Below are 72,089 nucleotides of genomic sequence, written 5' to 3' on the forward strand. Positions count from 1 at the left end.
AACACCTTCTACTATTAAGGAAAATGGTGTGTTCTTCCTGCTTTGGGAACTCCAGTCTTTTTGGCTGCTGCTTTGCCCTATGCCTTGAGCACCTCGTTTGTGGCTGTTGTTTTTGAGGTTGTTGTTTTCGAGGCTGAAGTTTCAGAGGTTCTAAACCATTTTTTCTTCAGATTACCAAAAAGGGAGGTCGAAACCCGATTCCTGTAAACAGAGTTTGCACAGTCGGAGCCCACTGTGCAAACCCTGAGCGGCAGCTAGCCTGTGCCTTGGAGCATGGGCCAACACTGCCGTCTAGCTTCAGAAAAGGCTTTGTGCGCTTTGGCTTCTCGCTTGCTTGCGTTCGTGTGCTAACAGAGCTTTGCCGAGCCTCTGCGGCCAGTCAAGGTCCTGTAGTATTGACTTCTGTTCGGGAAACACAGAGTCGTTTGAAATGGAAGACGGCAGCAGCAAACAGTAGAGATCTGAAGTGTCAATGCATTAAGAAAACTCACTCTCTGTGTTTGCAGACAGCGAAATGACACCCATCTGCCCTAACTGCTACAAGATACCTGGCAGCACAACAAGGCAGCAAAACCAGTTCCAGGTCTGTTTGGTGTTTCCAATGACAATGCAATTGCAATGTCACTGAACAGGGTCTCCTGACATATCACCCCCGATATGTCCTTTGGGCTCAGCGTTGAGTCCTGCTTTTCTCTCCCTCTCTCTCTCTCTCTCTCTCTCTCTCTCTCTCTCTCTCTCTCTCCCCCCCCCCACCCCCCCCCCCGTATACGTCTCTGTCTCACACTCATGAATACATCTGTTTTACAAGTTGTAGCTTTTGCTTCTTGGTCTGTGGTGACCTGGGAGCTACTTGTAGTCTGAAGTACTGTGTTTAGGCTTTATATGCATTTTATGTCTGGTCATCTTGGGATTTTAAAAGATTTGTATGGTTTCTATTTTCCATGAACTTGCATTTGTTTACCAAAATCTGTGTTTATATAGCCTTTGGGTCACAGGTGGTATTGCATAAATAACAGAGAGGATAATGAAAGCATATAATTATTTTTACAGAGGCATAAGGCTCTAGTAGAGCTCTAATTTGAAATTGCACAATTCCTCCATTTCAAACAGCATGTAATCCAGGAATGAAGCAATTATGTTCGAAGTTTCTTGGTGGTGCAACTTGTGAGAAATTGATTACTATCATATAGTAAAGTAATTCAAAGCTGAATTTAGCCCAGAGTGGCCTAAAGATTTTGTTTCTTGTTTTTACTTGATTTCAATAGCCTTCATTAAATAACTCAGCTACTACATTAATCATAGAATAGTTAAGGTTGGAAAAGGCCTTCAACATTATCAATCACCATGCTGGCATTTAGACCATTACACTAATTGCCACATCCAGTCATTTCTTGAACACTTCCAGGGATGGTGACTCCACCACTTCCCTGAGCAGCCTATTCCAGCACCTCACCATCCTTCCAATGAAGAAATCCATCCTGATGTCCAACACGGATCTCCCCGGCACAATTTGAGGTTATGTCATCTCTTCCCATCAGTGGCAGCCTGGGAAAACACTCCTTTCAGAGAGTTGTAGAGAGTGATAAGATCTTCCTGGAGCCTCCTTTTTTTCCAGGCTAAAAATCCCAGCTCCCTCAGCCACTCCTATAGAACTTACTCTATACAACCTTCCCCAGCTCTGGTGCCCTTCTCTGGACATGCTCCAGCACCTCAATGTATTTTTTGTAGTGAAGGGCCCAGAACTGGACACAGGACTTGGGGTGTGGACTCACCAAGTACCGGTCACTGTCCTGCTCCTGCTGGCCACACTATTGCTGATACAGGCCAGGATGCCATTGGCCTTCTTGGCCACCTGGGCACACTCCTGGCTCATATTCAGCCACTGTTGACCAGCACACCAAAGTCTTTCTCAGCTGGGAAGCTTTCCAGCCACTCTGCACAAAGTTGATGTGACCACAGTGCAAGACCTGGCACTTCACCTTGTTTAACCTCACACAATTGGCCTTGGCCCTTGGATCCAAGCTGTTCAGATCCCTCTGGAAAGCCTTCCTGTCCTCCGGCAGATCAACCTGGTGTCATTTGCAAAGTGACAGACTCAATCCCCTCATCCAGATCATCACTAAAGATGTTAAACAGGACTGGGCCCAACACTGATCCCTGGGGAACACCACTGGTGAGCAGCCTCCACCTGGAAGCAGCACCATTCCCCACCACTCTCTGGGCCCAGCCAGCCAGCCAGTTCTTAACCTAGCAAAGAGTGCATCTGTCTAAGCCATGGGCTGCCAGCTTTTCTGTGAGGATGCCATGGGAGACAGTGTCAAAGGCTTTGCTGAAGCTCAGGTAACAGCATCCACAGGCTTTCTGTTGTCCTCCAGGTGGGTCACCTGATCATAAAAAGAGATCAGGCTGATCAAGCAAGACCTGCCTTTCCTAAATCCATGCTGGCTGGGCCTGATGCCCTGCTTGTCCTCTACATGCCATGGGAACCCACTCAAGATAATCTCTTCCATAACTTTCACTGGCACCAGGGTTAACTATTCTTAAATATTCTTATCAACCTTATAATTAACATGTATCCATGGGTACTGCTTCATGTTAATGAGATAAGGTTGTATTTGAAGGAGAATCTTTTGTCTCCATTGAAGCAGCTATTAGTGTGGCTGCATACCTGGGTGAATCAACTAATCATTTCATTAAACAAAAGTCCTCTTAGCTATGCTAATCAAAAGCATGCTGATCACAATTTTTCTGAACAAACCCCCTGAAACCTAAACAAACAAACCACTTCAAGACTAATAAACCAGTCTTGCTCTGATATATAATCTATGCTTTATTAAAAAGGATTAAAAAGAAAAAAAGATCTGAGGGAGATTTCATCAGCATTATGCATATATTCCTTTAGCCGTCTCTGGTGATGTCAATGGAATGGTAAATGCTGCCTAAACATAGTTATTTGCTGTACCATTTTGAATGTGACAGGAAACACAGGCTTTTTGATCTGAACTGCATCTTCATGGGTGAGAAGAAGATGGTGGGTGCTGAACACTGAGTCAAAGCCCTTCTCATTTAATTCCAGAAGGATTTAACCAGAGGAGGTTTCTATGAGCTTTTTGACTTCTATGAGCAACCACATAAGAATAAGCTGAACAGAGAGTTTGAAAGGGAAGGGGAGGTGAAATACACAACACTGTAAGTGATCAGCTTCATAGATAGCTTCCTCAGAGAGAGTACGATCAGTGTGTTAAGAAAGGAGACAACTCGCTGTAAAACTTCATAGGTGTAGTTTAAGCCCAGCAGGCAACTAAGCACCACACGGCAGCTGGCTCACTCCCCTCTTCAGCAGGATCAGGGAGAAAATCAGGAGAAGTGAAAAACATTATGGGCTGATATAATAGTTTAATAAAGCAAAAGACACACACTCAAGCAAAACAAAACAAAGAATTCCTTCAGCACTTCCCATGGGCAGGCAGATGGCCAGCCACGTCCAGGAAAGCATAGTTCCATCACTCATAACAGTGACTTCAGGAGACAAATACCATCCCCCTTGCTTCCTTCTTCTTCACGCAGCTTCATATGTTGAACGTGATGCCACAGGGTGTTGGATATCCCTTGAGTACGCTGAGGCCAGCTGTCCTCAACTCCCTGTGCACCCCCAGCCTCCTCCTGGTGGTGTGGGAGAGGAACAACAAAGGCCTTGGCTCTGTGGAAGCCCTTTTCAGCGGTAACAGAAACTGCTTTATGTTATCATCACTGTTTTCAGTGCAAATCCAAAACACAGCTCCATACTAGCCACTGTGAAGAAAATTACCCCAGTCAAACCCAGTACATTCTCCACTCTTTACTTCATACAATTTATGTCATGCTGTAGTCCTACATGATTAAAAAGAATCTCATTGACACTCCCCATCCCCTCTCCATCCTTTCATGTAATACACAGGTGTGGCTAGCACAGGTTTTTCCCATGAGAAGTTTTCTTGTGTTTTGTAAATAAAGATAAAGTTTGGATGTTGTTGGAACAGTGTCCCAGAACTTGGGCAGTGCAGGCCTGGCCAATCAGGCCTGGGGGAAGGCTTCTGACTGACCAATCTGGGTGACTTTTGAGAACTCTATATATGTGATGAAATCAAAACAGTAAAGGTCATTCCTTCTTGCCACTGAGAACTGGTGCCTTCATTACTCTGCTAGCTGCTCAACAGCGACACACAGGTATTATTCCTGTAGTCTGTGGACTACAAAAGCCCATCAAATGTCAACATATGTCCATGAATGTCAACTGAATTAATTTCAGGGCCCATGAGTTTGGGTTGTCATGAGTTTGGGCTGGTCACTCAGGACATGAGAGGTGGGATGGGATGGTGTGGTACTGTGGCCTAGAGCCAGCTCAGGTCAAGTCACTGCTGCATTTGCACTGCTTTTTGTAAGGCTTGACCTCCATTGGTTCATGTGGTTCCTATTACAGTAATTCGTGTAAGTGAAACTAAAATAACGGGTTACAACAATTTAAAGGCACATCCATTACAATCTCTACTCTGGTAATTTTGTCCCAGGCTGAAGTGTTTATTATTGCAATGAACTCCTCTCCTTGCTTCTAGTCTGGATAGCAAAAAGGGGATCCTACTATAGCACTTACAGTGTCCACCACGGACTTCCATGGGATGCAGAGTGAGTCTGCCTGACCATTGCTTCACTGTGGGCTGCAGGGGAAACTCTGCTTCAGCACCTAGGCCACCTCCTGCCCCTCCTTCTTCTTCCAGGAGAGGACTCCTCACACTCTTCCTAGGGACACATCCACAGGTCATGGTCCCTTTGACTCAAGTTCATACTGGAATTCCAGCCTGTCCGGTACAGCAGCAGAGACAGCAGCAACGCCCTGGCTGCCTGCCAGCCCAGGCACATCGTGGCTATCAAAACATTCCCAGGCACAGCAGAGTGAGGTGATAAGAAGCACAGCACTGCAGCAAACAGCTATCAACAAGCACGGGATTGTAACACACAGTCTGGCAAGTGAGCCCAGTGACAAACACCAGAGCCTGCTGATTAATAATCAAACAGCCATAACAGCTGAAAATTTTATCTAGCACATTCCAATCTGGACTGTCATAATCTAAGTTTATTGAGCCCCACATTGGGTCCAAAGAACTGTTGGGGTTTATCCTCAGCCAACAACTAAGCACCCTTTAACTACTTGCTCATTCCCCTGTGGTTGGATGGGGAAGAGAACTGGAAAGGTAAAAGTGAAAAAACTCATGGGTTGAGATAAAGACAGCTTAATAAGGAAAGTAAAAGTCACACACACAAGAAAAGCAAAACAAGGAATTCATTAATTGCTTCCCATAGACAGGCATGTATTCAGTCATCTCCAGGAGAGCAGGGCCACATCACATGTAAGGATGACTTGGGAAGACAAATATCATGACTCTGAACTTCCTCCCCTTCCTTCTTCTTCCCTAGATTTATATGCTGAGCATGGCACCATAAAGTATGGGATATCCCTGGGGTGATGTGTGGACAGTCCCAGCTGTGTCCCTTCTCAATTCCTTGTACACGCTCAGCCTCCTCACTGGTGGCGTGGGTGAGGAGCAGCAAAGGCCTTGGCTCAGCAGAAACAAAAACATCCCTGTGTTATCAACCCTGTTTTCAGCACAAATTCAAATCACAGCCCCATACTGTGAAGAAAATGAACTCTACCCCAGCCAAAATCAGCACCTTCCCACTAGACTAGAAGGAGGTATTTTCTAAATCTCTGTAGGGCCTTTATCCCTACTTCTGTGTTACAGGTGAGGTAAAAGTGGCCTTTTGCTTCTGCCATCATCCTGACATGACTTCAGGTCAGCATCAGAATGAGGAACTGAAGATGTTTCTAGGACCCTTGACATTTACATTGACCTGTGACAGCAGTACAGGAGAGAGGATACAGAGAATAGTGAAGGCAGGGTAGGAAAAAAAAAGCTCCTGAGGTTCTCAGTTCTTTTAATATATGCAGAAACATCACACATGTTTCTCAGTTATCTAAGGGCCGTGTTATAAAAAAAGGAAGGTCTCCTTCTGCCTCCTCGATGTCACTATGCAAGGTCCTTGTCTTTAGCGGGGACATTATCAAGTGTCTCATTTCTCTTGTGAGCAGTCATAGTCTCTGCCTTGGAGAGACAAGAGAACGGACAGGTCTCGGTCCTCCGGATATAGCTGCCGAGGCATCCCTGAGTACACACGCTGTGCAGCAGCTAAGATGAAGGGCGAGAAATTCAGCTGCTGTTGCTGCTGCTGCTTCCCAGTTGTCCTGCACGGTTCCAGCCTGCGGTGCTGGCAAGCCAGCTTAGAGGGGATGCCGGGGAGTATTTTGCCATCTCGTGGCAGCTCGGAAGTAAAGCATCTCTATGTGGTCACAAACACTCACTATCCAGAAGGAACAAAGCCAAAAATGGAAATCGTTGACTGCATTGAGCTGACTGCAAAGTGACATTTGGAAGGTTTGCAACAGCGCAGAGCAGGACGAAACCCTCAGCTGACTGTTATCTGCCCATGTGCAGCCCCAGCTGCACGCCAGTGGTGGAGCCTGAAACAGGGGTTGAGAAGGTAACACTAAAGAGGACTCAGCCTGGGGCAGGCCAGTGGTCAGAGACCATTTCTAACTCCTACTCTTGGTGTCATGCTGCTGGAGATTCCCAGCTAGCCAGGAAAAGGAGTGGATAACTGCAAAGTGGTGAAGGCTTCAACAGTGAGGGCAACAGTGCACTGAGGCTGAACTCTTGTGGTGCTGACAGTGAAGAATGATCCAGGCAGTCAGCTTTGGGTCAGAGAAAGTCAGCACAGAAACCTTTAGAGAAGCGCTGCTGGGGTCTATGATGATTTTCATGTATTTGCACGGTGTTGCAGCTAAGATGGAAGACACTAAACAAACTCAGGAATTGGACAGTCTGAACCTCCCACTGGCCTCCTTTCCCAGGGGAGCTGTTGCTGCTGTGCCTGAGGGGGCATTGGTGGTGCCAGGGCATAGCAGAGAGAGGGCTGGGTGTTGTCACTGATCAGGGACTGCAGATCCCACTGTCAGCAGCATGGTCACTGCCAGTGCTGTGGCTGCTGCTCAGGAAGACAGGAAACCCCTCCACACTTCTATTGCCAAAAAGCTGCTGGTGGGGAAAATTCCTGCTGCTAACCAAGGGACCCCAGAGGACCTGATGGCGCTGGAAGGAGGGCCATGCTCCTCAAGGGAAGCTTGTTCCTCAGCTTCAAGGGGTCTGTGGGATGAGGTGCCGCTAATCTGTGTGGGCAGTGGTAGAGGAGCCACTAGAATTCTGCTCTTCACAGCTGTGTAGAAAACCAGCACCTCAAGAGAGATCTGTTTTACTTCCAGAATTGTTTCGTTTCAGCTCAGAGATGATAATCCCCTGAAATGAAGAGCCAGGAATACCTTTCAGGTGTACCTTTATACTTCCACAACCTAGAGATGGACTGTCCAAGTGGGTCCCACCTTGCCTAAGAGCTGACACATGTGCACAGCATTTAGAAGTGGACAGAGCACACCTATTTGGGATACAAATTATTCCTATCATGCCCGCAATGGGAGTGGGTAAGGGTCCTGATGCCAGCAAAGGACGCAGGTGACAGCACGGGTCTCAGGTCCAGCCACTGGGGCAGGGCTGGTACATGTGCCCCAGGTGCACTTACTTGGGAACTGAGGCAAATAAAACTGAGTCAGTCTTGGCACCCACACCCCACGAGGATTGCAGGTCACAGCCCACAAGCCTGGTGGTGCCTGCTGTGGAGACAAGAGTGGTTGCACCTGCCTTGAACACCAGGGAAAAGTACTGGGGGCAGGGATGTAATTCCTGAGCAAATTTCAAGGCGGGCTACCTGGTGAGAAGCAGGCCCTGGGTCCAGGCAGGGTATGAAGAACAGGCCCATGCTGCTACCTGGGGAGAACTGCAGGAGTGGAGTGCCTGTTGGGCAGTGCCGGTGCATGCTTTCGCTCCTGAGGAAGCTGAACCAGCCGGTGCGTGGGAATGAGTGAAATGGCTCAGGATATGGGTCAGGGTTATCACATAAACAGAAGGGCTGTGCTGGTACTCTGGGGATCTGTGAATTCACGTGTGCTTTTGTAAACTTTTGTCGATACTGACTGGATAAGAAAAGGGACAGTGCTCTGTGCTCATGTTTCACAGGAGTCCTGGCAGTAGTATGTACAGGTACTGTGGCAGGCTGGGCTTCAAGTGTGGCAGCCTGCACAGCTAGCCTCGCCTGTGTCCTTTGCACACCTGCATTTACTGCAGGTACGTGCTAATAAATACCACTAAGGAGTTATTTTTCTCTTTCCTAATAATTGTTTATGCTTTATCTAGCTCTTCTTTCTCAAAGTGCTAGTTATGTTTTACTTGCCCAACCGACCACACGGCTCCTCCAGCCTTCGACAGATTCCTCTGCACCCTGGGGGACAATGCCAAGCTCCCGGCGGCGTCCCCTAGGCTCTGCATTGCGTCGGGCAGCCTCTGGGTCAGGACGCGGCTCTCCATCTGCCGCAGGGCGCCCACCCGCGGCCCTGGAGAACGAAGCGCCGGGTGCACACCGCCACGGCAGCCACCAGCTGCCAACAAACCGCGCTGCGCGCTGGCGGCACCGCCGGGGCTCCTCTCGCTTTTGTCCCCCAGGAGCCGCAGCCGCCCCAGACATGCTGCCCCGGGCCCGAGGCAGTACCGCCGCCCGCCCCGCGGGCTCGCCTCATGCGGAGGGACAGGCTTGGCCCGGCGGCGGAGCAGGCTTGACCCTGGCGCGCAGAGGCACCACCCCGCCCCGGCCCCGCCCGGCCCCCGCCCCGGAAAGACGTCAGTGCGCGGAGCGCGGATGTGACGGCGACGGCGGCGCCCCGCTCCCGGCAGGGCCCGGCTCAGCTCCGCGCCCGGGGGAAACCGTTCCCGTAGCAACGCCGCTGCCCATGGCGGACTCGTCCCGGTGCCTGGCGGAGGGCGCCCGCCGCCGCCGCCCGCCAGGGGAGGAGCGGCGGGAACCTCCCGGCGCCGGGCGCTGCCGGACGCGCCACAGGCTGAAGGCGGCCGCGGCCCTGGCCCGCACGGGAAGCGAGGGCGCGGCAGCGGTGAGTGCGGGCCTGGGGGCGGGCGGAGCGCCGCTCCCCTGCGGGGCGCTGGCTGGCGGCTCTCGGGGCCAGGGTGGCGGGCGGCGCCGCAGCGGGCGGAGCGGCGGCGCGGGGCCGAGGCTGAGGCCGGGGCCCGCTCACTCCCCGCAGGTGCGGGGGCGTTCCTGTGAGCCCTGGCACCCGAGCGCTGGTGCTGCCACATCCCCCGCATGGGGCCCGCTGCTTCGCCGGCGGGGGAGGCCTGCTGCCGGGCTGCCTGCAAAACGGGGGCTAATGGCTTTTGAATTGGAGTGGTAATTTATTTCCGCTGAATTGTAAAGCCGTAGGATAGCGCCAAAACCTAAAATAATTTTTAAACAGATGGATTTTTTTGTTAACCGCATTTGATTTGTGTCATGATCTCATCCCAGCCAGCTGCCAAGCACCAGGCAGCCGCACACTCCCCGACCAGTGAGATCAGGGAGAAAAATAGAAGGGTAAAAGCCGAAAATCTCATTGGTTGAGATAAAGACAGTTTAATAGGGACACCAAAAGCCACGCAAGCAAAGCAAAACAAGGAATTCATTCACCACATCCCATGGGCAGGCAGGTGTTCAGCCATCTCCAGGAGAGCAGGGCCCCATCCTATGTGACAGTGATTTGGGCAGACAAACATCATTACTCCAGATGTCCCACCTTTCTTCCTTCTTGCCCCCCTTTTATATGCTGAGCATGATGGTGTATGGGCTGGAATGTCCCTGTGGTCAGTTGGGGTCACCTGTCCTGGCTGTGTCTCCTCCCAATTTCCCCTAGAACCCTAACTTCCTCACCAGTGTGCCAGTATGAACACCAGAAAAGGCCTTGGCTCTGTGTAAACCCTGCTCAACAATAGTAAACAATTTCTATATTATCAACCCTGGGTTCTGACGAGTTCAAAACTCACCCCCAGACTAGTCACTGTGAAGAAAATGGACTATCTCAGGCAAAACCACCACAACACCCAGACTAAATAAAAGGCAGTGTGTACCTGAAGATGGCTGTAGGAATGACATCTGGTTGTTTCTGCTTCAATCTTAAAGAAATACCTATTTTGGCAGGAACACATCCCTGGAGATTGTCTAATCCAACAAGCTGTGTGTGGTCCAGCATGAATGCCCAACAAAGAGGGGCAGAGGGTGCAGGAACAGGACAGGTCCGGCAGAACTTGGAAGGTGATAATATAGTTCAAGTGCAATTAATTCTTTCGGCTCATTTGTCTTAAAGTACAGAACTAACTGTTCTCATACTTTTCATGCATAAATGCTAGTTTTTTTAAGCTATGTTTTGGAGGATACCATGTAAATCATAAACTTACTGACTGCATCAAAGGAGTTATTTAACAGTGGGGAAGAAGACATGTCTGCCTGTTGCCTTCACTTTGCCAGCATGATTTGAGTGCTCTGTGAAACTTGTAGCACTGAAGAGCTAGATCTCATTGTGAAAAGAAGCCAAAGTTGTTAGGTCATGCTGCCTCTTTATTCAGCATTCTTTCAGAGCCACTGCTGGATTTTACAACCTTAAAAGCAATTGTTGTGGGTTTCAGCATCTAGACTTAAGATTTTTGCCTCTCTGTGATATTAATTGTCTTTTGTCTCTGTCTTTTCCAGAATATGACTTCAGATAAGGAATTTACAGAAGATAGCAATTTTTCGCCGAAAGCCAGCACCAGCAAGCTGCCCACAGATGCATCTCCTGACTCCAAATGCCCCATCTGTCTGGACAGATTTGACAATGTTGCATATCTAGATCGATGCTTGCATAGGTTCTGCTTCCGCTGTGTCCAAGAATGGTCAAAAAACAAAGCCGAATGCCCCCTCTGCAAGCAACCCTTTTTTTCTATTTTCCACACAATTCGTGCTGAAGATGACTTTAAGGAGTACATTCTGAGCCCTTTAGAAACTAGCTCTTTTGCCAGTCCTGATGGCAGGAGATTTCGTTACCGTACTACCTTAACGAGGGAACGCCGCGCCCGCAGTTCCCCTTCCCGTAGGATGCTGTCCCCTCCAGATAATGGGATGCTCTTTGAAGGGTTGTCAAGTGAACCAACACGGCACAGACACAGAGAGATTCAGCAGATGATCAGGAGGCTGGCCTCAAGGAGAAAGGCTAGCGCGGAGGGCAGATCCCTGCGACAGATTCAGGAGGAGGACATGATCAACTTCCGCAGGGCTCTGTACCGCACTGGTGTTCGCATCCGCAGCATTCAGGATGGCGGCCGATACCGAGACATTTCGGCAGAGTTTTTCCGCCGCAACCCTGCATGCCTTCACCGGTTAGTTCCTTGGTTGAAGCGAGAACTTACAGTCCTGTTTGGTGCCCATGGATCTTTGATCAATATTGTACAGCACATTATCATGAGTAATGTAACTAGATATGATCTGGAAAGTCAGGCCTTTGCTGATGATTTAAAGCCATTTTTGCTGAATCGGACAGAACACTTCCTGCATGAATTCATCAGTTTTGCTCGTTGTCCTTTTAACTTAGAAGCATATGATCAACATGCCAATTATGATTGTCCTGCACCATCATATGAGGAAGGAAGCCACTCAGATTCATCAATTATTACAATATCTCCTGATGTGGCATATTCACAAGGGCCAGATAATAGTTTGTCTGTGCCTGGTCTTGGTCAGGCCCCCTGGGATGATGAAACTCCAGGGCCTTCCTACTCCATTTCAGAAGAGGTTCGTGCAACCATTGCTTCTCCTCTGGAGTCGTCAGAAAGCTCTGATGAGGACTCTGCTACAGGGAGTCGAAGAACCAAGCTGCAGACTCAGTTACAGGCTAATGCTGACTCAAATGACAGTGCCTCTTCCTCAGACAATTGTGTCATTGTTGGGTATGTTAAGCCATTAGCTGAGAGGACGCCAGAAGTGGTTGAGCTGTCCTCTGATTCTGAGGAGTCCATCAGGGAAGAGAAAAGGGAAGATGTCAAGAAACAGCGACCGGTCCAGTGTCGCAGCTGGAGTGACAGTGAACGAAGCAGGAGCTTCTCACCCCATTCCCCAACATATAGGGAGGATATAGCAAGTTGCAGAAGCTGTTTATCTCCTGCAGTTGAGAAGATGGAATCAAAAGAGGATGAGAAAACCAAATGTAAAGGAAAAGATCTTCCTCCACAGGACTTGAGCTGGAGCCCCTCTCCAGGGAGTGACACAGTGTGCTCCCCTTGGAATCACAGATTGTCTAAAAAGGGAAAGTCCAGAAGCCCACAATCATGTTCACGGGACAGTCGAGGCAGTCATGGCCATCGGTCTAGAAGGGAGCACCGTAGCAAAAGCCAACTCAGAAGAAGACGATCGAGAAGCAGAGATAGTAGCAAACATAGGAGCAAAAGAAGCAGCAGAAGGTCAAGGGCTCACGACACCAGAGCCTCTGTTAAAAGCCAGAGGGGCTCTCTGAGTGGTGAGAGCACTCCATCCAGAGAAGTAAGCAGATCACGATCACGTAGCAAAGGACACAGTAAAAGGAGATCAAGAAGTAGAGACAGTGATCGCTATTATGTAAGAGACAGTTATCAAAGTAGGCACCAGTGGGGTTCTTCATTCTGTAGTCGAAAGATGTTTGGAGACAGCTATGAATCCTCTAGCAGGAGGAGGACCCGGTCTAACACTCTTTACTCAAGGCAATCTGCTAGTCCAGAGTACAGGATACGATCATTTATTGAGAGGACAGACCTGCATAGTCAGAGGGCTCTCCATGAGAGACACTATTACTGTTATGAAAGATGCAGGTCAAGGAGTCGGTCAAGCAACAGATCAAGGACTCCTTCTGGAGGAACTGACAGAATGAAAAGTGAAAAGCCTGGTGGAAAAAGGAAGTACAAAACTCGCCACCTGGAGAATGCGTTCATGGAGAGCACAAGTCTAGAAAGAGAAAATGACCCCAAGAAAACTTCCTCAAAATTTGGTGACTGCTGCAAAAATGAAGATAGCCTGTCAGACAATCGAGCAAGCAGTGAGACAAAGCATAAGAAAAGGAAAAAGAAAATGAGGAGTCCAAGTGTGGAGATAGTGTATGAAGGAAAAGCAACAGACACAACAAGGCATCTTAAAAAGAAAAAGAAAAAGCATAAGAAGAAACACCGGAAACATCACATAAGTAACTCGGTACATTCTTCTCCGGTGGTGATTACCATTGATAGTGATAGTAGCAAGGAGCCAGAAAGTACCACATGGGACAGCAGTATTACATGGACAGGCACAACTCACATAAATGAGAGGGCAAGTGAGTCTCCATCTTCTTTTCTGAGGACAGGATGTGAGGAAACTGGAGGAGTAGACAAAAAGTACAGCGTCCCCTCCACGAGGGAAAACATAGATGGTGACATTAGAAATGCTGATGTCAAACTTCAAGAAATGGCTGCTGATGAGAATGTAACCACAACGAATAACAGCAGTAACACCTCTCACACAGAAACTGTAACCAGCTATGTTCAGGAAGCACCAGCAGCACCTTCCAGTCAACTGCCTTCCCCCAGGATTTCCTTCCTAGAGTGTCCAGAGCGAGAGCCATTGATACTAAGACTGCCAAAGAGACTTGTCAACAGATCCTCATGGTTTGATTTCGCAGAAGAAAAAATGTAGTAGGCTTTTCATGGAACACTTGTTAAAATTGTGAATTTAACTTCCTTTTTTCCCCCCCTTGAGAACTAAGATGTCTGATAGGATTTCTGTCTGTTAAGATGTCTAGGAAATGTATAAAACTTTTGAATGTGTATGCACTTTTAAGTCAAGGAAGCTAGAATATTGCTAGTATGTAACTTTAAAAGTTTGTTAGAAGACTGTTTGGAAGTCATAATTTCATAAAGCCATCCACAAAGTATTTCAGAGTTTTACATAAACCAAACAACAGAAAAGGATCTAAAACAAAAGCCAGGAAATGCATTTTATGGGGATAGCTCTTCTTAGGCAAGAGAAAAATTGTTTAGTTCATAAAAAGGTACTCAGTCTGAGTTCCAGCATCATTTCAATCTCTGTGATGTAATCTGATCTCTGCTGAAACGTAGTCAGTGATTTCTCCAGAGATCCTCAAAGGACTTTCAGTGTTTTTAAGGTAAGCGGTGTCAAAATCTGAATAAAGCAATAAGATTTTTTGTTGTTGTCTATTTAAATGTATTTGGATAGGTACTGTGTGTTTTGCAAGTAGAGTTTTTTCTTATTTTTTTGGGTGTCTTACCTATCCAGATCATTGGCTCTTTGTTCAGTCAGGAATTCTCAAGGTTGGAAGTTCTGTCTGGAGATAATCTGGTACGAACCTTCACTGAAAGCAGGAACTTTGATGAGATTGCATAGGATTTGTTCAGTTTTGAGTTTTCCCAAAACTGGATGGCCCTGCTATCCTACCCTTTCTAACATAAGAGTATTCCCTTGGGAAACTTTTTTTTTTGGTGTTTGTTTGTTTGTTTCTTTTTTTTTTTCTTCTTTCTGTTTCCCTTATTGGAGCCTGTGCATTCTGCCTTGCACTCTATAGCTGTGCAGCCTTCAAGGACTCTGTTTTCCTCTTCTTTGTACCTTACGGTTGCATACTTGAAGACAATCTGTCTTGTCTGTAGGCTTGGCAATAGAGCACTTTCTCCTGACCTCTGTGCAATAGCCAACATTCACCCAGCTCAGCACATCCTGGATGTCCTGCTGCAGGTATGTGCAAGGCACAGGGCTCAGGCAGGGCTTTGTTTTCCAGATCCTTCTCTGTGTGCACAGCAGTAGCTCTGAGGGCTGAATGAGGAGGATGCCTTCTCTGTCTCTCCTGCATTACCTCCATGAGTTTGATGGGTTTGACCTTGGCTGGTTGCCTGACAGATACTCACCAAGCTGCTTTGTCACTTTCCTTTCTCCACAGGACAGGGGAGAAAATAAGATGGGAAAGCAGGGTTGAGATAAGGACAAGGGAGAGTACTTTTACTAGCCAGATAGAGTTGGGGACAACTAATGGCTTCTATTGCCAATGAAAAATTAAGCAGGGGTATAAAAAACAAAGGCAAAACTAAAACAAATTTTCTCTCCCTTCTTTTCAACTTCTTTCTTTAATTGCAGGCTCTTCTACCTCCTCCTCCCCAGCTGTGTGGAAGGATGGGAATTGGGTGTTGTGGTCAGTCCATAACGTCCAGTTGTGCTGCTTCTTACTCCTTACCCTGTTCCTCTGCTCTAACATGGGCCCTTTCTACAGGTGTGCAGTACATATGGAACAGATTGCTCCAGCTGCCAGAAAACCTTCTTCTGTGTGGGCTCCTAAACAGAGGCTGCAGCTCCTGCCAGGAGCTTACTCGTGTGAGATCTCCATGGGCTGTAGCTTCAATCAGGGCATCTCTGCCTGCTCCACTGGGAGCTTTTCCACAGGATGCAGGTGGGTCTCTGCTCCACTGTGGTCATCCAGGGGCTTAAGTGGGCAGCCTGTCTTACCATGGTATTCATCACCTGGAAGTGCCCAGGCTGTGGAGAAGGTCTTCTGCCCAACCAGTCGGCGCAGGTTGGCTGAGCCTGAGAGAGAGTCAGGAGCAGTGCCCATCAGTAACCTCCACTCTTGCTTCTGAGAGCATCTCAGGCTGCAGCGGTCAGGTTGGTCCCTACCTTGGGATTAGTAGGTTTCAGGGAGCACAAATGTCTGAAGGAGCTATGGCACTGGGAGGCCGAGGGCCATGTGGTGGGAACAAGGAAAACAAGTGTGCCACAGGCAGCCAGTGCTTTCCAGTAGTGCTTTGTGTAAACCAGCTCGTCACTCCTGCTGCACCTACTTGAAAAGTGTGAGTGAGCAACGTGACTTGGTGTCAGCTGCTACTAAGAATTCTACTTGTGGTGAAGTGTTGTGGTTTAACCCCAGCTGGCAACTAATTGCCGTGCAGCTGCTTGCTTACAGCACTCTACCCCAGTGGGAAGGGGAGGAGAACTGGGTAAAGTTCTCCTTCCGAAAAAGAAAAGTGAAATTTGTTGGTTGAGTTAAGAATGGTTTAATAATTGAAATGAAGTAAAATACAATAGTAATGGTATTAGCAAAAGTAATACAAAGAAGAGAGAGAGAAAGCCAGAAAGTCATGTACAATACATCTGCTTACTGCCTGCTAGCCAATGCCAAACCCAGATAGCCCCTCTTTTGGGTAACTCCCCCAGTTTATATGCTGGGCATGATACTCTATTTTGTGGAATATCTCTTTGGTCCTTTGTCCTGGCCATGCTCCCCTCCACCTTTTTGTGTGCTTTGTCACTGGCAGAGCATGAGCTACTCAACAGTCTTTGACTCAGAGTAAGCCCTTTCAGCAACAATTAAACCGTCAGTGTGTTACCAACATTATTCTCATACTGAATCTGAAATACAGCACTGTACGTGCTACTAAAAAAAATAAACTCTATCCCAACCAAAATAGGACAAGGACTGAGCTGCATTAATGGGCTCAGGGTCAGATGTGACATGTATCAAACCTCTTCCAGAGCTTCCCCTATTTTTATAGGCTTAGACAAGACATCTGTCAGCAGTGGTGTTGGATTTAGCAACCTACATAACTTTACATGGGGCTGTTTGACTTGCCCTGGATATTCTGCCTGGTTTCCAGGTGCTTTTTGAGAAGAAGGTGTCTACCAGACCTGGCGTGTAAAGCCCTGGACTCACTTGATGTGTTTCTTTCCAGGGGCTTAAGTTTTTTTTATACGCTGAGGTAGGCACATGGGAGAAACACAACGTTCTTAGGAGGTTAAACACACTTACAGGCAAACTTTAGAAAATAAGGGTACCTGGCAAATTTTAAAGCAAATATTCAATTGAAATAAAGCATTTCACGAGGCATTGACTTAGCAAAATCTAACCCATCCAACCTTAAGTTACCCAGATTTCAAGAAGAGGAAGTTAGAAGGGGAGAGAGTCTTTGTGCAACTGCTTTTGTCTGCTTTGGCCTCCTGGGACCCTCCCCTCCACGAGGGGCTTCTGGTGTGCCAGTGGCTGATAATTATTCTGGAGCTGGACTAGAGGGTCCAGGGAGATGGGATGTGGAGAAGTGCATCATCCCAGTTTTTACAGAGCTTCCCACCCTGCCACACACACATACTTCGGCTGTTTTGAGCAAGTAATTTCTCTAGTCTCTCGCACTGGGCTTACTTTAAACCTCAGGAGACGCATGACAGCAGATAAACACACCACAGTTATCTTGCTTTACACATATGTAGAGCCTGTTCATGTAGGACTGGGATCTTGTTTGACATTCGTCCTATCAGAAATACATAATAACCCACAGGGTTATTTTGGGGCTCCTCCTTTAGCACTCACCTGTTGTGCTTCAAATGAGTTTCTAAGGTTCATCACATTGTAGTGACAATAATGGGAAGAAGTGTGTTTCTGTCTCCAAACTGGAGCAGAGTCCAAAAGGTGGCTGCAGAAAATGCTGCTGCCGCTGTGCATATCTACTGCACATTTTATTAGTTGGTAGATAAATCATCAGCAGTGTCAGAGATGCCTGGGGCCTCAATTTTAAGAAATTTCAAGTGTCAGTTCCCAGCAGGCTGGGACTGTCTGCAGTTTGATAGGTTTCATGTCCTTTGCCATGAAGTGACAAAGGACCTGGAAATGTCCCAAGCCTAGCTAGGCAACCTGCTCACATGGGTACACTTTCAGTGGTCTCCAAAAGGGGAACTAAGTAACTGAAGCAAGCCTTTTGTATTAGTAAGGACTGATGGAAAGCAGAGGCAAAGTCCCCTTTTTGGGATGCTCTGGAATGCTGAGTCGTGAAGAATTTTTTTGCACAAGGTGTGAAGTGAACCACTGCACATCTAAATTAGTCTTTATTCCTGATGAATAATTTGTGAACCAGTGGGTGTGGCAGTAATACCATTTGTCTTTTCAAAACTTGTAGCCCTTAGAGATCAGGCATCCATCCAAAGTGTTATGCACAGAACAAGTCATGACTAAATGACAAGCTGTTGTCCAAAGCATTAAGATGAACATGAAGTGCATAGCGGAAAAGACATGCTGAGCGTAATTTTTTTTATTATTCACCTGGTGAGTGTAGCTGTGAGGGTAACAGTTTAATCCTCAGCCAATTACATGAACCAGGTCACACAGCTCCTTCAAAACAGAGGGCTTTGTTCCTTGAAGTCATAGGAAGTATGACTTCTAGTCTGTTAGCTGAAGAGGTAAAAATGAATGTACAAACACACATTTTATGTGTATGCACACCTGCATGCATTATTATATTTATGGTGGGGGGAGAGAGAGAGAAGCTGGGAGAGCATGAATTGACAGTTGCCTATTGTACTCTGGGAGAGTAGAAAAGCAAAAGCAAGTCCTGTGCATCTCCTGCATACACTCCTATTTTTTTTTTTTTGGGTATATGAAAAAGACATGAAAGAAGGAAAAAAGCCCAAAACAACAAACCACTGGATGGACTGGTAAGATTTATGAACTGCTAAATTTAGGAGAGTCATTTTACTGTTGCTGGTGTATTGCAGGCTCTTGTACATGAGTCAATAAGAAAAAAAAATGCAAGTTATTTCCATTGTGAGAGCATGTACAACTAGCATAAAATAGGTTCAATTAATCTTTTCAACCACTGAATTTACTCTGGATAAACAAAGCGTGTATCAAGTTATATGTCCTAGAAAGTTAATCAGCCTTATAAAATGCTTCACAGTTTGGCTTTTCTCATTATTGTATTGCAAATAGTTTTCTGAATGGGAAAACTGTTCAAGCAAAATGTTAAACAGCATTCATTTGTCATTTTCCTGCACAGACTAGGCAGCAGCCTGCTGGATCTCAAAATATGTAGTCATTATGAAGGTTGTATTGAACTGTTCATCTTTTTTTGCTCTTTTTTCACAGATGGTGTTCCTTTGTGATGGGTAATTTCCAGAACTCCTGCTTCAATTTGCACAGGTAAAAACTCTGTAGGAATCACACAGATAATGAAATATAGAGGATCATCGCAAGATAGTGACTCAGCTGTGTTCAGGTAACCTGTACAGGCAACCTCTAATGCTTTACCTGTGGCTGTAGGTGTTTCTTCATGGGGACCACCTGTGTCCAAACCACATCACCAGAAAAAACTTGTAATTTTAGGCTGAGGCATTAATGAGTGAAAATAGATTTTATCAATCCGTTTATATTGCTATTTTTTTCAAGAACAAAAAAGGAAATCTCTACATTTTTCATGGTAAGTTGATGCACAATAACTCAGTATGACTCTTTGATTTTTGTTATGAATTGTGTCATAGTAAACAATTGGATTAAATAGTCCCTGCCAGGTTAAAAAATAGGGAAAAATGAAGCCATGAAAATAAAGAGTTCAGCCACAAAACAGAACCTCATGTTGTTTAATGACACAGTCTTTTGTGCAGTCATCTCAGTTTCAGAGTGTGAGAGATTCATTACACTATCATCATTGCACACTAGGTGCCGTTGCTGACTTTAAAATTATTGGTAGGATTTCAGCATTCTGAAGTATGATGAAATACCACCAATTTATTTTATTTTAATTCCAAATTTTCTATTGCTGTATGTGAGGTTTGCTATTTACTGCCAGATTTACAGGACTGTATTTTATGATACTTTATGGTGAGCTAAACTAGGTTAGAGTGATTATCCATGGGAATATTAATAATTCTTGTTTTAACATGCCAAATTGTCAGAAGTTAATTGCACTATTGCTGTCTTTTTGCACAGGCTTATTGGTTGCTACAGAGTGGTGGTGGAAGACAATGCTGGTGTACAGTAAGAAAACAGCCTTGTTCAGAAAACATCTGGCACCACAATGAAGATTGCCAAAGAACAAGCTGCTGTCACAGAATACCCCTGCCATGTCCCATAGGCCAAACAGGTGAATAATGATCCCACCTCCTACACAGCACTGAGCACACGTGTTGAAATAGTATGCAGCATATTATCTCTGTTGTAACCACTGCTGCCAGAGAGATAATTTCTTATAAAAATGCCTTATTGTCAGTAATTAGAGATTACTATTATCAGTGCCAATTCTGTATGTATTTCCTTCAGCAATATTAATGTAATTTAGGAAATGAGGGTTAGCCTTTACCCATGCAGAACTACTCTCTAATAGCAAATCAGTTGTTCTGAGTAATAAGCCTAACTTGAGTTCTTCCATCACTGGCACATTTTCTGGACTTGCTTTCTCCTTGCCCCGAGTCGTCAGGCTGCTGGATTTCTAAGCTCAAAGAACCTATGTCTTGTGTGGAGTGAACTTGAGTCAGGTGTGTGTACATAGGAGAGTGGAGAAGTAGCGTTGAAGAATATATTTGGTGCAGGTAGCACAGTGTGCAAGCCGCAGGTTGAGCTCTTGGGGGAGGAGCCCGAGCTCACTGACCCTTTCATAACAAAGGGCTTGGGGTCCTGTGGCCTAGCTAGGGGACTGGACACTAAGACATGACAGGAGCCAAGGATCCCAGACCTTCCCACGCTTAGACTGGCGAGAGGTTGAAAGCCCAGGAGTTCCTTTGTTCCAGATCCGTCCTTGGAGGCACCAGCTCAAGATGCTGATTTATTTTTTAGTTATTGCACCAAGAGAATCTGGGACGTCTGAGACTTTGCTCTGGGAAACCTGGGGTCAACCCAGTAAGGAAACCTGGTGTGACTGTGTGAGTGTGGGGGCTGTGGCTGGGAAAGGGCCTTGGTCCCAGCTCTGGTGGTACGAGGATGACTGCCAGAGTCAGACTGGAAAGTTTCCAAAACTGGTTTAGCTTCCAGTTACCTTAGCTTTGTGCTGCATGCCTTGATTCTGGCTGTGTGCTGCTCCACTTCCAGGTCCTGAAATATTATGTTGCCAGTACTGCTTAAAAGTGATCTCACAGAATAATTTAGAATAATGTCACAAGAACTGTTTTGTGTCAGCCCTGCCATGCTTTCAGGTTGACTAAAAAGGACAGGGAAGCAAATGTCTCTGCAATGGTGAACTTTCCTGCACAGTTTCTTTCCCTGCTTTCCCATGCTCTTTCTTAATTTGTTTGTCCATGCTATGGCTCGTTCACTTCTGAATGTAGTGAATTAATTTTGCTCCATTTACTCAGGCAGTTCACTTCCTTTTCTTTTTTTTGTAATATTGAAGTACACAGATGTACCAGAAATACAGCTTAATTGCTCTGTAACTGTTAAACTCTCTTCCCCTCTCCATGTGCTTATCAAGGAGAGAGGGACTTTTCATATGGGTAGATAAGTGACAGGTCAAGGGGTAATGGTTTTAACTGAAAGAGGGCAGTTTAGTTAAGCTACTAGGAAGAAATTCCTTACTCAGAGGATGGTGAGGCACTGGAACAGCTTGCTCAAAGAAGCTGTTTAAATGCCATCCCTGGAAGTGGTTAAGGCCAAGTTTGATGGGGCCCTGAACAGCCCGATCTAGTGAATGCCATCCCTGCCCATGTCAGGGGCATTGGAAGCAGATGATCTTCAAGGTCCTTTTCAACACAAGCCATTCTATGAATCTATATTTTATAGCAGTAAAATTGAAGATGCAGAGTGAAGTTGAGAATAAGCAGAGTAATAATAACCTAACTGGTTACATTTTCTTTTTCATAATAGAATTCAAAGTGATATCTCTCAAGATTAAACTTTGCTAAAATCTGTAGGCATTTGCTTTTCATAAGCTGTTTTTTGTAGAGAACTAAAAAATCTAATTTTCAGTCTTTTTTCTAAAGACAGCTTTATAGTCCAAATTGCATCCCTGATTAATAGAATTTCTCGAAAAATATGCTATTTTCATACATCTATACACACTGGAAATATGGTAGAGCTGAAGAAATTACCTTTTTTTCAGAACAAGAGAGACAAATCAGGATGGGGTAAGTAATTTTTCAGCCATCTTTATTTTCAAAACACACAATGAGAGAGTGACAATTCTAGATAAGCCACTCCTGAATTAGAACATCTTATGGGAACATTAGGAATATTTGTTTCTTTTTAGCCCATTTTGGGGATCTCAAAAAATCCTTCTTTTTTTAATTTTCTTCATCTGGCCTCTTGACCCCATACTTCTTCCTTTCCTGTCATGTTTGTTAGTGAGAAAAATTCAAGACTTTGATGACAGCTACTGATGTGACTTAAGAGGGGCTTTGAGCAAGGTGGAAGTACTGAGGATGCTGTCAGCCTTCCTGGGGCATGGGTTTAAGACAACCAGTGGAACCCTGTGCACTGTTAGAAGTGCTAATACTTGTCTTCAGGTATGGAAGAGCACCCAACAACTTTATGTGTTCTCTACAGAGTCTGGAAAGTACACTAATCAGATACTATTTTCCCTTTCACTTTGTCTGCCTAGTCTGGGCTTTTGCCTGGCTTTGGGGTCCAGAAAAATAAGAGCATACAGAGAACCCTAAATCCTTCTGTTGCATCTTTTCATAGCATTTCATGGCTTCTTGCAATTATATTTGTTTTAATTATGTTGTATTTATTTTTAAATATGCTTAGAATAGGATACTAAAAAGGTAATTTTCTTTGAATTGTGTGGAATTTCACAGCATTTTTGGAATTAATTTACTTCTCTTTAAGTATCTTGTGTGATGTTTGCACAGCACAAGATAAAAAGGCCTCCTCTATCCTCACACTTCCTTCTGCTGAATGTACACAGGTATAATTGCTTCACTATCTTTATATGCAGCTTTTATTTCCATCTCCTTTTCTTAAGTTGTCTGGTGTTTCCTGGTTCCAGTACCACCTCTGCATGACTAATTGAGCCATCTTCATCAGGTTCCCCTCTGATTAAATGACTGTCACAATGTATAAATACAGTGCTTACTGGACAATAGCATTTTAAGAGGTATTGTGCACTTTCAATTTATAATAACTGTTTGTATGAACTGTGCTTTTCTTCTAGGAAAACAAAAAACAGATTGGAGTGTTTTACTTCCAGTACAATTTTGATCTCCTTGCTTCAGTCTCTGGTTATTATTTGTGCAGTCAAGTATGTGGCTAGTGAATTCTGGCAAATTGGTTGTCTGGGATATTGTAGATATCTTTCAAATACACTCTAGTGTGCACATTTGACTGTACTGGTGTGCACATTTCCAGTCCTTTTTAGAGGTCTTTTGAGTTTTGACTGAGGCCTTCATGGTCATGGACTAGTGTGTGGTGGATTTGGGTTTTGATTGTGCTGAAGTTGTGAACAGAGCCAGCAAGAGGCTCGCTAGCAATTTTGTTCCCAGAAACTTGCTAGCAATTTTGTTTCCAGGAACTTCTTGCTGGCAATTCTGTTTCCCAGCAAGGAGTTTCCAAGTATGGGGTTTCCACACATTTGAGCAAAATGGTGATTTTTTGCAGGTCCTATGTCTGAGCACTTCAGCTGTGCAGTGAAGCCTAAAGGACCTCTTCTTTTGCCAAGGGCATATATATCTAACACTAAATCTGGATTTTTTTTTCCCCCAGCCTATCCTTGCCTACACTGGGAGTGTTTAAACAGTGCTCTCAAGCACATGCTGCGACTCTTGGGATGTCCTGTGCAGGGCCAGGAGTTGGACTCAGTGATCCTTGTGCGTCCCTTCCAACTCAGGATATTCTATGATTTTAGGACTCCAAACCCGTACCTCACAGCGCAGGAAATGAGAAAGGTGGTCTGATTTCTTGGCCAAGCCCTGACAGCCTGTCTTCAGGGGGAGAGGCTGGAAAACTGATTTTTTACAGTGGCTTGGTGGTATCATCTTCAGCCCAGCCCCGACTCAAGCTACTAATCAACCTGTACTGAATCAGGAAGAGACCTGCATCCCAAATTTCCTGCATGCAAGCAGTTAAGTTCATTTCTCCTCTAAGACCTTCTGTGGATGATAAAGCTATGGCTTTGCCTCTTCCCCGAGACTGCAGCACTGCTTGCATTGCAGCTTTAACAAAATTTGAATTACTTTGAAAATGGTCTTTCTAGTTCTGATCACTCTTAAAAATGTAAACAAGCAAGAGAATCATCTGTTGAAACAAAAGTCAGTCAGCCAGCCTTTGCTGCTCAGCTTTTGCTACCCAATCTGTTATGCTTGTCACAACAAGTTGTCATACTGTCACAATAAATGGCACAAGTTTAGGATGTTGTTTTGTTTAGCCTTTGTAAGAAGTACTTTGAAACAAATTTTAGTAGAGTATTGTAATTGAAGTATAGGAAATGAATTCTAAAAGATGGGAATAAGTTACACAGTAGTATTTTCTATTATTTTTTATTTACTTGGAGGGACTATAAATTGCTGTGAGTGGTTGTGAATACTGACAAAATAAATACTGATAAGGAACTTATTATCTGAAAGCAAACTAGGAATGTGAATATTTCATTTACTTACTCAAATTACTTAATTGATAATTACTACTCTTAAGCAAGTTCAGATAGTGCAGCCTGCCAAATATTCACCCCATAAGAGGAATAAAATCTGGTCTCTGTTCCAAGAAATGAAAATGCCCAGCCATTGGTGTATTTTTCATTAGGTATTTCCGTTCTGTTCTGTCTGATTTTCCACAGACATCTGGCATTGGTCCTTTCCTTCTTTTTTATGTCCTGGAGTGGTCTCTGGGCAGAGATGTAATTTTGATTGCAGTTCTCACTCCTTTTACAGACACTGATACATCTATGGCCCTTTAAAAATCTATCACCATCTATCCATCCTCTGTGTCACCTGACTCTATTGCCATCCCTTGTACATTTTGACTCACTTGAGATTGTCAAAACCAAACACTTTTGAAAGCATTCTGCTCAAAACTATCTTCATCTCCCAAGCCATCACTGTTAGCAGCATGGGCCATTTGTCATTCAGTCCTATGACCTTGTTCAGCATCGATCCCTCCTCGTCTTGAATCATAGCTACCTCTTGTTCCAGTCAAATACTTTCAGAGGGACTGCCCATAACCTTACTGTACACAGAGGACGTCCCATCCATGTTCTTGTGTTTCTCTGTCTTGGCTTCCTGCACTTGCAATTTTTTCTTTCACACGGGAGGTGAATGGCCACTGAGTTCCCATCATTTTGACTGTGTCAGTATTTTGGCTTATTTCATTAGTTCCCATTTAATTATTTTCATTTGACTTCTTCGTGACTCTGTCGTTTCTCCTTCCCACTGTACTTCTCATCACCCCCTGCCTTGTCTGGTACTCCACTAGCATGTTATGGTGCTAGTTTCAGCACCCCTCTCTCTCACCTTTTGTTCTTACTCAGTTTTCCATGTTAGTACACAAGCCCCTGGAGTATAGTGCTTTCATTGCATTCCACTGAAAATCCGAATTTTCAAAGATGTGGACAAGATTTCCAGCTCAGAATGTGGCTAAAATACAGATTATCAGACTATCAGTAGATTCTGATAGGGCCAAAAGGTTCTCTAAATGCCAACCCCTGCAGGCTGGACAAAGAAAAGACCTGCCAGTATTCTGCAACTGGTACAACTGGAGAAGTGTTCCTGGAGTACTTGGTCACCTAACTCCTCTCCTGAAATGCTTGCCTTTCACATATGCCAGCCAGACTGCAATGCAGCGTGAGGGTGGAAAGCTTTTAGCTTTAGAACTTGGCATATTAAAGAAGTTACCAGAAATGATGAAATAACAGTATTTCATATGAAAAATGCTGTTGTTTATAGTAGACTTGTGTACATGATTACATTGCAGAACATTGCCAAAGCAAGCAAAAATTGTGGTGTTTTTCAATATTAAAGAAGAAAGATCATTAATAATTTTTTGTGTACGGAAAGGACAAGAACTAGGTACACAATATAATACAGTTACCTTTTAAAATCAATGAGATTTAAAAAAATCATAAATGAATTACTATTATCATAGTTCATGTATATATACACAGAGGTAAATTTTCTAGCCAAATAATCCTATCACAAAGATTTAGAATTCCCTTGGATATTTTGTGTTTTAGCAAATAACTAACACAAGAACTGGACCAGGCAAGCTGTATACACACTGTACTGTTAAAATTCCTACTCATGGCAGGCAGGAGTCAAGGCCAGCAGAAAAGACACATTATCCCCACTGTTGTGTTAATGTGGAAATGAAGGATGAAACAGAAGGATGAACTGAACCATGGTGGTTAGCCAAAGTTACAGAGTATTGAGACACATCACACTGGTTCCTTGGCCAGGATCTGAATCAGAAGAGGTTTCCTTATGGTTTGTCTCAAAGAGAAACTGCTTGAAAATGAGGGGCAGCAGAAACACTGAGATTGAGTTTAGTAAAACTTAATGTGCGTGGTAAAATTATTTCCACTAGCAATAGTATGGTCAGTTTCATAGAACAAGAAGAGAAAAACATAGTTCATGGATAAAGGAATCCAAGGAAATGGGTGGAGAATTAAGTCTATTAATTTAAATAGTCGTGTGAGTTAAATCTAAGTTTCCAGGAAATAATGAACTACAGGCAATGGCATTGTGTCTTCAGTAGTGGTAGGTTTCTAAAAAAAATTAATTTTCGAGTATTTGTTTAAAAACCACTTGAATCAATTAATTGAATATTCAGTAGGAAGGGAGAGAATGGATCTTCAGACCTGATGCTTAGATTTCTGAAATCTGTGGAATGGGTGCCGTATAACAAGTGTTTTGGTATTGCTTCAATTTCAGCTGGGACAAGCAGTGTGATCTGCAAGCTGACCAAGACCAGAGGGTGCATTAGACCTCCCCAGGTCAGCTGTTGAGCTCACATCAGTAGAGCAAAACCTTTTTACAAAATTGAAAATGTAGCTAATTCCCCGTGTTAGTACTTACAGCCTTTGGATAACCATAAGGACTGTTCTTGACACCTGAATTCTTCATACAATTCCCACAATATTTCTCAGATAGGCTTGCAGAATTGATCTGTGTCATCTCTTTTACTCACTTGCTATTGATACTCTCCTCACAGTGCTATATATTAGATTTTCAAATGACACAGCCTTAGATAAGCAGCAAGGTTTCCCTTCCAAGGCAAGACATTGTTTACAGAAAGACACAGATGTTCACCGAACTCTGTGGCTCTGCATTGTGTCAAGCAGTGTTTAGAGCTCAGGAGATCTTCTGTTGCTTCATTTTTGCTAAATAGTTAACTCCCATGAAGTCTCCTGTTTCCTTCTTCGCTTCTAGTTTTCTCACTTTAAAGTAGTCTTTCCCCCACCCCATATATTCTTCCTGCAATGAGCACTACCACATATGTAGACAAGACAAGACAAGACAAGACAAGACAAGACAAGACAAGACAAGACAAGACAAGACAGAATAGCAATCTGAACATTTAGATTAGCATTTTTTACATTAAATGTAATTTAATCTTAGCATATGTATTTCCCTTCTGTATTTCCCTGCTGTGTTTTGTTTCCCTTTGTGCTTTTTCCTAATCTCAGTTGTTTATATCTAAGGTTGTTTTTTTACAGAACTACAGCATTTCTGTGACTGGTACCTCTGAGATCATCAAACTGATCCATCAGAGCAGGGTCTCTTGGTACAGGTTGCCCGGGAACATAACCAGTCAGGATTTGTGTATCTTCAGGAATGAAGTCTCCAGAACCTCTCTGGATAACCTTCTCAACTGCTTGACCACCCTCACAGAAAAAATCTGGGAGTTTTTTAATGCTTAAGTGGTATTTATTGTGATTCTACATGTGCTATTTACTTTTTATCTGCTCACTGGGTACCCTTGAGAAGAATCTTCCTCTCTCTTCTTTACTCCCATCTGGTTTATATGCATTTGTAATCCTAGCACAGCCTCCCTTGCCTTCTCCAGACTTATCAATTGCAGCGCTCTGAGCTTCTCTTGACAGACAAGCTAGGTAAATTATTACACAAGAATAAAATTCTGAAATTATATTAACCCAAAGCATATTAATTTAGTTTTTCTTATTATAAATGGTGTGAAGGGAGACTGGAATAAGCCAAAGTCAGGTGAAAGAATGATGGGATAACCTACCTAAATATCAATTCGGATTATTTTGGATTAAGACTCCATCCTCTATTTAAATACAACTGGTGCCATTTCTGAAATTTGAATTAGTCTCAGTTTTCTTGGAAAATTGTTTTCTGTATATTGTTGCCTTTCATCTCTTTTTTCCTTCTACAATCCAGTGTTTGACATTTGTATGATTTTAATCCTTTAATCATGGCTTCATTTTGACACTCTCAGAGACCTAGAGATGGGGGCTTCATTTCTTTGTTCCTCACATGCTCCGTGCATAGCTGTGATAACTGAAAGGAAAAAGCCATCAGTGAGATTGGCTTTTGTTTCACTTTACAAAGATGAAAATTACCCGCCAATCTTTTAAGAAGATAAAAATTAAGCATTTTTCTCATTTTCTCTATGCATTGTCATGAAAACAGGCTCAAGGACATGCACTCACTCCAATCTGCAGCTGCTGTCTAAATTTGTTCCAAATTTTTTATTTATTGTGGTGATTCCAAGTCTTACTTTTTTAACTATAAGGAAGGATACAAGCAATCCATGTTAAATTAAGATTACCTCTCCATAGCTATGGGTTTGTACCTCTAATGATTCTTATGCAAATGCAAATTAAATATCTAAAAGTGCAGACACTGTTGCTCCTAAATACTGTCCATTTTGTTTGTCAGAAGAGGATAGAACTGATGTCAAGAAAAACTGCTCCTTAATCTTCTCCAAACTGGCCGGTGTGTCACGGTGTTTTTGGCTGGGCAGATAGATCATTAGCTTTCCAGTGCAATGAAATATTTAATTAATTGAGCGCAAAAGGTCCTTAAGCAGAAAAGTCTGTAGTCTTGCCTCTTAGCAAAGAGGAGCATTGTTTTCTCAAAGAGAATCTGCTTGGTTGGTTTGTAGGGAGTTGGAGGCAATTGTGGTATTGGGCACACCTCAGCACTGATCCTCCAGAGCTTCAAGAGAATAATTGCAAAGGACATTTCATGGCATCAGATGGCCAGTGGAGAAAGAAAGAAGAGCAGCAGCAACATTACTGTTCTCCTGCTGGTGTTGTGAGGTAGACAGAGAAAAGGAGAGAAAAGAAAAATTGGCAGTTTGAACAATACAAGTTTATGAAGGCAAAACCAAAAAACTGCCATTACCAGCACTCCCACGTTTTTTGATTAAACCCTGCATTGTTCTTGAAAGCTTGAAAGATCATAGTTGATGACCCAAAGAAGAAGCTTAATTGTTGATGAAATCCTTCATCAACAATGAAGTTCTGCTGCCTGGTGCTCCAAATTACTTCATAACCCATATTGCATTGAGAGATAGAGGATCTGTGTGAAAGGGTGATACCATGTGCCAAATGTTCATTATATGAGCAGTGGAGCAGAACAAGACTTCTAGAGGATATTAACAAGTCTAGTTATTTCCTTTCATAGCAGGCAGTTGTAAACTTATTAAAAGTGAATTATTAGCATGTTTATGGAAAGCCAGGGATTTTTGAAGTGTGTCAGACTGCACATTAGGAAAACTAGAAACATTGAAAATGTTTGTGAGAGAGTCTCAAAATTTTAGCAAAAGTTAGCAAACCTTTTCAGTGAAATCTGTCCTCCTTTCAGAGATGGTGAGGGTAATTACTTAATCAGAGTAATCAGTGGTGTAACAGACTCTAATGGATAACTCCATCTGCACAGGGATCTGTAAGGAAACCAGGGTCTTAATCACTTCTTAACAACTCTGACTGACAGTCTCTTATTAGTATTGGTTTCCTCTCTAAATTCCCCTTGAAATTCATATGTGAGTTTGGAAAAATTACTGAATTGTTTCTGAAAATATAAAGAATTTTGACAATCTTCCCTAAAATATGAGAACTAGTGAGGTGCTACAATTTTTAAGGTTTCTAAAGTTAGTAGTAAAAGTGCATGTTATTAGTTGTATTTTTATTGTTTATAAAATATACTACCTTTTCCCCTGTACTATTATTTTGAATGTATTTTCCAGGTAAGCTATGACAAAGGACCATTACTTGCAGGAGCTTTGTGCTTCTTTACATTTCTTTACTTGACAATCAACATGAATATTATCCTTCATGTGATTCACTTGGATGGACAAGAGTTTTCTATTTGTCCAATAGAAAATTTGTGAAACATTTTGTAATGGATGTACGCAATGTGTCTTCCCTACCACGCTCAGATAATGAGTGTGCTAAATCTGTGCACGTAGACCTTGGGAAATATCACTGGTTTTGGTGTGGAAAGGAACTAATGAAGTGGAATCCAGCATCTTCCCTCCATGTTCTCTTGCTTGCTGACGTGTTATCCTGCAAACTTTGTTATGGTAACTGCTTTCACCACTAGCATATTGAGAAGACTTCTTTGGATAAGGCTTGGCTAATTAACTTAGTTAAGCGTGTTGTTAATAACGCCAAGGTTCTGGATTTGATCCCTGTATGGGCCATTCATCTAAGGTCTGGACTCAATGATCTTTCTGGGTCCCTTCCAACTCAGTATATTCTGTGATTCTGTCACTCTCAAAAAATTATGTGGTGCGTAGGCTGTGTTTATATCCCTGAGCTCTCACTTATATTTGTCTATGGGTGAAACTTTTGTGCCTGCTCACTCCTCTTCAGCTAAGTCGAACAGTGCAGGCTTTCTGAAAAGTGGTGGAAGGGAACGACTGCTTGGAAATGCGAAACTGAAACAGTGGCTATTGAATAGCAGCATCTTAACTAAGGCAGTTATAAAAACAACTTCAGCAGATTACACAGAAGTGAATCTCTCTAGGAGGAGCACTAAGAGGAGAAACAGATGTCTATCCCTCTCCCTCTCACTTACCATTGTGGGCTAACCCACAAAATGCATATGCCATGATCTCAGGCAGAAATTTTTGTCCTGTTTCCTATCCATCCTCTTTCCTTTGACTTGCTCTTTTACACAGCAGAGGTGTGTCCAGGGACAAAGAGAAACAATTTCACCTGGTCCACACTGCTGCAGATGGAATGGCAGACAGAGCTGCCTGGATGCCCCTGCACTAGCATCTCCCACCCAGCTGCTTGGTGTCACTGCTCAGGCTGAACATTCACTGAGGTACAGAGGAGAGTGAGAAACCCAAGAAACAAATGTCTGTGCACTGCAGACAATTCCTTACAGCAGGACCACACTGTCACTGTCCCAGCCTGCCATGCAGACCATTGTCTCAGCCAAAAGGCTGTCTTTAAGGGAAAATAAAACATCTCCAGGGCCATTGTTCCTAGTTGCAGTTCCTGTAATGCTATTTTAATTACTGGAACCTGTTTTGCAATTAATCAGGTAATTTTCTTTTCTAGCTTATTCTGTTTTAAAATTTTTTGTCTGCTCTTATTTTTCTTTCTTTGCTAAATGTATGTCCAAACTGCTGTGATGTCAATATCTGTATAAAAAACAGTACTGAGATATGGATCCCCATCAATTTTTTTTCCATCCAAATCAAAAAGGTGAAAAAATACTTAAGTTTTTCAAAGTTTAAATAGTTGATACAAGGTAGTGTATTGTGAAAAGGTTTCAGTGGAAGGACCTCATAACTTTTTTTTTTTTGCTAAATGAGTACTAATTTTATTTTCCAAATTTATTGCCATTACAAAGGAAAACAAATTATTATAATTTTTGGGTGTCAGCCTAGGGTATTGTTTGTACCTTGGGTTCATATAATGCTATTCTATGCATGCATACACATGCCTTTGTACCTCTGTGTATGTGTCAGGTGTGGGGGACACTTTGCTATATTTGTTTCAGTGAAAGGAAGGCAAGTTGTCGGCAGAAAAAAATGTAGCCTTGCAGCTAACAATAAATTTGTGGACCTCCGTGGATTTCAGCTGAGGACCTGGCCCACTGTGTTTGTTATCTCAAGGTAAATCTGCCTGGTATGAGCCTGCTCTGTACAAGTGAGAATAAAACTAAGTAGTCCTCAGAAGCTAGAGGTCTATGATGGGCTTGCAACAGCAAAAAGCCTGTGATCAGATGGATGTGAACATCATTCTGGTGTACTGTGATTTGATTTGTAAAATGTGCAGCATCAGTCCTCTGAGAGTTGCTCAGGGAGAAAATAACATCTGCTCTATGACTGGATGGAAAACCTTTTTGTAGTTATAATCAAGCAGCAATTATTTTGTTGGATTGTAAACAAGATAAACAGTCCGTGATTTAACAACTGCAACATCATTTCTTATTTCACCACTAGAGATGTATAGCAGGGCCTAAAATATATCTACCACTCACTTTTAAAGTAGTACTAGTTGAAGCTGAACCAGAAGAGATTGTTCTGGATTCAACAGAACTAACGTTGTTACTCTTACCTCTGCAGAATTCAGACCCTTGTGTTCTGACAGATGCTTCCATCCTGCTGCAATGCAGCTTGCCTCCACCTCTCTCTAACCTTAGGGCCAATACTTCTACTGAATCCAGGAATTTCTATGCAATTTTTTTGTTTTAATTCAGTGTTCATCAAGTTTGGCTTTTTCCATGCCCCACTAAAGAAGGATTTTCTATGACCATTTGGCACCCAGTGTCGATGAACTGTTGTTATGCCATTTCCCTCATCTGTTTGCAGTGCTTGTGACCTGACTGTGGACCACATGAATCCCTGCAAGTTTGTACACAAGGACTGAGCCTTGCTGAGAGCAATTTCATGCTGTGTCCATTTAAGTGTCTTGACAAACTCTTAAATCTGACCTCTTCCCTTGGCTGCTTAGGCCCACAGCACATGTTGATCTATCATGTGTTTCAGCCCACTGAAAGTCTCTTCAGTGTGTTTCTTTATGCTTCATGTTTGTTGAGGATCAGCTTGAACTGTTTTGCTTTGGCTGCACAGACAAATGTTTTGGTATGTGTCATCTGTCACTTTTACACATTTTATTAATACTGCTATATAAGTGTGAAACCCCTTATCTACTGCCAGTAGATCTCTCCTTCTGTCTTCTGCTTCTTTTGCTTTATTTGGCTTTGAACTTACTCCAGTTCTCTACGTTCTGCTTTATATTCTGTACCAGCAACTGTTCTTTTCTTACAGGTGATGCCCATTCATAATAACACCTCCTGCCATCTACATCTTCCCTGTTTCTCTGTTCAGTTGGATTTTTTACCTACTTTGGCCTATGGGATTGTGGCATTTATAGAAGGGGGTGGGAGATGCAGCAGGTGCTGCAAGCCTGCTGTAACTTTCTATTACAATGGAGGTTAAACTAGGTGAAGTAATGGTCTTTCCTTGCCTGAATACCTGTCAATGAAGCACAGGGCAGGAGAGGAATTCAGAAACAAGATGCTGTATATCAACTGGAATGTTTCCACTAACTTTTCTGGAACTAAAAAATTTACCTAAGCTATTTAGGGGCTTTACATGTTTCAGTCAGTGAAGTGCATTTTTGAGTAGGTATTTTTTGGCAACACAGTGAAGCATTTTCTTAAGAAAAGATTGCCCTAAGAGAAGTCTGAGGCAAATTGAGGAAAAAAAGTGGGATTGATTTTTCAAAGTGTTGTGATTGGTGTTGTATGTTCAGTTAATATTCAGTAATTCATACACAGCATTTAATTGTTTTAGAAAAATCCTGATGTATTTTGTCCATTAGAAAAGCATTTAGTAAAAAAGTATCTAGTCATTATCACTTGAATTCCTACTTTTCCTGCTTTTAATACCTAATAGGTTAATCCTTTTTGAGATTAAAATTTAAAACTGCAGAAGGAAAGCTGTTTGGATATGCCTTGGAAATCAGTTCAGATTTGATCTAGATACATTTGTGTTGTCATAATATAGATCAAGGTTTTCTGAGCCAAACATTTTATCTGCTGCAGAATCTGGGATCACAGAAGGTAGTGGTGGTGATCCATCCAGCTCAGTAAATTGTGCCCATACCTGATGTTGAGGAACATGTTCACTGAGGTAGCTCAGGGTGCAGCTGCAGTGGGAGCTGCAGGTTGAGCTCTGGCTGGTGGAGCCCAGGCAAAGTGGCCATGAAGAGCTGACCCTCAGCACAAGCACTTGGGGACCTGTGACCCAGCCAGGGTACCAGACACTGAGACAGGGCAGGAGCTGATGATCCCAGACCTTGTCACACTTAGACTGTGAGGATATAAAAGCCCAGGAGTTCCTTTGTTCCAGGTCCATCCTAGGAGGCATTGGCTCAAGATGCTGATTTATCATTTAGTTATTGCACCAAGAGGATCTGGACATCTGAGACATTGCTATGGGAAACCTGGGGTCAACCCAGTAAGGAAACCTGGTGTGACTGTGTGAGTGGGGGGGCTGTAGCTCGGAAAGGGCCTTGGTCCCAGCTCAGGTGGTGCAAGAGTGATTGCCAGAGTGGCTCCTGGATGGTTGAGCAGGGAAGTTTCCTTAACCCTGGGCACTGTCAGCTGCAGCAGAAGAGTGTAAAAACAAATGTTAGACTCCATAAAAAATGTTCATTTTCATCAAACCTGATTTGATTATGGACAAAAGGATGACACTTTCCCTTGTCATGTTCAGAATGGCCCTGGGTGCTCTCACAGCACAAAAAGATTTATGCCTTGGCAATAAGTTTCACAAAGTAATTGTGCACTAACAACATGCATTTCCTTCCATTAGTATGAAATGTGTTGTCTGTCAGTTGTATAGGCTATTTCCCTTCCTTTTCTTTTTGATATTACTGGTGGAGATGGTGATGGTTCAGCTTCTTTTCTCTGCCTGATGCCTACCCAGCCCACCAAACAGCCTTTAGGGAGTCTTCTCAGGGCAGTGAGGAAATGGGAATTATTAGCCTGTTAAATCTTAGCTGTCTTTCATGTGTATTGAGTCATAATAGAATTTATTTACTCCAGAAAATTCTTTACATCTTACATGCAGAGTCTGTATGTGGAGCTAAAAGCGTCTATACAAATTGACCCAAGAGATGGTGGTAATAAGCCCTCAACAGACAGGAAAAAATACTGGAAGAAAATATTTATCCAAAACACTTCGTTGCTACTGTATCTGTTGAAATAAAATACAAAGGTGCCTGAAAGGACATTTATTAAACAAACACTTCAAAATCTGAAGTAACTTAAGAGGCATTTTCCATTGAAAGGATATGCAGTACTTGTACAACCAATATTCAAGCAGTTAAAGTGCCTTGGTAAGCAAATTCCTCTTGACATTTCCTGTTAAACCTGTGCCATCCATGACAACCACACCATTGTTGCTGTGCTTTGAATCTCTTCAATATGATTCTGTAATTCTACACTTTTTCAATTAGAGGAGCTAGAAGGAACAGCATGTGTGCCTTTGGTGTATTGTAGGCACTAAATAACTGTGCTTTTAAGTTTGCCTTATTTTGCTTGCAAAGTATGTCTGAATTATTCAATTGACTCAGAAGAGGGGAGTAATACTTTATTAAGCCCTTTCACCCCTTCTATTTTTCAGGGATATTTGGGACTACTTTTGCTAGCAATAGTAACAATGCTGATGATCAGTTTTGCAGTTTTTGCCCTCACCATGTTTGGAAAAATGCCAGGACAAATAAACCTGAATAAGACCATCAGCATTAAACTTTCTGGCAAACCAAAAGGTTCCTTTGGGTGCAAGTATTTTACTCATAATGATCACAGAGGAGTTGAGTGAACTATTAATGTTGTGGAGTCTAGAAATAGATATTGTTTTGTGCTTTGTTCTGACTGTCACTAGTTAAATGGTACCATGCAAATAGCACCACATGGGAAAAACTGGTAGAGATAACAAACATAGAAGTGATTCATTCAGTGTTGGGTCTGTGTGGACAGATTTCTTTTACTGGCTGTGTAAAAGACAGATTCCCAGTAGGTTCAGCAAATTTGCATTTCAGTCAGGGTTTATTGTCCTCTCTGCCTAGTTGCACAGTTACTGTTCAGCTGTGCTGATGGGTAACAGTGAAAAGTGTGTAAAAATTCTAAGGTAAAATGCTTTGAAATGTTTTTTACCACCTACTTATTAAACAGTTTCATTCAGCATTCTTATATGAATACTCTAATTACTCAGAGTTACAATGTCAATTTTGGTCACTTAAAGTTATCACTGAAAATGTAACTGGTCCAGAGTTACGTGCATTTTTCATGGCAATGTTTGTCACACAGTTACTGATACCATCTCCATTACATCATTACTAGGACAATGTCTAAAGCCCCTGATTAAAAATTTAATACCTGTAATAAATCAGATGCTATACCTACGTGGAACTCTCTCTAAAATTATCACCAGTAAAAGATTCCTGATCTGATATCTGAGAGACAGCAAATGCAAAAAAAACAAGAAGGAGTTTCTAGTCTTTTATTGTATTTACTTTAAATTAGCTGTTGTTACAATCTAATCTCTTAAAGTCCTTTATAACTAGAACTTGGGAGGATATTTATGCTTTAATAATTACTGACAACTGAGATATGTATCCCTCATATACTCTAATCTCCATGCCAAATAAACTGAATGATGAGGATATACTGGTATATTTATTATTAAAAATGTAATGTCCTGTGAGTAGCTATTGAACAAAGATTTCTACAAACCTCATTTGTTATGATGATTCTACAATTTTCTTAAATTCCCTTTTAGTAAGTCTTGCCTTGTTCTATATCATTGTGAAGTAGTGAACAGTCAGAGTATAGCGTCATGAATAGATCTGTTTATAAGTATGAACATTGCACACAGGAGCTCTATAAAATGTTTGGCCCAACAACAGATGTTTAAAACTTGCTGTATTTAAAATATGCTGCTTTCAGAAGCTTATGTTAATGATTTATTTAAAAACAGCTTGCTTACTTGGAGAAAAATATTCTGTTATGAACATTATTTAGCTGAAAAATCCTTCGCACTGCTTTCAGATACTGTCTGCAAATCTCCAGCATAACTTGATTTTGTTAGGGTTGGTCACGTCATGCAGTTGTGACAGAGGATGATTTTCTTGAGTGCACCTCATGCATGACTAGTTAGGTGAAAGTATTTTTACGAGGAGTATTTTCCTTACTTTAGATGTTCTACTGTTACAGTGAAAGTGTAAGATACAGTTTTATTTGTAAACAGCTGAAGTGTATTATCTGCAATACACCACACAAAAGTATAATCACTGTCAAAATGACAAGACAACATCACAGAAAGTGACTGCTGTAATTGACAGAGGTGGCGATCAGGCTCTGAAATGTTTTGTTGTGATTGCATATTCATGATTTCTCTCTATAGTATGTTACAGTTACTGTGTGAGTTATTCTAAGTGGATGTTTTAAGTATGACTAGACTGACACCTTGTACTGTGAGATTTGCAAGTCAAATCTTTCACACTGCTCCTTCTACCATTTTTTCCCAATGTCTAAATCTTGACATACAAGCTTAGTTGTGGGACACATCCAAGAACATATACATGCAGGAGTACAACAAACTGTGTCATTCATGTTGCTACACCGATGATGTTTTACTGGTACAGCAATCACCCAGTGTCTGACACCATACAGCCAACCCAACAAGCAGCTGTCAGTAACTGCTGAGCACTCACTCAGCGTTAGCAGAGAAATGTGCTTTCATACATACCCGTGAGCAGATCATTTGCCTGAGTTTCTCTCTGACCTTTGGTAGCTCTTTGTAAGATAACTCTTGTTAGCTAATTACTGACTCATTTGGCTTTTAGGCAGCCTCTTCCAACATGTTGTGCCATAACAATGACAGCTACTGGTGAGTGAACGATATAGCTGCAGACACTTGTGGAAATAAACTCCTCCATTTGCCTCTTGGATAAGCAGCAGGGAGTGTTCTCTCTTCTTTTACAATTTTCATTCAAGTTCAGAGAGAAGTTTGGTGGGAACAAAGCAAAGACATTATCTATTCCTATTTTTCCTTTCATTGTTTGTTTTTCAAAAGTGTTTGGCAATTTTCCAAATAAATGATGGATTTTTTTTTTAAATTTTTCTTTTCTCCCCAGGAAGTGGCAGTTTATCAAAAACTGAAGTTCTATACAACTACATTCATGAGACTTTCCACATTGTATAAATACATATTCAGTGGTCCAGAAAGGAAATGACTATAAGAGGAATTTATGAAACATGCAAAAAGAGAGATGAGGGAATTGCTCATTAATTAAACATTAATTCCCCCCTTTTTCTCTACCTTCTGTTAACTGTACAGAGAAAAGTTTTAACTCTATCTCAATGCAAAAGAAGAAAAGGTGGGTTTTATAATTAAAAATACCTTGTTCAATTAAGAACTACTAATTCCTATCCACCTCAGTTCATGAACAAAGGAAATGTATACTATAGGATGTAATTCAAGACTCAAAGGCATGGGAGGGATCCCAAATTTATTGTTGCTTTGTCCAATTGCTGTCTTATGCCTGACCTTCCTCAAATCACAATCTTTCCACCATTTTTCTGGGTGCTTCAGCCTAGTCTTCATGACAGAAAATACAGAAATCTTACATTGTCTAATCTTTCTCTCCATGCAGTTCACATCTAAAGGCCACCATGCACCACAGTCATATGGATTTGAGTATCTTTTGAGTTAAATATGCCTCTGAGTGAAAGAAGAGAGGGACATCTCTCTGCAAAGTGGACAAGATTGCAAAAAGTTGCACAGACAGCTGAAAGCTCACTTTTATGCCTGAGTGAAAGTAACCAGGCTAACAGGCCAATTTCCTTATGCTTTCTTTGTGCATACAGTGTAAACACATCTGTATTTGTTGGACCTTGAGGATGAGTAAGTTGCATGACTGAAGGATCTGCTCTACCCAAATTAAAGCAATAGGTCCTGGTATTTTGACAAAGCCAGTCAACAGCAAACCTAGACTTTCAGACCAGGTCATCTGAATTTAAGGTACTTGCAGCGAGTCGACCAGGCAGAGAATATGGTTGCGTCTGGTTACCTTTAATGGGAAATAATTAGCATGGCAACACCTTAGACTGCTGTCAGCATTTCTGCGGTACCAGATCAGCCTGAGCAGCAGCTTCAAGAGTATTCAGCCTACCAGAAAGCCCATTTTTATGTCTATCCAAATGGGAGAAGGCATTTAAAAACTTGGATGGAACTGCAAAAAATCTGGTCCCTTCAGCATGCAGCATGCAACCTTTCAAGTATCTTCATGTCCCTCCCAACTCCAGACCTACCAGCAGCTGAATAGAAAGAGTGAAATCACCCAAGATGGCACAGCTGGCCAATCCCTGCTGTTGACAGAGGGAAGGCACAGATTACTTTTTTGTCTGCCTATCCCCTGCTGCAGAGACCTTCCTCCTCTTTTGCAACTGCTGTGAGTCTTCAGTGAGCTGCGGGTCCGGCGCTGACATCTGCTTGCTTGTTCACATAAACCAGAGTGATGCTGTGCCACAGTCTGGTACAATAACTCTGGCATCAAGTGAGGGGACAGCCAGCCCTTTATACTGCCACTGCTGACCTTGTAAAAAACAAGGATGTTTCCTTGCCCCATAGAGGTGTGGTACAGAAAATATTTGTGATCATGAAAATTTTGAAAGAGGTGTCAATAAGGAAGACAATTTTTGTTAGACGATGATATTTTTGCAATTCTACTGCTTTTTAAGATGTCATACATTGATATGACACATTGTAAATTTTCTAATTATGATCTGATAAAGTTTATTCTGTTAGTGTCAGTACCTTTATCAATTTTTAGCATACACTGTGGCTTTTAAAAAAACCCTAAAACATCCATGGTAAAATGCAGTTTGAGAAAAACAGAAATGTTTTGTAGAAATTTTCCCCTAAACTCCCCAAAACAAATTAAAGTCTTTTAACAAAGTTTAATATTTTTCTTATGTCAAAACATTTCATAAATTTCAAAACAGCTTTTCTTGAATTTATAGAGTACATTAATGTGCTATATGTGCATAGAAATTATATTACTATATATATAGTATTACACCCTCAAGTATTATGATAAAAGAAGAACAAAATGTTTTAATGGTGTTGGCAAATACTTAGAAATTAGTGAAATTAGTATTTTTGGGTTTTAATTTCATGGTAATTTTTTTATTTCATGGTAAATATACTATTTTTATGACTTTTGATTTTAAGTAATAGTTTTCTGCTAACTGCTAGGTATGTCTTCTGAACACAAATTGTATTTAATGAGTTTTCTTCACGTTTTTGTGAAGAAGTAACAGCGCATGTTTTCCCACAAGATGGCAGAGGCGAGTTGTGAAATTTATGGGCACGGAGGTATGGAGGCACGTGAAAAACTGAAAAGAGAAGATAGGGGCTTGATAAACCACCAAGAACGAGGATATTAGAGAGTCACGTGGAAAATTCCAGCTTTAATTCACATTTTTGTCACCAGACAGAGTGGCATATATTTGATTGTAAGATCACATACCATGGTGCTTTCCAATAGCAAGCCAAAGTTGGCTGCAAGATCCATTTACAATTATGTAAGATTCTGTTTTTCTTTGAAATGAAGTGTTTTCCGGTACAGATTACACTTGCATGTACATATTTTCGTATTCATATGGCTGAGAAGTGTTTTTATATTGTCTGCAGTTAACTGAGTAGAACCCACAAATTATTTTACCTAAAAAAACCCCAGCAAAATTCAAGAAGAAAATATATTTCAAGAAACAATAAAGGAGATTCACTACAAGTGTAGTGATAAAAATATATCAGAAAATTGGTATTTTATTAATAATATTAATTAATATTTATTATGCCAGATCTTGTTCTAAATCTCATTCAAATTGATATTAAAACCCCCATAAGTAATGAAATACTGCCTAGCAGAGAGTTGCATAAATATACAATAAAGAGCCTCTTCAGTCATGAGTGGAAGCATCATCAGTGGGCATACAATGATCTTCCCTGTTCCCAGCTGAAAAATATAAACATGTTTTTGACACTGCCTTCATAAAAATCCTGCAATTCTTTTTATTCTGATCTAATTTAAGCTTGTCAAGAAAGCAAATGGAGTGGGAAAATCAAAACAGCAAATTCCAAGCCTTAATTAAAAGCTGGGTTTGTTTTGTTTTGTTTTGTTTTTTAAGAAGCAGGAAGGACAGCTTGGACTGTGTGTCTGTCTCTCTACACATATATGTGTGTGTGCACTCCCCCACCTATTTCCAGCTTTTCCAATCCTATTTCCCAAAAGGGTGTACACCTATACTGCTAATTATGAATACTACTTTACCATGACAGTGCAAAGAATGACCATTTTCTGAAGGTGTTGCTGCAGACTGAATCTCCATCTGGCAGAAACCATCAGTGGGGCAAACACAGGGGACAAGGCCAGCTTGCAGCAGCTCAGGAGCTGTCCACATGAGTTCAGCCCTTCCTAAGTCAACTCTCTTTGAAGGATGGTAGATTTACTTGAGGTAACGTAAAGCCTTCCTGTGGAATTTGCCTGAGGAAATGGTTCATCCAAATGGATCCCAGCTGAGGTTAAGAATGGCCATTCAGAAAGCATGGCTTATCCCCATCCAGCTCATGCACTCACTGTTAAAGAGTTCCGCTTGGATACCTGTGTCTTTCCAAACCAGGAGAGGGGCAGCTGAAGATGTCTGCTCCACAGCATAGCAAGGAATTCTGGCTGCAGTAGACTCTTGGTCCTTTCTTCTGACCTTGCAAGGCCAAGTTCCTACTTTGCAACTTTCAGATGTGTTTCCAGCAAGGTGATAGCACCTTGCCTTTCACGAGCAAGAGTAGTTGTCACACAGCCTCAAAACTAGCAATGCAGCAAACGTGGGAGGAACGGAATGACTGTCTCAGCTACTATAGAGGGAACAAGAAGAAGCATGGCAGGGTGAAGGGGGCAGGAAGAGCTTGCATTAAATCTTTTAGATAAACTTAATTTCCCCTGTCTGTCCCTCAATTGCTTTTACTCTGTTGGGTCTTTGAGAGTACTGTGATTTACAGAAATGCATGTTTTGATGTCCGAAAGACTCTGTAAGTCATCTTGCTATTGTGGAACAAATATGTATGTTGCTTCCCTACAGTCTTGGAAAAGAAATTACAATGGGAAGGATGTTCCACAAGTCACCCAAAAAGTTTAAACTTTAAGTGCTTGAGAGCTTTTCTAATCTTTAGCATAGCTTTCCTTAACAACTATAATTTGTGTTCAAAATTTGTTGTGCTGCCAATGACATACAGGGAGAACAAATGGTCATGAGTCCCTTTATAGAAGAGATGCACTTATTTGAGGAAAATTGCCTTATTCTTCTGTGCCACATGTCTTTTATTTTTTTTAGTATGGTGCCTGGAACCACATGCTGTATTTCTGAACTCTGTGCTTCTGACTTCAGTGAAGGAGTTCCCCATTGACTACTGACCAATTTCTCATTTGCTTTATAATTGCTATGTCTGTTAAATGCTTTGAAAGCTGATTGTTATTTCCTGTTGATTTGTTTTTTGATCTTGACTACAATAGCTTATTTTTCTCTTCATGATATTTTATTGCTTTCTTGCTTTATGGAAATTCATGTTATCTCCATTTGCTAAGAGGAAGATTCCACCTCTGCTGAAATCATCAAGGGCTACATTATTTTCATGAATGAAGGTTAAATATAGTTCTGAATGCCTATAAGCTAATTGATACATCATGTAAGTATTACACTAGCAAATGCAAATATGGTGCAGGCTGTATCCTGGTGTTTCCTTGGCATCCTTCAGTTTTAACCTTCCACTGAGCAAAAGTGAGTGTCAGGTATTTTTGTTTTCAAAAACACTTTGTTGAGCATTGGCTGAGATGATTTTGTTTGCTCAAGTGAAAGCTTACTTCATAGATGTGTTTTTTGACTCATTACAGTGTCAAGTTGACACTGTTGTTTGGATTTCTTAAAGAAGAATGGGAAGAGTCGATTCCCACAGCACCCTGTTTTATTGCATTGGAGTAAACTGTTTTGAACCTTTTTGATTCAGGTTGTTGGGTTTCTTTTAAGTATATGAAAATGAATAATTAGTATGCATAAGTATTCTCTCCCTTTCTGAGCCTTTTAGACTGTGTTTGGTCCTTCAGATGTTGGTAAAGGCAGACAAAGCAAGAAATTATAAAGCAGTTTAGTTGTGTGATGGAGTTAAAAACAAGCCAAGCAGGCTGTAATTTGTACACATTAGTGACTCAGAAGTAAAATTCAACTTGGCTCCTGAAATCAAGTGTCTGCAAGAACAACCAGAGAAACCAAAATTAAAAAGAATTTGCCTAAAATGTATTTTCAGTTTGCTCTTGCCGTGGTATCATCTTTTTGATATAGGATTTGTCTTATTCAAATACAGGTTTCCAAATGGAAACCACTAGTGCTCAACTCTAAATAAGCAATTTTCTTACCTTTTCCATGTGTACTCTGCCACATCCCAAAGAGTTTAAAAGTTTTACTTCTGTTGTGAGTTGACTTAAACTATTTTGACTGCATTGTCACTGAAGGAAAATATACTCATAAAAACATCACCATAAAGTTTTGTTTGTAAATACATCTTTTAGAAAATCTGTATTCCTGACAAATTGATACCATTACCACTTTTAGAAAGTACAATCAGAGGATGTAGAAATAGGAGTGACTTTCGTGCTTTTGATTTTTCTACTTGTGAAAAGAAAGTGGATCTCACATGTGAAACTTCAGGTTGTTTTCACTGTCTCACAAGTGTGTGGTGCTTCTAGTTAAGCACAACAGAACAAATGGAATTGATGTGTTCTTTCAAATTCCCGGTGAGAAAGCTGGATTGCAAATTGAAGAGAATGGTAATTAAATGCATGATGTAACAAATTATGTTGCTTTTTAAATTCTCACTTTCACAAAGTAGAACAGATATTGCTTAGCTTTCCACATTCTTTCCACATTGGAGAATAATATTGTCTTGTGTGTGTTACTCTGTAAACACACCAAAAATGCAATATGCAAAAGTATCAATAATTCATGTTCATTGAATCACTTGGTTGTGGAAAGAAGAAGGCTGAATCTAGGATGTGAGTCAGGTTCATATCATAAAGAAAGTGAACAAATTAATTTAAAGCACCTTTCCATTTTGAAAAGTAAATAAAATACATGATTCTGTGGGCATTTTATTTATCTCAGCATCTCTTAATTTGGGTCATTTACATGTAATATTAAAATATTTCCTGCTAGTTGTCTCCAAAAAGACCTTGGAAATGGAAAAATGAAAGTTTGCCCCTTACATTTCACCAGAAACAAGATTCTGAGAACGTTGGGTTTTCATCTATTGTCTTTATAACAGATCAGGAAAAGATCTGATCCATTCTCCCAGCTCGCTTCATATACTGCTGTGAAAAGAATAGAACTATTTTGTTCACATAATGCTACAAGCAGCTCTCTGAACACAAACAAGGAATAGAACTATCAGTATTTTGTCATTACTTTCTAAGTTAGAAGCTTTATAAATAGTGCAAAGTAAAGAAGGAGGAAAAAAGATTGAAGTTCATATTACAGTGGTTTCAACAGTTGTGTCTGACATTCAGTTTACAGCTGAAGTTAAATGTTATCTCTCTTCTTCAGGTACTGTCAGAATTTCAATCTGACTTTGAGTAGATCTGAGGTATTTCCAAGACTGAGAGGCTGATTGAGAGGCTCTGCATTTTTAGTTATTGATTACAAGTTGAAGAGATTCACTAGGGTATGTAAAAACTTCCTGATGCTTTGCAAAAGGACAGAGCAAAAAGACAATGCTGCCTCCAGAAGAGATTATTGCCTACTCTGAGAAATGCTGCATAGAATTATATATTTTTTAATTTAAATAAAATATATAGTCAAAATTCAGGGACAGTTTCGTCTTTTTGCTTGGTTATTTTGGGCAAAGTATTTCCATTTATCAAGCAGATTCACTATCAAACTAGGCTACTCTGAAAAAGCCACGAAAAAGTGCCAAACCACTTGCATATAAATTCTACAATCCCATTTTTATATCTGCCAAGTTTTTCTGGGCTTCACACCAAAATTATGTGAAACTACAAATTTCTTACTGTGCCACACTGCTTCTCCAAGGATTAATTTAGAAAAGAGGAGTAAAAGCCCACATGTGTGTATTCTCTACTGAGATTCCTTAAAGTTTTGTTCTAACAGGTTTTTAGCTGTTTTCTATCTGTTTAGAGTTTTAGAGAATAAAACCTTTTAGCCAAAAGCTTTAAATCTTGCACTGAGCACCTGACCATGCAATCCTAAGTTTTAATCACAGCAGCAATGCACTAGTATGAGCTGTCTTTCACTTTTGACAAAGAGGTTTACCACAGTATTATGAATATACAGCTCATGCAAAAAACCCTCATACTATTAATTTTTTGACAACTGTCCTTTCCTTGCCTTCTTGACAGAGCAATTCAGTTCTTTCCTTACTAATTATGACACATAAGCACTTCAGAAAACGCTTTTCATCTTCAAAGTTTTCTTCAAGCATTAAGTGATATGTGTTATGTGTTAAAACATTGACATGGGCCAGGCAGAGAAACAGCAGCCTCTTTGCAGAGGCAGGTGAAGGAGTAGAAAGGTTTGGGACTTGGTTCTACTTGAAGTTGTCCTCACACAGCCTTTTCTGTTGCCAGGCGTGTTTACGTAGCTAGTCATTTCACCCTGGTTTAGTCCCCAGCTGCCTGCCACAAGGTTCTGCATGAAATAAAGCTAGACTCCAACTCTGGGCTGGATCCCACCATCTGCCTTCCTGGTGCACTAGAGACAGCAGATCTCTCCCACTGCATCCTGGCCACCAAACTGGCTGAACACCCTGACTCTTGTTCCACTGTGCCCTGTGGCACTGATGTCCCTGCTCCTGGGTTTCCTTTCACAAAACAGAGACAGACAGTGTTCCAGAAACATCATGGAAGTAGTGCTTCTCCTTCAAACAAGTGGCAGAAACCTGCAGCCCTCCTCAGCTCCTGCAGAGGGAGGTACCTTCTTTATGCAGTCTTTGAATACCAGTGGTTTACATGAGATAAGGAAAAAAAAAAAGCTGTTACAGAGTATCATGCCCAAGCCATTTAATTGCAACAGCTGGTGGCACAAATCTTGATTTTGTGGTGTATGTAGTAGTGAAAACCCTATGGGATAAACTTCCAGGGAAATTTTACAGAATTTTGTTTAGTCCCCTGTTGCACACATACCACACCACAGCAGCAGCAAAGAGTTGGATATATGGTTCAGTGAGCAGCATGACTGATGTGAACAAGAAAGTCATAACATAATGAATGCTTTTATTGCAGGTTCTTTTCCTTACCAAATCTCTTTTGTCTCCTTTGTGTCTTATCACTGGACACCTTTTTTTTTTTTTTTTACCTGTGCCTAAGTTTCTCTACCTGTACACTAATTAAATTCAGACATCCCAAAATGTTTAGAAATCTCTGGAAAAATTCAGTACTTAAAAATGTCTAGACAATTAGCAGGGCTGTTCAACAGCAGTGACAAAACTTTGCAGGCAAAAAGATTTATAAGGGAACAAGATATACCACAATATGAGACTCTCTGTGATTGCAGAAATTGCATTGACCAATGGCCCTTGGCACACAATTGTTTTCACACTGGCAGTACAAATCCAATCAGACCTAAAAGACCAAGCACTGTCCCCAGGGTAGCTACCAAACTTCGGACTAGCAATGACATGTGCATCTAAATAGAAGTGGTTCCTTTCAATATGTAAGGATTTGTCCTGATAATATAAATGACATCTGGTGACTTAAGTCTAGTTACTGACAGCCTCCACACAATTTCTGTACAAATCTTGCAACTGAAGGGAAAACATTAGAAAAGAAAATATTTGACATACAAACAAGCAAACAAACAACCCTTAATGCATCTAGTTTACTCTTACTAGGGTGCAAACACTGCCCTAAATTACACTGCATTTCCTTCAGCACATAGTTTCAGTGACAGATGGTTCACAACATCCTCTGAAGAACAGAAAGAAAAGTTGTGCTATTTTAAATACTTTTCAGTATTTCCCATTCATTCGAATAAAACTCATTTATCTGGTTTATAACATGTGCTGTTGATCACAGTATGTCAGTCATTGCCCTCTGTACAGAAGATCTACCAACTCCCCATTTTGCATCACCTTCAGCAGCACAGAGTAGCTCACCCTCAATGCTGAATCCAGACTTCTCTCTTCCTGACTACCAGCACCTCTGCACAACAGTCCTGGTGGAGCTCTTATGGTGAAACAGAGTCTGTTTCCTACTGACTGCTTTAAAATTCACTTTTTTTCCTCTGTCTTTGAAATTCTGTTGATTTGTGAGTGGAGGATTCCTTTCACGAAGTGTTGAGGGGCCCCTGCAAGGACTCTGATCCTTAGAAGAAGGAGCTGGAGCTTTTTGATCAGTGGCTTTGTTTTCTGCTTCAATCCTGAATGTATCAGCCTAGTAAGTTGTTTTAGTTTTAGTTTTGTTTTGCTATGTTTCTCATTTTGTGTTCTCTATCCTATTTAGCAGAGGTCTTTGAATTGTCTGGCACTCACAGGATAATTGGATGGTTAGGGAGGGAGAGCCCTTTATTCTCAGAGACTTTTTTGGTAACAATATTGAATTTCCACCTGCACTGTAAAATTATCTAGCATACAGAGGAGTAGGTACTGAAACACTCAAGTTGTGGTGTAGCTGTGGTTGCCACCAAAATGCCCTGGGTAAGGGTGAACACAAGTCACCTGGTCTTCTCAGCAAATCTGAGATGGTTATTCTGCAGAGCATCCCACTGGCACTCAAGAGTCTGTGATATACGCACTTGAAACAGATTTCAGGGGAACATTAGAAACTTCATGTTTTGCAGATCCTTGGAAGTATCTCAAAGGAGTTCAAGAGGGGCTCATTGACAACAAATGGAAGTCTCCCTGAAGTGAGGGGTTACTGCCAAAAGGCAGTCAAGCAACAAGACAGACAATGCACTTAGTTTTATTTGTGAAGCATCGTTCTCTTTGCTAAGGTTAATAATTGTAATGTGTTTCTATTTTAATGTAAATGTATGTAATTGTAATGTAATTGTGTTTTAGTTTGCATTATGTAATTCATACCCTGATATTTTACTATCTTTAAAGAAATATGTCTTGTTATCCTGTGTCAAATAGCTGTAGACCGTTTCTCAGCCAGCTTACTAACAAATTTCAAAAGGGTATTAGCCATTGTCTCCCTGCAGTGAAGTTAATTTTCAGTGTAGCCATTCGGAGTTTCTGAAATTTGCTCTAGGTCTGTCCTAGTGTTTGGTCCCTCGCCTCAATTTTGCTGTTCCTTACTGTTCTTGTAGGTTTTCAACTGCCAGTTTATCACATTAAACATCCTCCTGCCCTTTCTGGGCAGTATAAAGTACCAAGCTGTCTCTGGCCCCAAAATAATAGTTAAATATAATAAATTCTCTAAACTCTCAATTGAAAAAACTTGAATCCTTCACTTGTATCTACCCTGCAGCCTAACCATTGGTATGCAACATTACTTGCAGTGCTGTAACATCTTCAAAGAAACTTTGTAAGTAGATCTTGTTTCATTGTTGCCTTAGTGTTTCCGAAAGCACAAGCTAAAAGACAAAATCTGTTTCAAAAACTGACTCAAACATCAATATCCACAGAACATCTATGAGATCCAGACTTGAGTCTTGTCCAAGAGCACCAGCTGGGTGCAAAGCTCCAAGGCTGTCGAGGTTAAACTCGTTTACTCTGCGTGGGTAATAATCTCAGCACAAGCTACTCTTGACCAGAAGATGGAAAGAGCAGTTTTAGGAGACGTCAGTAACAAAGTCCATACTGCTTCACTGATAAGAAGGGAATAAAGGAAAGCAGTTGCAATTAATACAGCTTTGTTTGTATAAAATCTGTCAAGGATGTCGTTCAATGACACTGAAAGAACTACCTGCATACTATCAGCATGTTAGCTACAGTTGCCTTAACTGGTAATGCTCTAGCCTTCAGAAATGTTTCACACCTGCAGCTCCTGTAGATGATGCAGCTCTCCAGCAGATCTCCACTCCTGTCCCAGAAAATTAATCTTCTGCTTCTAGGGGTGAAGAATCCAAATCAACCAGAACTTTGAATTTGTTTGCACTCAGGTAAACATGATTAGACAATTATAAGACATGGAGAATTAACTTTCATACAGAAAACCTCCCCATAATTTTCTTCCTTAAAAAGATATGAGGAAATATACATTAGCATGCTTTTGTCACTGATATCAATACATATTTAAATGAGGGGATAGTAACAGCAAATGGGAAATGTAATTTGCAGTAAAAATGCTACTTGAAATACTTGTGGGGGGGAAAGATAGAAAAAAATGGGAATGTCTTATTTTATGGTGCTGAATTGGAGGTTGTAAGTTGATCATTTTTATGTAGTGTTTAATATTATGAAAAGCCTAAGGTTTCTACTGCCTATTCAATTAAATAATAGAAATATTAAGGCAACACACCCCCCAGGGTCTTTATTAGACTCTAGGTAGTTCTATTCCAATGTAAATTTCCATACCATGAAATTGATATAATTTTATTCATTCAGTTATCTCCTGCTTTCCAACATACCACACATGGGATCTTTCTTTTTCATGCATTTTTGCAGCAGTGAGCCTGAAGAGAACTCCTGTTAAATATCTGGTGCCTTGATTTGGAGCTTTGATTCTTGATTTTTTTCAGCTTTCACATCCAATTAAGTTGTCATAGTATAAAGTAATGAAAAGCAACATTTGTATTAAACTGTAGTTGTATTTATTGATTGATGCTAAAATTCAGGCATTATATTTTCTTTCACTTTGGAAAATAGATGAAATGGAAGTAGCTTGTTTAGTTCAAGATTTATACTTTCAACAAAGCCAAGAACATTTCTCCAGTGTGGTCTGAAAACTGCCTATCTATGCCAGTTATTCCAAAGGAATAGAAAGACAACTTGGTGCTATGGTTCTCTTAAAGGTGCTTTTCACCTGACTTTTTACTTCTGATCTCTAGTCTGATCTCTAGACACATCTGAGTCACAGCCTACATACTTAGCAGAAAGTTTAATAAGCATGTGTGAAACTAAGTGTATCAGAAACAAAAAGGACCTCTGCACATCTTGTCATCTTTTGCAACAAGTTCAAGGAGCATGGCTTGACTTCTGCAATATAGTAAATTATAGTTGTGATCTGTCTTTTGGCCTCAAGGATCTGTAGAGAGTGAAAGCTAGGGGAGTAAAAAGAGACCTGGAGGTCTGTGTGTTCTGCATGTTGCCAGCTTCTCTGGGAGTGGAAGTCCTACACCAGCTCTAGAGGGAGCAATAGGATTTACTATGTTTGGTCTTTTGTGTTCTGTAAAGTTAGCCCTCGTTCCCCTCCTGGAACAAGGGGGATGGTCTCCAGAATTACAGAATAGCCAGCTTAAGAATGTCCTTTATTTTGATGTCTACAGCAGATAAATAATCATTTGATATTGGAAATCACTGCCTCTCTTGTTGTCTGTAATTGTCTCCCTGTTTCTCCCTGTATTATTAGAACCTGGAAAAGGCTTTCAGGGCAAAGATCATTCCATATACACACACCATTTCTTAGGCTTGCCTCACTTCTGGTTACCCTCAGGGGCAAGACCATGAGCCATGTATTCTTGTCCACAAGTCATTTTCATTCTAACACTGTCAAATATTATTAAGTTAGTGATGGAACATTCTTTTTTATTTGTTTGTTTGTTTGTTTGTTTGTGTTTGTTTGTTTGTTTGGTTTTTTTGTTTTTTGGTTTTTTGGTTTGTGCTTGTGCAACAGCTATCCAGATAGGGAAATGATCTGTGAAAATATTTCTCAGGCATTTGATTAGCAATCACTGGTGTTTCAAATAAGTGCTGGTACATTGGTGTCAGAGAGGTATTTATATTTCCAGGGTCTCCAGTCATCCTAGTTTCTTTTAATTGTGTAGTGCTAAGCTAACATTTTTTCTTTTAAAGGAAAGGGATCATTTGGGGTCAGTTCCATCTTAGGTAAGCTTTGTCAGGAGTAAAGTTTTTCCAGCAGGTGTAAATAGGACAGTCCTATGTCCTGGTGTGGAATATGACTTCATGAAAGATGAAAAGGGAGATGCTGTTGACCCACTGCTGTCCCTGGGTATCAACATCTCACCACCTTGAGACCTCCTGCCAACTCCTTGTGGGTTCAGTGCCTGCTTTTTAGGTGCTGACTGAAATCTGGTACAGGGTGAATAATAGCTAAATCATTATAATAATTTCAAACTGTCCCTACTGGTATGCTGTGTGGATGTTGCACTGCACAGATGAAAAAGAGGACCAGTTCATAATTACTAGTCTTCTGCTTGTGATCAAAACTAGTTACAAGTTCGTTGTCCCCCAGGGCACAAAGCTAGCTCATTAACACTTTGCACTAGGCAGACCTTGCACTGATCTTGATGCTAGTGATTTCCCATTCAGAACCTGTCATTCCAAGCAAGAAGCAGGTTGGTGTCCTTGGAGTGGGAGCTAGAGAAAATGTCACTGTGATTTGAGAAACAGTGATCAAAACTAGCTGACTGAAATCAGTAGGACTCAGTCCCAGGCCTTTATACTAAACCAAAATAAGTAACGAACATCATGTTCAAAGAAATTATTTTTGTATAAGACTTGACTTTTAAGTCTGTGTGCAAAAATTTTTTTGATCTGAGTTCAGTGATTTTCCTCACTTATCGAAAAGGAGTTAGCAACACAGGTAGTAAATGAAACTCAAATATAAAATAAAACAGTACTAGATATCTGTTTCTTTATGGTTTTACTAGCTCAAAAAGAACCATGTTGAGAAATTAATAGTGCTCTTAGAGTGCTTGATTTAGTAGATTATTGTGGCAAAGAGAAGCAGGGAGAGAGAGGCAATAGACTCAGGGCCATATTTTGCCCTTGGCATTGAACTCCTGTGACTGACAACAGCTTGGGCTGTCGCTTTTTGGTGCACATGATAGATGCACTTAAAGGTGATTTTTGCTTTCTTTGTTAATGGTAATTTTCAGGACACATTTACAAATTCATATGGAGACTAAGGAGGTGACAGAAGAGTTTCTATCCTGTACCCTGTGGTGCTGAAGAACTAAAATTCTGTCTGCATTTCAGGCATGTTCAAAAATATGTACTATATGTAACTCTCTGTAACAGTTTGAAGATCCTTAAAGGAATTCCAGATGAAATGCCTGTACTAAGATGTCGCTGAGTAGCAGCATCTGCATTGTTGTTAATTGCTGATGAATCAAGCTATGCATTTCCAGGTGTTCAAGAATAGAACTGACCACAAGGTTTATATATGGTAGAGTTTGTAACATGACAGGTATCAAAGAATTTCAGTATTTTTGGACTGAGCCAGTGTTTGGTCAAAGGACATTTCTGTAATGTTATATTTCTACTACTAAATATGGTGGTAAGGACAGGGAGACAAGTAGGAAAAGGCTATAGCTAGACTTTTCTTTATTTCTTTATCTTTTATAGGTGTGAACCTGTACATTGTAGTGTCACTTCTTCATTTCAATCAACTCTTGCCATGTTTCCCTAGCTAAACATGGCTTTCTCAGTTGTGTAACTCCTACTGGATTTGCTCTGATTTATTAACTTTCTATTTTCTCTAGGACTTTAAATTGGCAGGGGATATACAAATCACAAAAAACATTTACTCAAGAACAAATTTTGAGCTCACTGGAATAAAAATGTGTATATATGAAAATAAAGCCATTGGGTAACACTCAGAAAAGAAGGATGCACAAAATTTCACAGTGAAGCTGGTCTGTGGTGAGTGGAAGTGCTTGTTTTAATAGCAAAATTATGGCAAGAGCAGCACTGTGCAACCTGTACTCTAGACAAAACAGCACAATATTGCAATGCCAGTAATTTAGCAGGGAAAAGAGTAACTTTTTCCAAATATGCTACTTCCTTATTCAAATTGCCTTCCATTTTGCAGGTGATAACTCCTTCCCTCTGCTTGGCCAGCTGTGGTTCTCATCCAAACACAATACTCTGGGAGATAATTTGTTGCAATAAATCCTGTTTATAAATAATAAACCAAAGATTTGTCTAAAAGAATACCAGGACAGCTTGTCAAAAGAGGTGAAGGTTGTTTACGAAGAGAACAAGATGTTAATGCATAATGTAGGAGCAGTAGGAAAGGAAATGTTGTGTCTAAAAGTTAATGTACAATGTAAAAAAACTCGCAGGACATGTTTCAGGAGAAAAGTCAGAAACATCTGAAATGTGAGAAACTATATCAAATAAATAATATTGATCACTAGGTCATGAAATTGTGAGAAATATATATTTTTTAATTCTAGAATAGGAAATTATGTGTCTTGGAGAAAATTTTCTTATCTATTCAGCAATAGAAGGTGCAAAAAGGTTTGCTCCCAGCTTGTATTTGTTGGAGGATGGCATTAAGAAGATTACTTTTATTCTTTTCCAAATGTGTGAGGTTCCTGTATCAGTACAAAGATATATAAAGCTATAAAAAGTAGTCTACAGACAGTGTGACACTCCTCTTTTGAGATCCAATGGATATTCATGTTTTTGTTGACTTAAATTTATGTAATGATTTAGTATGATGTAAAGAGATTTACCCAAGCTTACACCTAAGGGTGAATAATCAGGTCCAAATAACATTACTGACTCCAAATGAATTATTTTTAGTTTCTATTTTCATAACTACTCTGGTGATTAAACCTAGTAAAACACAAGTGCAGGGAACAATCCATGGCAACTTGATGCCCAGTTTTTAGCTCTCCAGCATGCAGCAACCCAATTAGATTTTCTTTATGTTCTTATGATGTATAATAGCATTAGTGCTCTCTAAGTCAGGCATTTCCTGGCAGCTAATGGTGGGTTGGGTTAAGAGCCCCTGGGTTTATCTTAGACCTTTTACTCTTCCAGCCAGTCATTAGCTGCCAGGAAATGTTTGACTCAGGGGTCATTATTGCTTAAATATTGCCTCTAAAAGCTTCTCATTAGTATCAATTCATTTTGCTTTTGTGCTGTATTAGCAGGCATAAGTAGTAATACTATTAACTATAATAACAAATCAGGCAAATAATGGAAGCTCTTCAGGGCAGGGACAGGGCCAAGACAAATTATTTTCTTCATATTTCTAGTTTAGGTTTGGGTATTGACACTGAAATAAATCCAAACAAGAAGAGTAAGTATCAAGTGACTACTAGAAGAGAAGAGGTGAAAGGAGAAAAAGAAAAAAAAAAGAGGGAGAAGAAATTTCATGGCAAGAGAGACAGAATCAGAAGGAAAGAACAGCATAATGCCAAAGTCTTCAGTGAGGAATTTTGCATTTCTGCCAATGAGAGAAGGCACAAGAACATATTGCAGCATGCCAAGTAATTGTACATATTTCATCACCAGCATCCTCTTTTAGTATTTTCAGTTTTATATATGCAAACAATGACGTGTGGCTTAGCTCACAGTACAAATATTAAACAGGGCACTTACTTTGATCTAGTCACAAGTTTCCTGCAAGAGAAGACCACATCCGAAATCCCCAGAAGCAAACAAAAACGGAATGCTGCATCAGTGTAAACCAAAATTTTATTCCTTTTTCACTTGGTGATATTGCAGCTCAGTTTCTCATCAGCCTGAATCCATTATTATGCATATGCTTTTATGCTCCCTCCACCAGTTATCTTGCATTATGGCTTTTATACTCAGTAGCTCAGCTTTTCAAACTATCCTATCATTTGTTGCCTGGGAGAGAAGCTGACCCCAATCTGGCTACAGCCTGCTTTCAGGGAGCTGCAGAGAATGATAAGGTCTCCCCTGAGACTTCTTTTCTCCACAATAAACATCCTCAGCTCCCTCAGCTGCTCCTCATCAGACTTGTGCTCCAGACCCTTCCCCAGCTCCTTGCCCTTCTCTGGACACACTCCAGCATCCTAATCACTTTCTTATCCTGAGGGACTCAGTTCTGGACACAGCACTCAAGATGTGACCTCACCAGGGCCCAGTACAGGGGACAATCACTGTCCTGGTCCTGCTGGCCACGCTGTTGCTGATACAAACCAGGATGCTCTTGGCCATCTTGGCCACCTCAGCACACTGCTGGATCATGTTGAAAAATACCAAACCTTGCATGCTTCTGACTGCCTTTCTGTGCAACAGACAAAGAAAAGCACTGCAAGCTGAAGACTCTGTAGTACAGAGTGCACCTCTCCTATGCAGCCACTAGGCTACTTTTGAATTTCTAGCCCATTTTTTGCACTGTCTTCACAACATTTTTTCACTTCAACATTTACTCATATAAATTGTCCATTAATGAGTCAGTGTTCAGCAGTGAGACCTCACACTGAGCTGGATTTTAGTGAAGCATTTATGAGCACTCAAGCTCATCAATATTTCAGTAAACTTTGGGCAAATACATTTCTAAATTATTCTGGAAGCAGACTGAAAATTGTGCTTAAATTAAGCTTATATAAGTTAAAAGCACATTTTGGCATCTTGGATATCAAGTCTAATATATTCTGTTACTATGTCTGAAAAAAATAAATGAGAGAATTTCTTTAAACATCAGTATACCTATTCTGGAGACAATAAAAGATATACTACCTTCAATACTATTTATTTGATTATGTAACATTATCGGTACAAGCCTCACTCAGAACTGACAAGATCTGTTATCCTAACCCTGTACATTATTCTGCAAAAATAATTGGATGCCATAATTACTTAAATTTAAATTTGATGCCTACAGGTATGACCTTAGCTGAGTCTCAACCTGAGGTGAAAGTTGCGCTAGAAAAATATTTGAAAAAAGTAATATAATAAGACGATCACTACTTCCAAACTGATGCATTTTAGAACTAATTTCAAGTTAAATTAATTAATCTAATTCAATATTATCTGGAAAATTATTCAATGTTGTGAAGAAAGATACACTCTGGGTAAGGAAATAGTGCTGTGCATAAATGAAAATTCCATTCTATAGAGCAGAAATAAAACTGGGGTTCCAGCCAACACCTGCAGAAGGAATGATTCCCTGAGATCTGGATTTGAAGCAGATACATTTATTCCTAACTGTATTTAGCCCTTCAGAAGTAGATGTATGAAACTCGAAGTTTGAGTTTCCCCATCTCAAAGGCAGCAAAAAAACACCCACCTGAATTAGTCTGCACTGACACATCACTGAGACTCCTTCAAGAGTTTACTGAATCAGTTTTCTAATTAAAGAAAGGAAAATCTTAGTAATTTTTAACTTACCACAATGTTCAGAGTTCCAAACAATAGTCTTGAACCCATAAATGCACTTACCTATCTCAAACTGACGCTGCAAGGCCACTAAGGTTGTGAAGTCTAGCGTTCAGAAAATGAGGAATTACCAGAATAAAGTTGTCCCTGATTTTTGCATTCACCCTCCCTATGCATATGCATTTCCTTGCAATCCTTTCTTATATAACAGCACACAAACTGCTCCACAGGGCACCTGACTCAGTCAGGGAATAGTAATCATTTGATATTCCCTTTTATCTTCACTGGAAAGGCCCCAGGCCTCACTTAATGCATACAATGGGAAACCTTCACTGAATTAGAAGTTAATTATGCCCTCACTAATATTTCTATAGTGATTTCTTCATGGTCTCAAAGACTGTGGTATTTTTTGAAAAATGTGTTTAATGCCTTTTCAGACTGGGTGCAACCTCCATAAAATTGTCAAAATTGTCTTTGTCCCGAGGCTCTGCAACAGCTGGAAGCCTTTGTGTGGTGCTCAACTCTGGTAGGATTTACCAAGAGCATCCATCCTTCCCTTGCTGCATTGGAGGAAGATTCAGTCTCCTATAGTACAGCCACAATGCACCATCTGGCAGAGATCAAGGCTGCTCTTTATATTTCCTTTGTGTTTGCACCATACTCAGCTGGTACCACTATGTCATTGTTTGGGTTTGGCCATGGTGATGAGTAAGAATCTGGGGATGCAAAAGGGCTCAGGTGCAAGAGGACCTTTTAATTTGGCAGAAGTAACCAACAGGCTCAGCAGTGACTCTGTCTGGCTCTGCTCTCCTGAGATCAAGGGCTAGCACTCACTGTGGGATGTGTGTCCATCAGGTCCTCAAGGGCTGCAGAGGTACATCAAGAGAGATCAGTCCAAGGCATGAGAATCCTGGCTGGGAAAGCCATCAGCACAGTGAAGATCATGGATGAGTGATAGGGAATTATATCATATAGCTTAACATGGTAGCCCACATTCTTGAAGATGCATTAATAATTATAATATTTTTTTTGTAATCTGCAGAATGCAATCTGCTTTAGGATTATTTCTGCATGCTTCTAGAGCACAATGCAGAGATCTGACAACATTTCAGCCATTTTACTTGTATATTTTAGCTTCATTCATTCCTGTTTTGGAATTTGTCACTATCCATTAGCTATGTTTTTCTGATCATTCAAATATGACCATTTTTGCTGCTTGTGTCTTGCTATCCTGGTCTGAAAAGAAATGAATATAATCAAACCAGTGTGTTTATGCCTCAGTAGTCCAAGGCTCTTGATGCCAGCCCTCTAAATTGTAAGGTGGTTGTTGTGCAGCTTAAATTGAGGACAGAAACTTCAATGCCAGCATTCTGACTGCTGCATTTGAGGTCTGCAATGCTGTGCAGCTCTGAGAAGTATGTGTCTATGTGTCCTGCAATACCGAGTTAGGACAGCTTGCCAGGATTTTTGCCTGGAATTTGGACCAGTTCCTTGGCTTGTCTGGCAACTCATATTTGTAATTTTGCTCTTCAGACATTCTGAGTAGGCAGGCGGTTGTTACAGTGAAATTGCAACTGATCCTTCCACAACAAAAGAGGTAGAAGCAATCCTATACAAGTCTTCTAATTATCCTGTATTTTGCTGTAGTTGGTCATAAAACTCCATTTTTCTTGTCATGTTATCACACAATGTCACACACAATTAACTGAAGTTAACTGAAAGAGGTAGAAAGGCCAATCTTGTGGTGCAGAGTAATTGATATCATGTGCATTAGGCAATGAAATGTCTCAGTGCTGCTTTTCCTTTTACAGATTCAATGTGACAGAGCTTGTGCAATGTGAAACTGCTGTAGCCTTCTCTCATCTTGAGATGAATCCTGAAGCATACTGTTTCATTACCTGTTTTTTCTTAAATATAAGACAGGGCAGAACACCATAGTTGCAGATTTGTGTGATCAGTTCTGCGTACACAGGTAATAAAAGGCATTACTTATTCGAAGTAGTGCATGGGGAAGACACACAAATCTGGGAGGGCTGAAGGAAAAAAAGGGGGGAAATCACTGACTATTTTTTTTGTCATGAACTGACTTCATATAATGTGCTTATTTTCTACTCAAATGTTATGATCTGCTAATTTGCTGTAAACAATGAGATGAAAATGGGTCTTGAAGAAAATAGTGTATTTTATCAATAGGAAAATGAGAAAACATACAGATGAATGCACAGGAGAACCCATATGCACATAAGTGAGAGCAACTGAGGAATGTACCTGTTTATTTCAGGATATGAATATGATGGATATTGTCTAAAAACAATACATGCAGTTATAATGCTTCTGCCTGAAAGACAGAAATTAGAGCCTGAAAGGGATTTCCATGATTTTGGCACAATATTGAAAAACTAGCTCCCAAGAATTTTAAAATCAAGGAGCTAGTAATGAACTCAGAAAATTCTTGCATTTAGTGCAGATAAAATGAATGTAATTTGAAGCTCTTAAGATACAGAGAGTTAATGCTAGATGTTTTCTATGCAATCTTAAATTTATATGGGATCAGAAAAGTCAAAAATCAATTAATATAAAATTCTGTGGGCATTCAGGGCATGATTTAGTTATATCCCATGTATCCAATGTATACAAGGTTTTGATTTTCCACAACCAAGTGGAGCTTCTCACTTGCTGCGAAGTTGGTCTGCTGACCAGGAGGGAGTTACTGCATCCTGAAATGGTTGCTTGTTCTTGGCCATGAGGAGCTCTGACCAACACATTGGTCACAGTATTTTCTTTGCAGTTGTGACCCTGAGGCAGCAGTTCCAATGACAGAACTGTAAGAATGCTTCTTTCTGCACACTGGTTAGGTTTGTCTGTGCATTTGACAGGGAAAATGAGACATGGACAAGAGCTGTAAGGACATGAGCACAGGTAGTGCATAACATTTTCATCCACACCACTGTTTGGTTCTCACTCAGGTTGGGATCCTGATCCACAACTCAGGTTGTGGATCACGATTGGATCCAATAGAGCAGTGCTCCTTCAGGGCCTGCCCAGAGGAGCTGGCCCCACCACAGCTGAGGAGGACACACAGCCCATTCTCAGCCACATTTCTGCACAAAACAAAACCTAGAGCAGCCACATCCTTCCTGGTTTTATGATTTCCAATAGCGCCTTTGACACTGTCCCCCATGGCGTGCCCCTGGACAAGCCTCAGTCCATGTCTTGGATGGGTGCTGTCTTCACTGGGTAAAGAACTGGCTGGACAGCCAGGCCCAGAGAGTGGTGAGGAATGGAGCTGCCTCCATTTGGTTGCCAGTCACTATTGGGGTTCCCCTGGGCTCAGTCTTGTGTCCAACTCTGTTTAACATCTTTATTGAGGAGCTGGATGAGGCATTCGAGTGCACCATCAATGAATTTGTGGAGCTGGGTGGGAAGTGTTGCTCTGGAGGGCAGGAAGGCTCTGCAGAGGGATATGGCCAGGCTGGATTGGTGGGCTGAGGCCAATTGTGTGAGGTTCAACAGCATGAAGTGCCAGGCCCTGAAATTCCATCACAACAACTTTGTGCAGAGCTGCAGGCTGGGACAGACTGGCTGGAAAGCTGCCCCATGGAAAAGGCCTTGGGGATGCTGGCCAACAGCAGCTGAACATGAACCAAGAGTGTGCCCAGATGGCCAAGAAGGACAATGGAATCCTGGTTTGTATCAGCAATGGTGAATCCAGTAAGACCAGGGCAGTGACCACCCCCTGAACTCGGCACTGCTGAGGCCACACCTCGAGTGCTGTCTGCAGTTCCAGGCTCCTCACTGCAGGAAAAACATCGAGGTGTTGGAGCAAGTCCAGAGAAGAGCAATGCAGCTGGTGAAGGGTCTCGGGGTTAAGTGCTATGAGAGGCACCTGAGGGGGCTGGGGTTGTTTAGTCTGGAGAAAAAGAGGCTCAGGGGAGACTTTATTGCTCTCTACAACTCCCTGAGAGGAGGCTGTGGCCAGGTGGGGGTCAGCTTCTCTCACAGGCATATGACGTGGCGGCAAGAGGAAATGGCCTGAAACAGCACCAAGGGAGGGTCAGGTTGGACACCAGGAAAAATTTCTTCATGGAAAGGGTTATTCAGCGTTGGAATTGACTGCCCAGGGAAGTGGTGGAGTCACCATCCCTGGAGGTGCTCAAGAAATGGCTGGACATGGCACTTGGTTCCATGGCCTGGTTCACAAGATGGTGATTGATCAAAGGTTGAACTTGGTGATACTAGAATTCTTTTCCAGCCTAAACAATTCCATGATTCTGTGATCAGGGTCCTCTTGTGTAAATAGTTTACTTGTGATCATTAATATCAATATAAACTGCCTTTAAAAATCACCAGAGAATCAATGTATAATTGTGTGTAAACAGTAACTTTCAAGCTACTTCAAATGTTTGAAGTAACTGCAGATGATAAGAAACTGGTAATTTGAATGACTTAAAGCAAATAACTTACAATTTTTAGAAGTTTTTGTTACAAATCCTTGAAGGGTTTGTTTCTAGTCCCTTTAAAATGAATAGAAATGCTCCTTTTGATCTAAATAATGCCGAGTCACTCTTCGGCTAAGATGATATTTAGAAGAACAAAGGGATTATTTACACATTTTTAAAAGTTCTGAGCAATCTTTTCCTTACATCTTATATAAGTATGGCATCTGTCAGTCCATATTTGGAGCTACACAATTGCCAGTCTTCTGAGGTTGGCAAACACCTCCAAAGATCATCCAGTCCAACTGCCATGCCCTCACATCAGTCATTTACACACATGGATAAAGTTCTTTTTCTCCAACATGAACAGTCTCAGCTCTCTATCTTCAATTTGTGTAAAACTTACTTCAGTCCCCTGTCTCCTTTGTGGATATTTGCTGAACTCACTCTAGTATGTCCATGTCTCTCTGGTACTGGAGGGATCAGAACTGGATTCAGCACTCTAGATTTGTCTCGCCAGAGCTTAAACAGAGAGGAATAATCACCTGCCTCGAACTGCTGACAGTGAGTCTCCTGAGGCAGCCCAGGATACCCACTGGTCTTCTCTGATACAAGAGTACATTTCTGGTTCATGCCACAGAAAATTAAAAAAGAGCCACAGGTCCTTTTCTGTCTTGCTGTTTCCCAGCTAGATGGGTCCCAGAGTGTACTGATAGCCAGTCATTCCTTCCCAGGTGCAGAATCTGGCATTTCCAAGAAAATAAACTTCAAGAAGTTCCTATTGGCCCATTTCTCCAGCCTATCCATGGCCCTCTGGAAGGCAGCCCAGCTGGCTGGTCAATTAGCCCCATCTCTCTGTTTTATGTCATCTGCAGACTTGTTAAGGCTCTTGTCCACCCTGGCACCCTAGCCACTAGGAAAGTGGTTAAACAGAATTGATCCTAGTGGTCCTATTGACCACTGGGATACACCATTGGTGATGCTTCTCCAGCTGAAGTTTGTGTCACTGGTCACAATCCTCTGAGCCCAGTTGTTTTATTTCCTTCTCCTCTTTCTGTTTTTAACTCCTGGAGATGGTGGTGCTCTTTGTTTTCTTCCATTCATTTGGAGCCTCTCTGTTCACTGTATGGTGAACAAAGATGATCAAGAATTGCCTCAAAATGCTCTAGTGGCTGCATCCTGTGACACATGATGAATTTCTGTCTGTACAGTTTATTTAAATATTTCCTAACCTAATTAAATTGCAGTTGAGGGGAAGTCCTAATTTTTTGTCCTCTCTCTTCCTCTCAGGACCTTGGATCCCACCACCTCCTAGACCACTTGTTCCATGCACTATTTCCCTTCCCAAGATACTGGGGTGGTCAGGTCACTCAACAAGACCGATATCTGTCAAAATGAAGCTTCTTCCTGTTGTTTGAAGAAGACATGCGATTTTTCCTGGCCAGGTCACCTGTAGCAGTAGTGTGGTCCCAGTGCAAGGTTCCTGATGCTCATCTTCTGTCTAGCCCCAGTCATATCCATCCAACCCATCACATCCAGATGGCTTCAGATTCCTCCCTGGCTGGAGCATTATGCATCCCCTCTGCACTCTCATTAACTGAGGATGCACTGCTGCATCACCTGTTTTGGATAGGGGCCATTGTCCAGAACCAGGGACTTAAATCTGTGACTTTTGGCTTTGATTCTTCAATTTTTTGTGGCAATAGGGAATCCAAATTAGTTGCCAGAGTTGGTCTGTATATAGCTGCTGGGCACTGGCTTACTTGTTTTTTTAAACTTGCTTTCATATGATTGTTAGTGCATTTAACAAGTGTATCTCCTTAGTTTTGCGAACCAAGCACTATACTTAAAATAAATCTTTTGTATTAACTAATGAACTACAAGCACCTTTTAAATTTATTTTTTAAAAGTTATTATTATTTTTTAAAATTCTTTACTAAAAATTTACATTTACACTTAGTTTGAGTCTGCTTCTCCTTGGACAGTAGAAGAACAAACTTCAGAATATGGTGGTGACACATAGCAGACTGGACATGTCTCACTGAGAAATCTGTCCAGAACAGACACAACCACATATCTAATCCTATTTATGGGAATTGCGTATTATTTCAGAGTTCTGTCCGGGTTAAAAAATATTTAGAAAGTCATAACTAAGTTACATATTGCACTAGGTAGAAAAGTCAAGAGTAAAGTGTAGTTCTCAGAAACACTATTAACACCCTGAGCAACCAATTTTTAATCCACCAGTAGATTTTAAGGCAAGGCTTAAGTAACTATGGGAAATTTTATAAAAGCAAAACATGCTACTTTGATTACCTAAAATGTAGTAAATGGGTTAATTTGTATTTTGAAAGCCTTGTGCAGTACCCTTGGTAGCAGCCAACGTTTGAATACCAGCCATCTCTGCATATCAGCCTTTGAAACCTCAAGACCTTTTCCCATTTGTTCCGATTAGGTCTGTCTTGGGAAGATAAGTCTCTCAGGTAATTTGAAGCACAGGCACAAAATGAAGTCCGTTTGATGGTCTGAGACTAGAAAATGTCTCTTACCCAATTAATTAATGCCTTTTTTAAAAATTCCTGTTCCTGTTTCATTTTTTATACAATTTCCTCAGATGTCAGAACAGTAGCACAATTATTTCAGGATATTTTTCAGTGTTTCTAAAGAGGTGTTCCTTATGTAAGTGGCTACACTTTGTACCATGAGCTAAATAGTAGTCTGAATCCCTTTCCATATCCATGTGTGCAGTGGCACACTCCCACCAGATAATTTCATATAATGTGTAAGTAGTGTTTAAAGTTAAACTGACCTTTTTTATGCCAATATATAATATCCACCATACCGAGGATTATTTAACACAGGAGCAAGCAGAGCACAGAGACAAAGGAGGAAGGGCTAAGCTCTCACTTTCTGTAGTGTTGCCTGCTCCATTTCCTTTCAATATTACAATTGAAGTTACATGATCTGAAGATTTCCTTTAAATGTCATACTTTTTTTTCCCCCCATTGAATCTGTAGCTGCTAGTGCTGAAGTGCAAAACTGATCTCCAGCTATAAAGTCACTGCATTATTCAAGCTCTCGTCTCTATTATGTAGTTACTTTATTAATACCTTTTTTAAGATCGTGACCTTAATTCACTATTTGAAGGAATAAAGGCAAATGTCTTGGTCAGTGACATATTTCTCATTTTGAGGAGAGATAAACCTCCTGCTCAGCCCAGAATTATGGAAGCTGGAAATGTAGGAAGCATTTCTCAGCGTGCACAGTCTGCAAAACGTGCTCCAAGGCAGCAAACGCCCCTCCTGAACCCACATCTCTCATCAGCCATTTTGCACATCAGTAGTGTTCCTGTGAGCATGGCAGACATCTTGCAGAGAAATAATATAACTTGTGAGTAGGAACCAGCAGGAGATGTTGATAAACAGTGCCCATTCTTTATTAACGCTGCTTTAACGAGCAGGAAAAAGATACTGTTTTATTTCTGAGCACTGTGAAGGCAGTAGGAAATAATATTGCTCTTGCAGGTGGATAAGGATATTAAAGATTTTACTTTTATTTCACATGTATCATAGTGCTGTGAGGTAATCAAAGAGATATAAAATTAAAGTACTGCACCAGCTAAGGAAGTGCGGATACTTTTCTTTAAGTCAGTAAGAGTTTTATGTTGAAATCCTGTGAAAATAATTCACAAATAATTCCGTTTGGATTTGAACCTTGATTTTCCTACTCCCAGCTCCTGCCTTCCCTTCCATTTTTTCATCCATCATGCTTTCATCTTACTGGTGATCTAAATGTACACAATGAGATGAGATACTGCAATTGGTAAAATAGAAGTATTCCCCTTAAAACTTGTATTCACAAAATAAATAGGAAGCAAAGAATGTTGTTATGGTTATTTAACGTAGAAAATTTTGTAATTTTGACTATTTAATGTGGTTCTTTCTTACAACTGAACTTGGTCTTTTTGAGCTTCTCTAAAGCAAAATTGCAATGCTAAATCCATTATCAGAAATTAAAATGATACATGAGGTGCACTTTTAGAAGCCCAGCATTCTGTGGAGCTCCTTGCATAACTGAAAGAACAGGGAGAGCTTAGGAATAAAAATAGAAGGGAAAAAGCCAGTGTTGTCAGATACAATTTGCCAGACTTTTGATCAGAACAGCATTTGCCATGAAGTTTTCTTAATCAGTAACTAAGATCAGCAGTGCTATTCAGTGTAGGAACCATAGCGATTTTGAACTACATCAGTGCTTTACCTCAATGTTTTTCCTGGATTATTCACTCTGTTTGAAAGATAATGTTGGGCAGGGTGGTCTGGGGTGTGTGTTTGGTTTCCATAAGGTCACTCTGCTTTGCTTCTGTAAGTGGAGTATATCAGCCCATCCTGAGTTATTTCATGTTTGTGCAGTTGTTGCCACAATGCAGTTTCACCCTGACAGCTGTGACACATCTGTTGCCCCCCTGCACAAGCGTTGATCACCACTGTGACACCCAGACCTTCTTGCATCATTCCTTCTCAATGGTGTTTTCCCCATGGGCTTCACCACCACCTTGTTAATAACAAAGGATTGTTGTAATAGTTAAACTTTGATTTTGCCCAAGAATTAGTATATGGTGTAATCTGAAGAGCTGATTGTTACAAATGGAGACAGGAGCTTAGATAAATCTCTACCTGTTGCCCAGGCCTTTGGCAGCAGGCAGTAGCTCTTATTGGGGTGGTCAGCATCCCAAGACCTGGTCTTGTTCTCAGATTCTTTAATAATGGCCAAGTAGGTATAATGTGACATAAATTATAATTTATTAGACACAGAAAATAAAAGACATAAGGGTTGGGAAAAAACTACATAGTGCACAGGAATAGAATAGAATAAAATAAAATAAAATAAAATACTAGCAGAGAGAATTCAGCACGTGAAAATGTACCTGCTATTACAGCTAGCAAGAAATAATATAACAGGAACCAATGTGTCTTATCAATGCCAGTTTGGTGGTGAAGTACACTTCGGAATCCTTTCACTCAGTCCCCAGGAAAGTAACCAGCAGAGCCTGAGTCCAGACTCCAGGGAGAAGCCCTTGCACATTTCCAGATTGTGTGTAGGAGACTTCTGCCTCTGTGATATTTCGTGTGTGTTTTATAGTGTAAAAGTGTGTCTTTCAGGCATGTACTTACTCTTTTCATCTTTCCACATCTGCTCTCTGTACCAAGATGTGGATTCTTGGTTGGAGACCACAGACTTTCAGGCAGCAAGAGATAACCTTTTGATGGGCTTTTGACTCAGCCTGAGTTATCTTATGCACCAGCCATGTGGTAGAGGAAGAGGGGAGGACCTCCTACCGATACTTGAGGTTTTGATGAAGTAATAGCAGCAGATTGTTGCAAATCTCTCAGCAGTGTATGTTTCACACAATACTGTGTACATTCAGATTGGTTGTTTTAACTCATGACCCTCTATTGGTCTAAAATTTTACAAATAAAGTCATGCATCTATAATAAGTGTCACTGTTGTACCTGGAATGTAGCACATGAACCCAGTTCTGTCAAAACAGCAGAAGAAGTTTATTGTTGTAATTTCTCTTTATATATGGAAAAACTCATAGGTGATTGGACAGCGGTCACCCACCCCCCGGGGGGATTGGCTGTGGTCCTACAACACCCAATTCCAAACACACTGTACTGAATCAAAACAAATCTGGAAAAACAGCAGGTGTTCAGATGCTATTTACAAAACCCATCTTACTGTTGTCATATTTTGCATGGGAAAGAAAAGTTTCTCAAGAAAGGGCCTGTGTAGCCACATAATAAGCCCCTTGTGAAGCCTCCCATCATGCTGCTGCCCCCACAACTGACAGGTGTCCTTGTGACATGAGCAGAACCCCTCTGCTCACTCACAGAAAGGAGGAAGACACCCATTCAGTGACACGTATAAACTCGCAGATATCTCTGCAGAGCTGTCCCACAGGAAATTAAAAGCATTTTAGAAAGGATCCGTGTTGCTGGAGAGAAGCTGTCTGCCCACCTCAATCCCCAGGACTTTGGAAGAAAGGGACCTCTCATCCCAAGAGAAGCTGAAAGGGAAGGCAAGGAGGCTATTACAAAAAACTGACCAGAAATGTGAGAGAAACTGCTTTTGCAGATTCATGCTCACCAAAAGAAGACATGCTGCAGAAGGCACTTGTAGTGATGAAGGGAAAAGATCAAATCAGTGGGGAGTGAGATGAAGACTAATCGAGAATGTGAAAAAAGGATTACTGGAAACTTCCGTGGCACAGGGGTTAATTGAAAGGAAGAAAAAATACTGACTGCTTTGTAAACATGCTGTCTACAGCACAGATATATGACTGAATGCAGAAGAAGAGTGTTTCTAAAAGGCTAGCAGATGAACAAGTGAAAATTACTGTTTCCTGTTCTCTGCCTTGCCGGAAGGATTATTTTTTTATTCCTCCTCAAGTTACATTATCTTTAGCTAAATGAAATAAAAGAGTATTTTTTTGTGATTCACCAAGATATTTATTTGAGTCAAACATTTTTAAATGGGAGATTGTTTATTTTCTAAAACACACAAAGTGTACTTCAGAACATCCCAAAACAAAGATTTTCTTTTTTTCCTTATCTTATTATTTATTTATTTAGTGAAAAGCAAGAACATTTCTGTTTGGAAATAAAAAAAAAAAATGCTCCTCTTTTTCCTTTTTTCCTTTCCCCTCCTAAGATGATTTTTTTCTTTGTTAACTGTTTTACTTTATTTTTTGTTATTTCATTTTCCTTTTTTTCTCTCCTTTTCCTGTCTTCCTCTTTCCTATGAGTATCTGCTTTATTTTCAAGAATATGCCTGGTTAGGCTGGAAACTAATTTCTTTGAAATATAAATGAGATACCAAAAAATAATCTGGCTGTTATAGCAGCACTTATTTTAGAGACTATAAACATACATGAGGGTATAGCACAAGTATTTCAGGTAGCAGGTTCAAAGAATATACTTTTAGTACCCTGCAAGAATTCTCAAAAAGGAATGTATCCAAATTAAGAGCAAGAGAAAAAATGTGTTAATTGACCTAGAAAATACATGAAGAGGAATACACCTGTTCATACAACATTCAAACCTTAGACTGTGATTAATGACTTTATTCCTATGCTGAATGCTGGAAAACTTCAGTTTAGACCTGGATGGAGGGAGCTCTGAGCTACCTGGTCTAGTGAAAGTCATCCAGGCCCATGGCAGGAGGTTTGGAGCTAGATTACTTTTAAGGCTCCTTCCAAGCCAAACGATTCCATGGTTCTGTGAGCTATAAGGCAGCTATAAGGCTATAATGGCAAAGGATGTGCACTTAAAATAGGTCCTATGCTGATCAGAAGAAAACTCCAGCTATAAATCTCTTCAGTTTTGTCCTGCTACATATAAGAGCAAAAAAGAAGTGGAATTTAAAGAAGAAAATTTTAGCGCAGACAATATTCTCAACAGTTGCAATATTGGCCATGTGAAATCATTCAAGTTAATAATTTCTGACTGCTTCAGATCAGGTAAACCTATGCTTCTGAAAAACACCTGTGAAGGTTAAAGTTCCTGACAGTTTCACCAGAGAGCAATTGTTGAAACCTATGTAAACCTTAGAGAGCAGAAGACACATTTTCTTCAGCCTCTTGAGCTTGTAAATGATGGTGTATCTGAGCTGGCAACTTTTACATAGGTCTCCAATGCTGAAATGCTTTAGCACATGCAGGCTGCAGACAATCTGCTATAGCATGAGATCAAACTATCAGTGAAGAAATTACCTGGGAAAAAGTGTGTCTCACATCAGTCAGAAAAATATCCTGTGTCAGTGAGAGATGTTACCAATTGGTGAGGCTCTGCTTATTAACCTGTTTTATTTCTGGGGGGGGTTTAGTGATCAATAGCACCAGTGTATGATGCCTCATAGCATGTCTTCTAGGTGCTGCAGTCTTGACTCATGGCAGGGGACTGGCTTTATAAAACAACTGTTCTCATATGTGTCCTCATTAACTCTTCCACTCTCCCTACATCTGTCTCTTTCATCCTACAGTTTTTCATTTGACTGAAGAGCTGACACTTTGTGGTTGCAATATTTCTGATTTTACTTTTTTCATTGTGTTAAAAACACTCACTATTTCTCAACTCAGAAAGAAGAACTGGAGAAGGAAGACAACCTGAGTCCATTTATGAAGGTTATCTGCTGCTTGTCACCCATTATTTGCATAAGAATAACTCCCTTTACAGCCTACCCCAGGGACTTTCTGCTGGTGAGATGCAAAACTGCTTGATGAGGCTAGGTTTTGGAAGAGGGAGGTTGGGTAGAGCTAAGCCTCTCACAACGTTACAATTTTGAGAAGAATTTTGCCCTCTGAGGAGCTTTAAGGCAGTCAGTGAGAGAGGCTGATTTAACACAGGAAATGCTAAGGGTGGAGAGAAAAACGGGGAATAGGGAAGGAGGCTTGATGGTCTTGAAAGAAGAGAAAGACAAAATTATCTTTTTAGTCATTTAGAAGTGTTAAAACAAAGCTAACAAGGTTTGCTCTATATCTTAAACCTAATGATTATCACATCACTCAGGGTTTTTTGGACCTGACTTATGCAACATGACAAAGCTCCAGTTTTCCACAGACTTTGAAAAACTTCTCACAAAGATAACTAAATGTTGATCCTCTGCAGAAAATCCCATGCTGTACTCTCCTCTTCCCAAGAGGATACAAATATCACTTTATTTGCACTGTTTAGATTTGATTTCTTCAGGCATTTGTGTAAGTACATTTGTGGGCTGATGTGAATCCATTCATGTGTACGATACTTTTGGCAACTTATCTAAGGGAGGTGGCTATGGAAACTTCATAAGAAGAGTTACACTTATCCAGAGGAAAATGTGATTTGAGTCCACTACTGAAAACAGCAGAGATTTTGAAAGGTTTTTTTTTTCTCTTCTTAAACAATTACAGAAAAGATAATAAAACAATTAAAAAAACCCAGTGAAACTGCAAGTATATCATAGGCTTTTGTGAGTAAAGTAAATGCAAAATCTAAGATAAATTCCTTTTATTTCAAATATTTTCTTTTCAGTTGTGGTTATTAGATTAAAATAATTCAGACAATGAAGTGATGCGTTCTAACACAAATATATTGACAAAGTTCCCAGATCAATAGTTGAGGCAGAAAATGTTTTTATTGGTTGATTGAGGTCTTATGGGGAATGAATATACCTGTGTTAGATGCTGATGTCTTTCTAAAATATAATGGAAATGCACTCTCCTGTTTGGAAAATTAAGTAAGTGACCTGAGAGTACATTTAGGTCTCAGGAAGACTTCCATGCCTATTTTCCAGCTGGTAATTCCTCACTGTGTTTTACTTTTTTCAAGACCCTGTATGCAACCAAGTTTTGGTCATCTTTATCACTTTTTTAAATAGCTTTTCTGCTATATTGTTCCTGTTTTTCTCACCCATTATCCAATAGTCAGAAACATTATGGATCTGTGGCACAAGGACTGATCCAGTGTCAGAAGGATTTCTAGTTCTTACCCCCCTAATTTCCATTTATATTTCCATTATTTCCATTTCCATTTCCATTCCCAATTTCCATTTTCCCCTTCTTTTCTGTTCCTTCTGGGACTCCGAAAGGGCCTCTTATGGGAGTAGTGACTATTTTTTGGCTTAAACCTAGGCAGAATACATGTGCCAGATTTCCTTGTCCACACTGTAGGTAACTTCTTTAGCAAACTCTATTTTAAATATCATTAAATCGTTGTGGCTAGCACAGGTTTTTCCCATGAGAAGTTTTCTTGTGTTTTGTAAATAAAGATAAAGTTTGGATGTTATTGGAACAGTGCCCCAGAACTTGGGCAGTGCAGGCCTGGCCAATCAGGCCTGGGGGAAGGCTTCTGACTGACCAATCTGGGTGACTTTTGAGAACTCTATATATGTGATGAAATCAAAACAATAAAGGTCATTCCTTCTTGCCACTGAGAACTGATGCATTCATTACTCTGCTAGCTGCTCAACAGCGACAAATCGTAAATATATATCTCTATACACACAAGTCATCAGCATCAATACACCATTCTTACCCACCTCCTCACCAATTGCTTTTTAAAATAGATTTTATTTCTTTTCTCCAATAGAAAATGATATTCTGACCTGTAGCCCCCCTCTCCTCCATCAAACAAATAAAAAACACATTTAAAAAAAAAGAAAAAGAAAAAAGAAAAAGGTGTAGCATTAGACACCTTCCAGTCCTTTAGTACCAAAGCATCTTCCAGAAATTTTTCCTGTTCAGATCATTCCCTCTAGGAGTCCAGGATTTTTCCCTAGACCTACAATTCAGCTGAAATTATTAGACCAACAAAATAGATGTCAAGTGCTCGAGGGTGAATGAAACAATTTTTCTTAAATTAGGGGCTTCCTCCAGATGAATTTGCCTAGACCTATGACTTTCAGTAAGGATGGTGTTTTAAAGATATTTGCAAATATTTAAATGTTTTTTTCGTTGCAGGTTTTCCCAACTTGTTGAAATGGATCACCTTTCTGCTAATGCAGCATGAAGGAAGTTCCTCCAGGAAATATGAGTCAAGCAGTTCTTGGCCACCAGCAAATTGTAATTAACATTGAACATTTTAAGCTACATGGAACACATGTTTCGTGATTGTGGTAAATTCATTATTTAGCTTCAGAATCCTGAAAAGTCATCTCTGTACCTAAACTGATTTTTAATACTGACACAATTTGCTACAGCTAGATCAGCTTTGAACTCAAGCTTGATTTCTTCAAAGGAGGAATAAATTAAATCTCAGTTCTAGTCTGGATGTCCAATATACAGAATTTGATTCATAAAAAGTCTTTCTCAAGCATCTTTTAGATTGCTATTTAAATTGCATCTCTTCTGAGTAAAAGATTCTGTGACTTTTAAATATCTCTGTCGAAGCTCACAGAGAGGGTGATCTTGCTCCACTAAGAGTTACATGTTGACAGACTTTAACCATAACAACTGCTCATGGCTGATGGCCACTTCCCAGAAGGATCCATCATGGGAGCTGGTTTCTCTGCTGCAGTGGCCAGCCTGCTTTGTGCAGCACAGCATCTTTTCCAGTCCGACAGAAATGCCTGCCAGGAAATCGTTTGTTGCTGCCACATTTCACTGCGAACAGTGTGCTGGTCTTAAAATTAAGCCTGAAGCTCTCTTTGGAACATGACATTCTTTTTTGCTCTAGCAAAATTTGAAGGTATCATAGAATTGTAGAATCAAGAGCCATTTAGGTTCAAAAAGAACCTTGCAAGAATCAACACAAACGGATAAGCTGCCACTGCCAGCTCCACGTCTACAGCTGTTAGTGACTGCAATTTTGGAATGGATTATTCATATTACTTGCCCATGTATTCCTAGGCAAGCTGTTGTAGAGTGTGTGAGCTGGTGAAAAACTGATTGATAAGCTGCTATCCAGAAATACAATGAATAAGAAAAATTAAATAAACCATATATGCAACAAATGAATTTGATTTGATTTTTGTATTTAGCTATAAGTTAAATGTGAAAATACATGCTGTGAATTGTCTGGGAGTTTGGGGCACACCAAATAAAATAATGGGGTTTAGGGTTCCACAACAAGCATCTGTCACTGAAAGTACAATTTTTCAAATCCCTAGTTTACATGCAATTAGTGCTAAAAGAAGGAGTTTTGGTGCAACTCCCACTAAGTGGAAAAGGG

General features: G+C 40.9%; 1 protein-coding gene and 1 long non-coding RNA gene across 7 annotated transcripts; both read left to right on the plus strand.

Moving 5' to 3' along the window:
- Positions 1 to 8,813: 8,813 nt before the first annotated feature.
- TOPORS (TOP1 binding arginine/serine rich protein, E3 ubiquitin ligase) lies at positions 8,814 to 14,198 on the plus strand. 3 transcript variants are annotated; one of them, XM_085043226.1, is made up of 3 exons: positions 8,948 to 9,085; positions 10,162 to 10,275; positions 10,711 to 13,989. In XM_085043226.1, exons 2-3 carry the CDS (start codon positions 10,216 to 10,218, stop codon positions 13,687 to 13,689), a joined length of 3,039 nt encoding a protein of 1,012 aa, XP_084899352.1. In that variant the 5' UTR covers positions 8,948 to 9,085; positions 10,162 to 10,215; the 3' UTR covers positions 13,690 to 13,989. The 3 variants fall into 3 exon arrangements, with proteins under 3 accessions (XP_084899351.1, XP_084899352.1, XP_084899353.1); XM_085043227.1 differs by having other exon boundaries at positions 8,954 to 9,085; positions 10,162 to 10,256; XM_085043225.1 differs by lacking the exon at positions 10,162 to 10,275 and having other exon boundaries at positions 8,814 to 9,085; positions 10,711 to 14,198.
- LOC146424545 (uncharacterized) lies at positions 14,032 to 47,486 on the plus strand. Of its 4 annotated transcripts, none has more exons than XR_014847001.1 (6): positions 14,032 to 14,158; positions 14,658 to 14,742; positions 15,272 to 15,448; positions 18,905 to 18,958; positions 19,745 to 19,898; positions 38,331 to 47,486. It is a non-coding gene; the product is annotated as an uncharacterized LOC146424545 (long non-coding RNA). The 4 variants fall into 4 exon arrangements; XR_014847000.1 differs by lacking the exon at positions 38,331 to 47,486 and adding an exon at positions 27,390 to 37,322; XR_014847002.1 differs by lacking the exon at positions 38,331 to 47,486 and adding an exon at positions 26,605 to 27,383.
- Positions 47,487 to 72,089: the final 24,603 nt, after the last annotated feature.

The sequence above is a fragment of the Lichenostomus cassidix genome, chromosome Z (genome assembly GCF_008360975.1).
Source record: "Lichenostomus cassidix isolate B80296 chromosome Z, HeHo_3.0, whole genome shotgun sequence".
Lineage (NCBI taxonomy): Eukaryota > Metazoa > Chordata > Aves > Passeriformes > Meliphagidae > Lichenostomus > Lichenostomus cassidix.

Bases quoted from the DNA above. Each gene is read 5' to 3' on its own strand.
- TOPORS (XM_085043225.1), top strand. From the start codon at position 8,927: ATGGCGGACTCGTCCCGGTGCCTGGCGGAGGGCGCCCGCCGCCGCCGC. The intron at 9,086-10,710 runs GTGAGTGCGGGC...TGTCTTTTCCAG, and splicing joins GAAGCGAGGGCGCGGCAGCG to AATATGACTTCAGATAAGGA.